The sequence below is a fragment of the Natator depressus genome, chromosome 23 (genome assembly GCF_965152275.1).
Source record: "Natator depressus isolate rNatDep1 chromosome 23, rNatDep2.hap1, whole genome shotgun sequence".
Taxonomy (NCBI): domain Eukaryota; kingdom Metazoa; phylum Chordata; order Testudines; family Cheloniidae; genus Natator; species Natator depressus.
The window spans coordinates 5083440-5144402 of NC_134256.1; the positions used below are offsets into that span (position 1 = coordinate 5083440).

General features: G+C 58.1%; 2 protein-coding genes across 2 annotated transcripts; both read left to right on the forward strand.

Annotated features, from left to right (window-relative positions):
* Positions 1-3564: 3564 nt before the first annotated feature.
* On the forward strand, positions 3565-28596 carry DACT3 (dishevelled binding antagonist of beta catenin 3). The gene is made up of 4 exons (XM_074937579.1): positions 3565-3786; positions 24900-25011; positions 25422-25577; positions 25966-28596. Exons 1-4 carry the CDS (start codon positions 3565-3567, stop codon positions 27642-27644), a joined length of 2169 nt encoding a protein of 722 aa, XP_074793680.1. The 3' UTR covers positions 27645-28596.
* A 10821-nt stretch (positions 28597-39417) lies between these two features.
* Positions 39418-44638, forward strand: GNG8 (G protein subunit gamma 8). The gene is made up of 3 exons (XM_074937319.1): positions 39418-39526; positions 43753-43859; positions 44477-44638. Exons 2-3 carry the CDS (start codon positions 43776-43778, stop codon positions 44603-44605), a joined length of 213 nt encoding a protein of 70 aa, XP_074793420.1. The 5' UTR covers positions 39418-39526; positions 43753-43775; the 3' UTR covers positions 44606-44638.
* Positions 44639-60963: the final 16325 nt, after the last annotated feature.

Genomic DNA, 60963 nt, shown 5'->3' on the forward strand with positions numbered 1-60963 from the left:
GTCTAGCTGTACTTGTGCAAACCCCTCGTGCAGATGGGCTGCGATGGTGTAAGCCGTGACTCGCACCAGCATGGACAAGTCTGATTCTGCCGTTCTTGGTCTGGAAAGTTTCTGGGAGGGGAGTGGGGTCTAGTGGTTGGAGGGGGGGGGCTGGGAGCCAGGACTCCTGGCTTCTATCCCCAGCTCTGGGAAGGGAGTGGGGTCTAGTGGCTAGAGCGGGGAGGCCGGGAGTCAGGACTCCTGGGTTCTGTTCCCCCCTCCCAGCTTGGGGAGGGGAGTGGGGTCTAGTGAATAGAGCAGCCGGGGGTGGGAGGGTCTGGGAGTCAGGACTCCTGGGTTCCCTTTCCAGCCCTGCCTGTCTTATTAAAAGTGCCCGATCAACGAGGCCTTTCCCCCCCCATGTGTCTGTGCTGTCATGACGCATTCTGGCCCCCAGAGGGGGGTATCAGCTTCTTCAACAGATGCATGAACCCAAACCCTTTCTCCTTTGCTAGTGCTGTGGGGTGACTGGACTGGGGGGCAGGCCAGGGTCACTGGTGGGGCAGGCCATGGTTTGGGGGCTTGGGGCTGTGATGCCGGCACCCTTCCCCAGCACTAAATCCCCCTTAGAAGTTAACTGGGGGGGCAGGGCAGCGTTTTGACCTACGGACACTGATCCTGTTAATCCTCCGCCCCAGGCCCTAATCCTATTGGAGCTCGTTAAATCGCCCTGGCCCCTTCCCGTCTGCACTGGCTCTGGCAGCTGCAGCCTGGGGAAGGGGCAGCCTTCCTGGCCCCATGCCCCCTGCCACTCTGCCCTCCCTGGAGCTCTCCCACCATCCCTGCTACCCATGGCCATTTTCACCGTTGTTATCCTCCGCCAAAGAGAAGGTAACTTGATCCCAGTCTACCAGGGGACAAATATTTAATCCTGGGCTCTTCAGTCTAGCAGGGAAAGGTCTAATGTGATCCAGGGGCTAGGAATTGAAGAGGGACAAATACGGACTGGAAATAAAGGGGTAAATTTTCAACAGTGCAAGTATTTCACCCCTGGAGCAATTTCCCCAGGGTGGTGGTGGATTCTCCAGCCCTGGTCACTTTTAACTCAAGATGGGATGTTTTATTAAGATCTCGAATTCATTCAGGGCAGTTCTCTGGCCTGTGCTCTCCAGGGGGCCGTAGGAAATGATCTCTGCATCCATGGCTCTCTGGATGAAGCCGTGACTATGATCAGCGGGGGGGTCTCTTCTGGCTCTACGCTGTGAATCGCTGTTCCTGTGATGGGCACTTACCACGTCTGCCATCCTCCCCATCCCGGTTGCGTGGAGTCCAGCCTGGCCAGGCGGGCAAAGCAGACCCCTCCTCTGCATAGACACGTTTCACTCCACGACCAAAGCTGGTTGTGACCCATGTGCTGGATTTCACAGTTCGAATGAGGATGATAGACGCTGTTCCGGGATAAAGCGTATGCCTCCACGGGGGTTCTGTGGGGGGTGAGATGTGGGAGGGCGTGCTGCATAAGTGTGTGTGTGGGGGACGCTGGCATGTTGTGGGCTTGTTAGGGGTTCTTGTTGGCAGCAGCAGGAATAGTGGGCCCTGGGGGATTTGCAGGGACATGGGGAGACCTGGAGGGGTGCTGCAGGTATTTGGGGGTATCAGGGATAGCAGGGGATAGGAAGTATTGGGAGGAGGGGTGAATGGTGGGGGGCTGCAATGGGAGCATGGCAGAGATCGGTAGGGGTGGGGGAGGAGGGCGAGCATTATTGAGCAGAGGGATTGAGGAGACTGCCTTGGGGGAGGAAGCCATAAATGGGGGGCAGCGTGCATTGGGGAGGGGCTAAATGGGCAGGTGCACAGGATGCATTGGGGAGGGGTTGAATGGGGTGTCTTGGGGAGGGGGTGGAGGAGTGTGCAGCATGCATTGGGGCTGGATGAAGGACATGGCCAGGGGGCTGGAGGAGTGCGGCGGGGCGGGGCATTGCGGGAGGTGCAAATGTGAGTGGGCAGTGAGGACTGGAGAGGGGATTAATGGGGGGTGCATTGGTGGACGGGATGGGGGGGTTGCACAGAGTGCATGGGGAGGGGTGCGTGGGAGTAGTCAGAGAGCACTGGGGCGGGGATTGATTAGCAGGGTGGAGGGTGCATTGGGGGAGGGGCTGGGGTTTGCACAGGGTAAACTGGGGAGGGGTAAACGGTGGGGTAGGCAGAGAGCACTGGGGAGGAGGGGGATTGGGGGAGCAGGTTAGTGGGGGTGCATTGGGGAGGGGGAGTTGCACAGGGTGCTCATTGGCAGGAGTCGATGGGGTGCATTGAGGCGAGGGTGCATTGGGGGAGAGGGTTCATGGGGGAGCACTGGGTTCAGTTGTGAGGGGGGGTGTTGAAGGACCATTTGGGGAGGGGATGGCATTGAACAGGGTGAATTGGCGGGGGGCTTTTTGGGGGAGGGGATGGGGTTGCATTGGAGGTGAGGCTAGTGGGGGTGCACTGGGGAGTTTATTGGGGGAGAGGGTGAATTGGGGAATGGGCTAGTGGGGTCAATTGGGTTCACATGAAGGAGTTGCAGGATCATTGGGGAGGGGATGGGGGTAGCACAGGGTGCATTGAGGGGTTATTGGTGGAGGGGATGGGGATGCACTGGGGTCACAACAGGGAGTTAAGGACTATTGGGGAGGGGAGGGGAGGGGAGGGTGTTATTAGGGGCAGGGTGTACTAGGTTCGGCAGGGGGGTTGAAGGACCATTGGGGACTTTACCAGAACCAACAGCTCCCCTCTCCTGGGTCTATTTATGGTAGGCAACCCAGGCTCAGCCAGGAGCCAGCCAATCAGCTGCTTCAACTGTCCCCTGGTAGGCAGGATGAGTGAGAGCCACACCCACCTTGGGGTGGGTGGAGCTGTCACTGGCCCTCCCCATGGACGAAATGGATGAACCAATGGCTAGGTGCGGGAGGTGTGGTCATGCAGATTAAACTCAGCATATGAGCAAATGGCAGCATCCATGGGCGTGACTGTGCAAATAAGCATGTGTAAATGAACTACTGGCTGGGAAGGGGAGGTGGCCATGCAATTAAAACAAGGTGGGTGGAGCCAAGGATTAAATTTAGGGGCGTGGCTATATAAATAAAACAGGGCAGGGGAGATAGCAGGCGAGCCAATGGGTTGGCTGAGGGCGTGACTATGCAGATAAGGCAGGACGAGAGACTCAATTGGCTACAATGAGGTGGGGGGCTATGCAAATTTAGCAGGGTCGGACAGCCAATGGGTTGATCTGAAGGCGTAGCTATGCAGATAAAACAGTGCGGGGGAACCAATTGATCGGGTCAAGGGCGTGGCTATGCAGAGGAGGCAGGGTGGAGAAGCCGATGGCTTGCGTGTGGGGGGGCCTAAGCAGATGAGGCCGGGCAGGCGAGCCAATAGCTGTGCTGGGGGGGTGTCTATGCAGATGAGGCCGGGCAGGCGAGCCAATGGCTGTGCTGGGGGTGGTGGTTATGCAGATGAGGCGGTGACAGCGCGGAGCTGCTGCCGGCGGAGCGGTTCGGCTGCGCTGGCCGGGGCCGCAGGGGCAGCAGTGGGAGCCCAGCCGGGGGGATGATCCGGGCGTTCTCCTTCCCCGTGAGCCCGGAGCGGGGCCGGCTCCGGGGCTGGTTGGAGGGGAGCCTGGCCGGGCTCTGCGAGCTCCACCTGCTGCGGGAGCGGCAGGAGCGCCGGGTGCGGCAGGCGCTGCGCCTCGGGACCGAGCCCGCCGAGCAGGCGGCGGCCGGGGAGACCGAGCCGGGCAGCGCTGCGGAGCCGGCCCCCGAGGAGCAGCTGGTGAGTCCCGGCCGGGGCCCCGAGCGCCTGGGGACGGGTCCGGAGAGCGGGGGCGGCGGGGCCGGGACTCGTTGGGCACAGTGGGGCTGATTCCGGGGGGCTTGCCCGGCCTCCCCATAGCTGCTTCGGTGTAGGGGGCTGCTCTGGGGAGCCCCAGCTGTGCGGTGGGGGGGGGCTGTTTTGCGGGGGGGCGGGGAGCCCCCCGGTGGGCGGTGGGGGTGTGTGTGTTTGGGGCTGTTACGGGTTGTGTGGACAGCCCCTTGCTGTGCGGTGTGGGGGGTAAATGGGGCTGGTGTGGGGGCAGCCCCCCGCTGTGTGGGGTGTATGGGGCTGTTATGGGGTGTGGGGGAGCCCCCAGCTGTGCAATATGGGGCTCTATGGGGGTGTATGGGGCTGTTAAAGAGGTGTGGGGGCACACCAAGCTGTGATGTGGGGGGGAGGTGTATAGGGCTGTTATGAGGGTGTGGGGGGACCCCCAGCTGTTCAGTGGGGTGTGTACAGGGCTGTTATGGGGGCATGGGGGGGGTCTATGGGGCTGTTCTGAGTGGTTGTGGGGGGAGCCCCTAGCTGTGCATTGTGGAGGTCTCTGGGGGTGTTGGAGCCCCTAGCTCTGCAGTTTTAGTGTTTTCTGGGGGCAGGGGGGCCCCTGTTTCCTGGGGCAGGTGAGCAGGAGGCTTCCCCTCCCCTTCCTTTGTGTATTTAACTTTCATTGAAACATCTCAGACCCCCGGCCTCTGGGAGCCCCTGGGCCCGGCCTGTTGCTTGACTCAAGTTGATGGCACCACCATGTCCGAGGTTACATTGTCCTCTGCCCTGTGGTTGGACTCTGTTGATTTGAGAGTGTTTTCTTTATGGCAGTGTGCTTAGAGCAGGGGGCCTGGGAGCCAGGACTCCTGGGTTCTATCCCTAGCTTTGGGAGGGGAGTGGGGTCAGTGGTTAGAGCAGGAGACTGGGAGTTAGGCCTCAAGGGCTCTGTTCCCAACAGGAGCAACCCAGGGCCAGCCTTTCTTCCTGATTTGGATGGGCTTGCAGTTTAAGAACTGCTTTTGGAACATGAATCCAGTAAGCAACAAAGTAGTGAATTATTGTGTGACCGTGAGGCGTTAGTTGGTAGATCTTCCACTATGTATAATAGAAACTGGGCTTTTAGTGTCGGGGTTTTCCTGAGAGCTAGAGAAAGGAGGATATTCCTGATACCTCTGGATAGACTCCAGGGGAAAAAGGGGGGCATGTGAAATTGCGAAGCGATAAACTGAAAGTAGAAGAACATTAATTCTCTCCTGCAGTGGTGCTGGAACAATTTTTATAGTGGGGGCGCCGAGAGCTATTGAACCCAACTGTAAACCCTATATATGATGAAAACCACTTCAAGTCAGGGAGTGTGGCAGGACCCCCAGTACCTCCTAGTTCCAACACCTATGTTCTCTTGAGCAGCACAAAATTAACTTGTGGAATTCCCTGCCACAGGATGTTACCAATGCACAGTGCTTGGGTAGGAGTTGGAAAAAAGTTAAGATTGTTTTTTTTTATACAAAAACTCACCCTCATGCTTCAGAGCTGATCACTGGCTGATGGTCAGGAAGGCACCCAATCCGAGTGCACAGTTAAGTCCATCCTCCAGGCCATCCAGGAGAGAATGTGGCTCTAGACTGGCCCATTGGTCTGCTCTGGTGCAGCAAGGAAGGGGTAGTGGGGACACTGCACTCAACAGACCATTGATCATTTCTGCTTTGGCATCTTCAGAAACAGAATTCAGTCTGCGCTCAGCCCCAGTGCTAATGTGGGGGAAGGGCTGTCTTGCCATTGACAAGTTAGACTAAGCACCTATTGTCTTCTCCTCCGTGTGCGGGTGGAAGGGAAAGATCCTGCGGGCCGTGGGGGTATGCTGGCATAAGGCAGCTGGGGGAGGCCGGAGATGGCAGGTGAGGTGTCCCTCTGAGGTCTGACTGGTCTTTAGTCCTGCCATAGCTGGGGCGCCAACTGTGGATCGGGGGGTCCCATTGTGCTGAGCACTATGCGGACAAGCCATAGAGAGTCCCTGCCCCAAAGACCTTACAGTGCAGGGCCGGATCCCAAGCTGGGGTAAATTGGGTGTAACTCCATTGGAGTCAGTGGGGCCAGATCCCCAGCTGGCGTACATCAAGCTTTGCTCACTGACTTCATTGTAGTACTATGGAAAGTCCTCTGGGGCGCAGGGTGTCTGTCTGTCTGTCAGTCGGAGCTTGTCAGCTCCTCTGGTGCAATCCTCCCCCATCTCGTCCTCAGCCCGCTCAGAGGGGAAAGCAGGTGGGGTGGGAGTCAAAAGGATGGAGGGGGTGTCATTCACAAAACACGCGATTGTCCGGTCATCGTTGGAAGTGGCAGGTTCCTCCATCACCCCAACATCGCTGTGCCGGAGTCAGCTAGGACTTTGGTTGTGTGGCGAGATCCCTTGCAGTGGGGTCTTAGCCAGGGAGGGGCTGGGGTTGTGGTGAGCTTCCTCAGTGCAGTGTCCTAGCTGGGAAGGGGTCAGCGGTGTGGTGAGCATCCTCACGGTGGTGTCCTGCCTCTCGGAGCTCAGCCTGTAGCTGTGAGTGCTGGGTGGGGCAGGTCTCTCTCTGGTCTGAGGAGACCATATCTGGGGCAGAGGAATGGGGCAGTCTACCTTTCCCTAGTGTATGGGGCAGGTGTCATAGAATCATACAATATCGGGGTTGGAAGGGACCTCAGGAGGTATCTAGTCCAACCCCCTGCTCAAAGCAGGACTGATCCCCAATTAAATCATCCCAGCCAGGGCTTTGTCAAGCCTGACCTTAAAAACCTCTAAGGAAGGAGATTCCACCACCTCCCTAGGTAACCCATTCCAGTGCTTCACCACCCTCCTAGTGAAAAAGTTTTTCCTAATATCCAACCTAAACCTCCCCCACTGCAACTTGAGACCATTACTCCTCATTCTGTCATCAGCTACCATTGAGAACAGTCTAGATCCATCCTCTTTGGAACCCCCTTTCAGGTGGGGTCTGTCCCACCTCTGAGCTGGCTCTAATCTAAGACCCTGCAGTACCAAACCAAACTATCCTCAGCGACATCTGGAGTGGGGTCGGGGGATGTTGTGTGGGTCTTGTCACTTTGTGTAATAAGCTGCTCACAAGCCCTGGGCAAAGGTGTCTGTTGGGCATGTGGAACCAGCTTATCTCTTGGAAAGTGGCTGCTAAGGCTATTCTCACTGGAGTCCTTCCCTGGGTGCATCTCTGCCCCTCCCTCTCTCAGCAGGACGGACAGATGGACGACATTGCTGTCCTGTGCTCCAGACTGCTGCCCATGCCAGGGGAGTTAGAGTAGTCAAGGTCATGCTCCAGGGCAAGAGCTGGTCCCTGGAGCAGGGTCAGGAAGGGGATTCCTCACCTGCCCCTGCAGTGCATTCAGCCAGGAGGATGGTTGATTCTGAAGCGTTGGATGTTGACTGGTGCTGGTGGCAGGGTGCTGGGCTGACGTGATGTAGCAAATATCTTCGTCTCCAGCCCCATGCTCTAGTGTTGCTTAGCATTGCTGCAGCAGGGGCAGCTACAGGACTTGAGTGGCTTGGTGAGCTTCCTCCTAGTAGTGACCTGGGTGGATTCTACATATAGGGGAAATAGAGGCACAGCACAGACAGATCACCCAGCAAATCTGTGTCAGAGCCAGGAAGAGAACCCAGGACTCGAGGCACCAAATGCTTCTGCTGTAACCACTAAACCCCACTCCCTTCTCAGAGCTGGGGGTAGAACCCAGGAGTCCTGGCTCCCAGGCCCTGCTGCTCTAACCACCAGACCCCACTCCCTTCTCAGATCTAGGGGTAGAACTCAGGAGTCCTGACTCCCAGCCCCCCTGTTCTAACCACTAGATCCCACTCCCCTCCCAGAGCTGGGGTAGAACCCAGGAGTCCTGATTTTCCCCACCCTCTTGCAAGGTGCTTTGTATTTTCAGTGCCCTGGATGTGCTATCTTGCTGATTTCACTGCTTGGCCTGTGCAGCCATCTCTGACCAGGTATCACTTGGACCCCTAAAAATCTTGTTCTGGGGGCTGGCATTACTGGTCCCTTCTGCTGCTGCCAGGGCTATGGGGTTCCTGCCTGGCCTGGTACATCGCAGCCGCCCGTCCCGCCCCCCCCCTTTCAGCTCCAGCTTTGCCAGCTATTTACTGATTAAATAAAAAGATTTTGCTCTTTCTCCCCCCCCCTTTAATTAAATCGACTTCACGTTTGTGGATCCGCTGTCAAAAAGCCTGGCAGCATCTTCCAGCAGGGGATTAATGGGGCGAGCAGCCAGCAGCCAATGAGAGGCGCCTGCTTTGCATAGTGATGAGATTCTCTGGTGGGGCGGGGGTGAGCTGGTCTGGAAGCTGTTCCTTGGACCTTGCGTTGAGGAAAGGCGGCGGGGGGTGGGTGGGTGCGGCCCTGGGGACGAGGCTGCAGTCAGATCAGGATGCTGAGCGCTGGGTGAATTCTTCCCATCGTTGACACAAGCTGCATGCCTTGGTGCTGATAACGCCGCTCCAGCGGTGGGATAATGGGCCGACGAGTCCTGCTGTCACCCCAAGACTGTCTGGGCTCCGGTGGTGGTGGTGGGGGGGAATGAGTCAGCCAGAGAACAGGCTGCCTGGACTTCTGTGTCCTCCTTACACCTCTCCGCCCCTCCCATCTTGACTGTGTGTCAGTGGCGTGGTGAGCTGCCTCCGAGCAGTGCCAGCTAGACCCCAAGGCCAGGGCAAAGCAATCCAGAGTGCTGGCCCAACCTCACATGGGGCACTTCCTTGGCCCCGCCCCTGTGCCATGACTCCGCCCCCTCTTGTGTTGGGCAGGGGTCACGCATTCAACCATCCTATTTCTCTCCCCCCATTTCTTTGGTCTTTATCTTCTGGCTGGGCTGGGGTCCCTTCCCGAGATGGGGAGGCTCCTTCCTCCCTCAGAGAAGGTTGGGAGTTTTTTCAATTAAATGTCCCCCCCGTCCGTCCCCCCCCCACTGGGAAACGTCAGTGCGTCGAAACCCAAATATTTTGGTGGGAAAGTTTTTTGTTTTTTTTTTTTTTTTGTTTTGACAAATTTCCTGATTTATTTATTTATTTATTTATTTTTGGGTGGGGAGGAAGGGGTTAGGAATTGTCACTACCTCCCTGTCGTCACCCAAAATGAGAGAGCTCCAGGTTTTTTGGGGGGAGGGGGCGGGGGGCCAAAAGGGAAATTTGAAGTTTAATTTGTAGGGGGGGGGAAATGTAAACAAGGCAGATAAGAATAAAAAAGGTTTCAATCAACACAAAACCTTTTGGTTGGAACCAGTCGTCGTCGTCTTCTTCTTCCACTTCTTCTTTTTGGATTGCTGGTTGGTGAAAATTTTCAGGCTTTTGACTTTTCTTCCCAATTCGGGACAGGAAAAATATACAATTCTTAGGGGATGGGCAATCTGTGCAGCTGTGCTGGCCCTCCCCCCCACCCCCCATATGTGTGTGTGTGTGTGTAGGGGTGGGGGGCTTCTGACACCATCACAGATTGGTGTGGTGAGCTTCCTCAGGGAGGTGCCCTGGCTGATGGAAGTTAGGACACCCCCCTTTCCCCGGCTGTGGTGAACTTCCTCAGGGGAGTGCCGGTGGCTAGCATTGTCAGTGTCTTTAGCCCTGGCCTGGCCATTCCCGGCTGGCTTGGGTCTCAGTGACAGGCCGTCCGGCATGCGCTCTGGCAGGCCTCGTCGGTCCCCTGCCTTCCAGCTGGAGCTGGGGCATGTGGGAGTCTTGCCGGTGGTGGTGGGGAAACACGTGAGTCGTCTGGAATGGGCCGGCGGCCGGCGCTCTGAGGTCGGCTCATGCCTGAGACATGACGGTGCGCGAGGCTGCGGCTTGGCGTCCGGAGCGGCCCCGGTTTAGGGTTTCCTTGGGAGAGATGCTCAGACAAAGCAAAGCCCAGCCACGCGTCCCCGGCTGCAGCGTCCATCCCCCCACCCCAAACACACCGCCCCACTGGCTCCGGCTGGGCCTGCCTTTCCGCTAGGAGTCTGATTTCTCCTCTCTGCTCCTCACTTCTTCAAAGGCAAAAGCCGTTGGCAGCTCACAATTGAGGCTGGGGGCCGGGAGGCGGGATCCTTTGGCAAAATGCTACCTCTCCCTGGCCTCGCTCGCCCCGTCAGTAAAACAGGGGTAATGATCCTGCCCAGACGGTGCAGCACCGTGCGGTGGGGCGGGGGGGGGGGGCGATCTTGGGTGGGGAGGCTGCAGAATCGAAGCAAAAGCGGCTGCAAAGGGAGTAGCTGCAAGATCCCGGAAGGGGCGGGGGTGAGCCCCTGGCTACAGAGGGGGAGCAGAGCTTGGACTTTAAATCAGTGGGATGGGGGAGGGCTGAGAGTTGTCTGCATGATGCAGGGCTGGTGGCAGCCGACAGCTGCATGGTCAGGGGGCCTGGCGGTGGCTGCTGGGGGCAGACTGGGCCCCTTGGCTGGGCTGGCTGGAGCTGTTTCACTCTGCCTGCCCTCTCCCCCCCCCCCAGCCCCATTCCTGGCCGCTGAGGGGTGCTGAAGGGATGCAAGGGGGCAGGCTCCTGCCTGGTGAGCAGCCTCCCTTCCCCCACTGGTCCCTCCTGCACCTTATCTCTGCTTTATTACTTATGGGCCATAACCGCTGGGCTGGGGGGGCTGTGCCGAGAGGAGCGAAACTCCGGCCTGGACTGTCGGGGGAGGGAGGGAGCGAGCTGTAGCTAGCGGGATGGATGGGGCAGGGAAGCTGCTGGTGCCAGGGCGGGCCCTGTTACGTCAGGGATCCTCCTCTGCATCTTACCCCAGGGGAGACCCCATTATTCCCCCAGACCCAGGGAGCCCTCGAGACAGACCCTGTTGTCCACCCTCAGTAAGCCCCCTCCCAACTGACCTTTGCACAGACCCCCAACACACCCTCTCCTCCTGGGAGCCCCTGCCCTACCTGACCCCAAAGCAGACCCCATTACCCCCTCCCCGCCTCAGTCACTGCGTGTCTGGGCGGCGCCCGGCCCGACGGGGCCCCGATCTCGCTCACTGCGTGTCTGGGCGGCGCCCGGCCCGACGGGGCCCCGATCTCGCTCACTGCGTGTCTGGGCGGCGCCCGGCCCGACGGGGCCCCGATCTCGCTCACTGCGTGTCTGGGCGGCGCCCGGCCCGACGGGGCCCCGATCTCGCTCACTGCGTGTCTGGGCGGCGCCCGGCCCGACGGGGCCCTGATCTCAGACAAGGAAACACAAGGAAGAAGAAGAAAAATGCAGCCAACATGGAAACCCCAAAGTAGCGGCATAAGTTGGGTCACCCAGCCAGGAGAGCTTCTTATGTCTTCTTGGACCAGTCACAATGACCTTGGCCGCCCTTCTCAGCTGGGGAAGCATATTCAAGGGCTGCCCCCCAGTCTGGTCCTCTCCAGCGCAGTCCGTCCCCGTCTCGTACCCTGTGCGTCGCGATCACACACAGAACTTCTGTCTAGCTAGGTCCTTGTATGGTCCCCATCACCGCGGCAACTGTGCAAAACCATCACCATGGTAACTGAGCACCTGACCTTCATAGCACCCCATTTTACAGATGGGCAAATGCTGCACCTCAGTTTCCCCAGGGTCACACAGGGAGCGTCTGTGACAGAGCCGGGACTTGAACCTTTGTCTCTTGCTGTCTTAACCATGAGGCCAACTTTGTTACCAGAAACATTGTTGCCTTGAGACGGGAGGGTGTGTAGTGGGCCCAGATGGAAGGAGGAGAGCTTGTGAATTCTGAGTAGATGCTTAAAAAAATCTTTGTATAAGGGCAGGGGTCTGCTCTGGTGCCATTGGCCAAAAATCTACCCCACCCCTGTGCTGTGCACTCTTCCCCCCTCCCCCCCAGAGGTGGCTGCATTCGATTGCTGCTGCTGCTGTGTGTGTGTGCACAGCTTGTGAAAAGATTTGAGATCCTCTAGGGAAACAGTGTAACAATATCCGAGCATTGCCGTCTTCTGGATACACTTGGGACAGCTCTGATGAGTGTCATAAGCCCTGTACTGCTAACACCTACCTCGCGGGAGATTCTCCTTCAGCCCAGGTGGGCTTTTGTGGCAGGAGGCGCTGGGTTCTATCCCTGTTGGTGGTGGGAAGTTCCGAGCTACCACAGACCTTCCTCCAGATTGTCATCCTTGAGCGTGTCAGTGGCTTGCTGGAAAGATTACCACGCCGTGCTGCACAGCTGATTGTGGTTTCAGTTCAGGTGGAGGCATTAGCAGCTGTTAAATGCCGCAGGAACAAAAGAATCTGCTTTTATGCAAATATCCCTTGTAATTAAGAAGGCGAGGGGAAAAAAAAAAACTACCGAGGGGGCGGAAAGCCGCAGAGAAGATGCTGAATGCACAGCCAGGGATGTTGCTAAGTATAGCAGTGGCTAAATCATCCATGGCATAACTCCTGTGAGAATCAATGGTGTAACAGCTCAGTAAGGTTTCCAAAAGTCGTTTAGAGCCCGGCTTCAAGTGCAAATCCCTCTAAGGTCTTTGATAGCCTAACAGGGGAAAATCATTTCTTGGCATATAAACCACACACACCTCTATGGAGAGAAATATACATGTATTCAGATTTTATCACGTGCCCTGGACCAGGACTACTTAGAGAATAGGGCACACAACGGCATTTGGTATTGAAGAAAAGTATGCAACCCCTAATGCTCACCTGATAAGAGAAATTTCCCCCTCTCCATATATATATATTTCCCCATATCTAGCTAATTAAAGAAATTCAGTCGTGGAACTGCCAATAAGAAACCTAGCCTGTTTCTACCAAGATCCCTTCCACACCTCCAAAGTGACGCGTCTCTTCAAGAATGGATGATTTTCTAAAAGACCTGCTCGAGTTCAAACAGGAATTAATTTGGGGTTATCCAGGAGGTCACAACCACAGGATCACAATGGTCCCTTCTGGATCCTAGAAATGCTCATTCAAGACTCCATCAAATTAAGCCAACCTGGATTTTTGTTCTGGGAAAGGATGTTGTGTTTCCCCCCTCATCGAGATAGGAATCAGTACCAGCCCCGAATTAATGGTCATTTGCAACTTGGTTTTGGAAGCGTAGAAGATGAGAAATTTTGTCCTACGTCAAAATCAGTGGTTTAATTTTAACCTCCCAAACAAAATTGTAATTCTTTTCCTTGTTGGTGAAGCGAAACTTTGCAGGAATTAAATGTTGCTATGGGAGCACCTGGGTTTTTTTAACAAGCTCTTGTTCTAACGATTTAAACCTCATTCCAGAAATTAGGGTTGGGAAATAATCTAGGGGAATTAGATGCTTTTGGAATTCACATGCCTAACTCCCTTAGGAAATTTCAGTCCTATACATTGTGTGGGATGCTTCATTGTCCACTCCCCTACACCTGGGCAGAGTTGGTGCCCAAGAATCTAAAGCCACTGATGGCCCAGGGGATTTAGGCACCTCACCTGGTCAGGCCCTTTTGTAAAATCCTGCTCGGTGCCCCTCTGCATCTTGAGGCATCTATTTCCCTTTGTAAGCCTGGCCCTCTGTGCCCAAGGCGGGTGTGGGGATGAAGCACTTATAAGCAACAGGAAGTTTATTTAAGTTCTTTTCTGTTTTAAAATCATTTAATGCTTGCCACTTGTATGGTGCTTTTCAGCCACCTGGTGCAAAGTGGGTTAGTATTATGGCCCCACCCCCTGGTTTACAGAAGGGAAACTGAGGCACGGAGAGAGGAAAGCAACTCCTTCAAGGCGTCAGTGGCAGAGCTGGGGAGAGAACCTAGGGGTCCTGACTCCCAGCCCTGCTGCTTTAACCACTAGGCCCAACTCCCCTCCCACAGCAGGGATAGAACCCAGGGGTCCCGACGCCCAGCCTCCTCTGCTCTAATCACTAGGCCCCACTCTCCTCTCAGAGCTGGGAATAGAACCCAGGGGTCCTGGTTTCCAGTTGTCCTGGCTCTAACCACTCTCTCACGCAACTGGGAATAAAACCCAGGAATCCTGAATGCTGGTGCGAAATGTTGTCCCTATGGTTCATGTGTTTTCTCTCTGCTGGGTGTTTTTTACACACGTGTGTGTGCAATGTACGTCTCCAACCTTTGTTCCTTTTTTTTTTTTTTTTTTTTTTTTGAATACAGCCTCCCCGTTTCTCCGGTCGGGAAAGCAACCCTGACTGTCCAAGAGGAATTTTCCTGCGGAGAAATGGGAGCTATGCTTCCATCCAATAGACTTTTATGGTCTGTCCTCTCTCTCCTCTTGCCAGTGGGGGGAGGGAGGAGGAGGAGAATGCTGAGCAGCAGCTTCTTTAAGGGAATGCCAGAGCGAGACAGAGAGAACCGATACAAAGCTCAAGCTTATTATAGCCTGCAATCCCCTTGGCGGCTGCTGGCTATCAGGATCCGGTGTGCTGAAGGAGCCCTCTGCAACGGGGAGGAGAGCAATCTGCTCTGAACTGCACCCCAGGGACCGGCAGTAACTAGCTGCTTAGTACAGCAGCTCAGTGATGCTGGAGCGCCGGGCTGGTGCAGTTTGTGCTTTGGCCTGCCCTGCTACCCCCCCTGTGCCGGAGGCCGTGTGGCCTAGTGGCTAAAACAAAGGCCTGTGACCCAGGAGAGCTGGGTTCTCTTCCTGGCTCAGCCACTGGGTGGGTGGCTGGCGGTGCCTCAGTTTCCCTAGCTGTAAAATGGGGGTTGTGATCCTGCCCTCCTCTGTAAAGCCCTTTGAGATTTCATGGTGACGAGCGAGGCTTCCCCCCTGCTCCCCATTCAGCTGTGGGGTAGTGCCAGCCCCAAAACTCATGTGTCAGCTTCCCCCCCAGAATCATGAGATGGACCAATGCTATCAGCAGACTTTCCCAAATAATGGAGTGGGGGGTTCTCTCCATTTGTCTTCTGGAGCCTTTAGGGGGTCCCATTTTCTAGCTCTGTCTCCCCTACCACAAGCCCTACAGACATAGATATGGGGTAGGTCAAAGCGCAGTCTGCGACAGTTAGTGCATGGCAGGCTGTGGCCAGGTAGATTCATGCTCCAACTTGCCATGTGCTAACAGTTCATCTAAACAAGCCCTTACTTCATTAAGGAAAAAAAACAGAAGCAGATGTTCTCCCATGACTCCGGGAGCTGGGTCTTGAAGTGCAAGAATTGCCAATGTTGGATTATTATTTATCATTGTATATCACAGTACCACCTAGTGGAGATCAGAGGCCATTGTGCCAGGCGCTGCACAGCCACAAAGTCCTTGCACCAAAGAGCTCACAGTCTAGGCAGGAGGAGGAGCAGAGAGAAGTGATTTGCCAATGCCTCACAGTCTGGGCAGAGCACGAAATAGAGCCAGGGCACCCAGCTCCCAGTCTGGTGCACTATACACCGAGCCATGCCGCCTCTAGCTGGTCCAACCTTTCTACCTCCTAGACTAGTCCAATGTTGGATGTGCTAGCCAATATGGCTAGGCTGGGAGATTTACTAGCCAGAGGGCTAAACCTGCAAGCCAGGTGCTGATCTGAAATATGGGGGAGGGGGGTGTAAAGACCTAGCGAGACCAGCCCATGCCTCTGTCCTCCCACTGAGGGAGATGAGAATGGGGGCTGAGATGCTTCCCCGTCTCTGCTCTTCTGGGTCAGCTTCTGCTAGTAGGTGTAATGAATCTGAAGTCACCTCTGGCCACTGGCTCGGTGAAGGGTGGAACATTGAAACCTGGCAGGAAGAGAGAGAGAGAGAGAGAAAAACCCCTACCGTGGTATCCTGTGGAACTCCCTGCCACATGATATTATTAAGGCCAAGAGCATAGCAGGATTTTAAAGGAAGGGTTAGAAGTTTTCTATATAAAACAAGAATAGGAAGTTTGTTGGTAAAAGGGATATAAACCTTCATGCTTCAGGGCATATGCAAACCCGCTAACCTAGGGGTCTGTCAGGAACTTCTGCTCTTGGCCGGGTATATCATTGCCCACCGGGGGCGGGGGGAGCGGGGAGGAAGGGCGGTTCTTGCACCTTCCTCTGAAGCAGCTGCTGCTGTCACAGACACAGTTCCAATGCTCAGGCCCAGCTAGTCTTAAAATGGGTGGAAACGGCCCCTTGAGAATCCCTCCTCCACAAGGGGGTCTCCCCAGCCAGTGTGGAGCTGGGGTAAGAGGACCTGGATCCCAGCCCCCCGACATAGGGTGGATCGAGGGCATTGCCAGAGCACACTGCTCTGTGGCTATTCTCTGTCCTCCAGAGGCAACAGAGTGTGAATTAGAGCAGCCCTGAGGCTGCACTAGCTAACACCGGGGGCTGGGGGAGGCCTAGAATATGCTGGGGCAGTGGGGGAGCACTGTGCAAAGGGGCTTAAAACCACCTCCCACCATCACTGCCACAAACACAGGGGGTAGATAGCTGGGAATCGGGCCCCACGATGCTGTGCAAGAGGAGGTGCTGGTCCAATCCGGCCCAGCAGATCCTAGTGCCTGTGGGGCATGCAGATTAGAGACTCGCACGGCATTGGGGCCACCACCCATTTGCTGCGCTAGCCGCACATCCAGAGCCTGGCCCTTGGCTCTGCGGGATGCTGGGTTGCTGCACTGAGTTTACTTAAAACTGAATTCTACGGTTTAACCCTTCTTTAACCTTGTCCTGAGCCGTGAAAGGTGCAGAGTTTGAGCCGGCTGGATTCAGCCTAGCCCCGGTGCTCAGAAGTCACGGGATCTGTTGGTACTTTTCCATTTCTGGTTGCTGCGATCTCTGCTTTAGCTCCGCTGCGTCCACCTCCCTGCTTATGGCTGTTAGCTGGACGATAACGGCTCTGCCGAGGTCTGGCTTGTGTCTTTGTCTCCTTGTTGCTCCAACATCCAAACATGTGTTTGAATGCAGCCAAAGGCGAGATCGTGTGTCTAGGAGCAAAGAATGCAACTACAGGGGGGACTATAGTCTGGAAAGCACTGGTTCCGAAACAGACGGAGGGGTCACGGTAGCTGTTGCCAGGCACGTTTATACTGCACACTAAGTCCAGGCTCTGACTCCAGTTTGAGCCCAGTTACCTCCCCACCCCTTGTGTCCACACACAAATTACTCTGTCTTGGGTCAGCAAGCACTCACTGAGGATCCTGCTAGTGGGGTGCATCAGAGCCCCGCTCCTGGTGTGACTCAGGCCTGAGCCCCGTCATTTTGCAGTGTGGACACAGAGTCGGGCTGCAGACCACGTAGTGCAGTGTGGACGTGTTAGCATGGGTGAGAAACCCCAGCCCAGCACTTGTAAGTGGTGTGGACGCTCAAGCACGGGCTTCGAAAGGCCGAGTCCACATGCTGGATTCCACAGACCCAGGTTAGCAATGCAGTGTAGACGCACCTGTCAATCCCATCCTCAACCTGACAAACTGTCTGAGCATCCATTTCAAGTGCAAGGCCCTGATTGGCTGGCATTGGAGTAGGGCCTTCAACCTGGTTTGCTGTATCCCCAGCGACAGCCCTGACCACTGGGCTACCCAATCTCTTTCTTTTTGGCCCAGTGGCTAGTTAATGACTTCTACAAAGGGGTGAGACTAAGGCTGATTCTCCAGCCTGGTGGGTGGGGTGCTCCTCAGGGAAATGGGAGACACCGGTTCAATTCCCTGGGCTGTCCCATGCCTGGTTCTCATTCTAGTTCTCAGCTGAAGAACTAAACAATCCATGTTTAGCTTTAAAGGGACAGAGTGGAGAGTAATGGTTAGAGCAGGATGGGGCAGGGAGTCTCAGGACCCTTGGGTTCTGTTCCTAGCTCTGGTGGGGTTTAGTGGGTCAGAGCAGGGGGCTGGGGGTCAGGACGCCTGGTTCTATTCCTGCTCTAGGAGGGGTGTGGGGTGCAGGGGGTTAGAACAAGGGCGGCTGGGAGTTAGGACTCCTGGGTTCCATTCTGTGCTCTGTCATTCCCTCTCTGATCTTAGGCAAGTCAGTATGCCTCAGTTTCCCCATTTGTAAAACAGGGATACTGCTGAGCAGGTGGGGCTGGGAATCTGGACTCCTGGGTTCTATTCATTAGAATGGCCATACTGGGTCAGACCAAGGGTCCTCTTAGCCCAGTAGCCTGTCTTTTGACAGTGGCCAATGCCAGGTGCTTCAGAGGGAATGAACACACCAGGGCTATTATCAGGTGATCCATCCCCTGTTGTCCAGTCCCAGCTTCTGGCAGTTAGAGGTTTAGGGACACCCAGAGTTGTTCCTGTGACCATCTTGGCTAATAGCCATTGATGGACCTGTCCTCCAGGAACTTATCTAGTTCTTTTTTGAACCCGGTTATACTTTTGGCCTTCACAACATCCTCTGGCAAGGAGTTCCATAGGTTAACTGTGTGCTGGATGAAGAAATATTTCCTTTTATTTGTTTTAAACCTGCTGCCTATTAATGTCATTGGGCAACCTCCTGGTTCTTGTGTGATGTGAAGGCAAATAGCGCTTCCCTAGTCCCTTTCTTCATACCAGTCCTATTCCCAGAGGACTTGAACCTGGGTGTCCCATATCCCAGGAACGCATCCTAACTCTGGGCTGTTGGCTGTTCCAGGGTGGGTCTCTCTCTCTCCCCTGTGGTGTTTTTGTGAGTAATTTCAAAAGGTCTCGGTTCGTTCCAGCGTGAAATAAAAACAAAACTTGAAACCTTGACATTTTCTGTGGAGGGGGATTTGTGCTTTCTGGCCAGCCCCTAGCCTTACCTCTGTATACAGCTACTGGGATAGTGTGTCCATACTCCAGACAGGAGCGGGGGAAGCTCACAGAGGGTTCAGAGGTGAGCAAGTTGAAGTCCGGAAAAGCCACCTCCCAGCAAGAGAGGGAAGGAGCTCAGTCTATTTAGCTTATTGAAAGGACACCTAAGAGGCAGCTTGGTCTGGGTGGATAAGCATCCGCGGGGGAGATCTCTGGTGTAAAGGGCTTGGTAACCTACCAGACAAGCCATTACAAGAGGCAGTGACTGGAAGCTGAAGCTAGAGAAATTCAGACTGTAAATAAGACTCAAGTTTTTAACAGGAAAAGGAACTAAGCATTGGAACAACTGGCTGAGGGGCAGCGGTGGATTCTCCACCGCTTGGAGGCTTTATGCTGAAATCAGACATTTCTTTCCCATTCTAGTTCAACCACAAGATATGGGCTGGAAGTGGGATTCTCTGGCCTAGGTAATACAGGTCAGACAGGCTGATCAGAATGATGGTTCCTTCTGGGCTGAAAATCTCTGAATCACCACAGTAGAGCACCCGTCCCCGTCCCCCCCCCCCGCCCCGTAGTCACTCCCTGCAGAGCTTCTACCAATCCCACCCCAGATCTCCTCCCTCCCCTTTCTTCACAGAGCCCCGAGTACTGCTGAGATTGTCACAATTCCTCTGCCTTTCTGACTGTGGCTCCAGGGTGTCCTGTTTAAATGTATCCCCCCCCTACAATGTCTGTATGTGGCTCTGTTCGGTAATTTATCCCATACGCTCTCCCCGGTCCGATCTTTAATTTGGCGGGGGATAGCTCAGAGCAGTGGTGCTGTGCAGAATGAATGTGGATGAGCCCCACACCTGGTTCTCATTTGAGCTCTCTTTGGGAGACCTGAACAAGCTATGTTTAGTTTTAAAGGGGAAGGGATGGGATTTAATTGCTGGAGGAGCAGGGACAAGAGAATCAGGACTCCTGGGTGCTATTCCCAGATCTTGCAGGGGAGTGGGGTCTAGTGGATGAGAGCAGGTGGAGAGTGGGAGCCAGGACTTCTGGGTTCTATTCCTAGCTCTTCCATTGACACTCTGGTTGTAGGGAAAGTCAATATGCCTCAGTTTCCCCAATTTGTAAACCAAGGAAAGTGCAGAGCTGGGAAGCAGAAAGGGTTAATATTTATACAGTATTCTGGAGGTAGCAAGTGCCGCATACATGAATGATTATATTTGCTGCCTTGTGCTGGCGAGAGGCAAGAAGTGGAACCGATTAGAATCAGAGTGAAAACAACCCAGCTATGTTTCAGGGTTCTTGAGCGAGGTGAAATGCAGACAGGAAACCCACTGCATTAATAGGATCTCTGCAATCTCTAACCAGATCAGATTCATTTCCCGGAGGCAGGTTGCCTGATATTGCACTGCAACTAATCTTAACCGCGAAGCCAGGAGGAAAGTAGGCTAGATTTCAATATACAGCAGGTCTCTTAATGCAGGGGTTTTTAAAAAATGTAATTTCCTATGATTTTAAAAATTGGGAGGGACGAGGATTTCATCCTGTGGAGCCATATTGACCCTTTCACACATGCGGGGTGTCATCAGGGTTGGGGTCATTTGATTCAAAGTGCAGTCCTGGTAGCAGTAGTAAGCTGTTATCTTCTATGTGGATCTGCCACTAGAGGGGGATGAGAGACACGTGTTGACTGTGGGTTTCACAGCTATTTGCTGACACCAAAATCCCTCATGACTGGTCCTCCTCCTATCCCCCGCCGCTTCTGTCTCCCTACCTGAATCTCTTCTGTTCCCCCATCCAGCCTCCTGACTCCTCACCCTTCTGCATTCCAGCCTGGCAGCTGTCTCCTCTTGCATGCTGCATGGTGCCAACAGGGGGAGCACTCAGAGTACAGGAGAGAATCTCCTTGCTCTTTGTGCTGCATTGCCCTCCCCCTTTCCCCCATCCCCAAGGAGCAATTTCCAGGAGTCCTACTCAGCCCCTGCAGCCCTGAGCTGGAGCATGTTCAATTGCTCTGTTGGGATGGTGCATGGGCAGTCTGGTTGGGACACAGGACAGATTCTCAGGGAGACAGCAGAAGGCACATCCCTGGCCCCTCTGCCAGATTTCAAGTCCCTGCCCCAAAGCATGGAGGCGCTAGAGCGTCTCAACCAAATGGTTGGAAGAAAAAAAAATTATTTTTTTTGGAAGCATGGGCAAAGCACTATATTTTCCCCCTAACTTTGTTCTCAAAAACAGCTGACCTGTTTTACCTGAAACTTTCCAGAAAAATTCAGCTGGAGGCTGACACCCAGCAGGGAAAACTTCAACCTGAATAGCTAAAGTTATAAGTAACCGAAAACAGGCTCTTTTAATGGAAACTGTCAGACAACCTTAAGAATTGACATCGCTATTTGGGCTGCCGATAACACACCCATTCAAATCACAGATCCAGTGCTCCTTGCCGTTGTGTCCCAGGATGTATCTTTCAGCTCCATCCTTTACCAGAGGCTGATTGTGGCTGCTGGCAGTTGGATTCGGAATTGATTTTTTCAAACCCATTTGTGTGTGTGTGGATTTAGATATTTGAAGTGCGCCAGCACCAGATATTACAGAGCTTAGCAGGATTCCAAAAAGGATTAGCCATTTATAGGAATAATAAGAACGGTTGTGGCTACACGTGCCGGGATGAAAATTTACACGGGATATAAATCTGCCTGCCTCGGGGTATAAGCCCACTGCGAACGGATGGAGGTTGGGATAACTTCCCTCGTAGGTGGGTTAGTTGGTCACGGTCCTATCCGCAGTGCCTCACACCTGCCCCCAAAATATCTGGAACTAGCCACGGGGAGGCAGGGTGCTGGGTAATATGGGGCATTGCTGGGATCTGGCACTTCCTAGGGGGTGATTTTAAAGTCTTTTTCTGGATTAAAAATCTTTGGACCAGGAGCTCAGCTGGTGCAAATTTGTTCAGCGCTGTTTGTGCCAGTGGAGTGATGCTGACTTGAACCAGCTGAGGATCTGGTTCTATTCATCCCAGTGTTGCTGTGCCAACTGGGGATCTGGCCCATCGACTCCAATAGTGTGACACCCATTTACACCAGTTGGGGGCCTAGACCCTTAGCTGACCTTCATAGCTCAAAGACAATAATTTGGTTTTTATTTTGAAAGGCCCCCTTGAAATTTGTTTTTTCCACGCTGTCAGACGTTTATGGCTGGCATTTTAACTCCCAGGGCTCCTGGGTTCCCAGCTATGGGAGGGGAGTGGGGTTTAGTGGATTGGAGTGGGTAGGAGGGGGGTGGCTGGGATCCAGGACTCCTGGGTTCCATTCCTCACTCTGGGAGAAGAGCATGATTTAGTGGTTAGACTGTCAAATTGCCAACCTTCCCCCATACGGCCTAGCTCAGAGCAGGTCTAGCTGACACAGCAGTTAAAACCCTGATGGCTGCCGGTTCGGCTGTGGGACCTGCATGGCTGGATTGTCTGAACAAGGGGAAAGTGCAGCTAACACATGGGTGATGCATGCAGGTCGTTTCAGTCCTGATCCGGCACAACCGTTCCATGTGTACTTAATGGGGTGCCCACACGCACCCTTATAGTAAGGTGCCCAGATACCGTGGGGATGGGCGTGGGATAGTAGGATGAAAACCTGACTAGCGCCATTGGAGGATTTGATGGGGCAGAAAGTCCAGGGGCCAAGGCCCTTGAGGGCTAGGTTTTCCAAAGCCCAGCATCCACGCCTGGGACCTCAGCACCCAATTCACTGAGGTCTCTAAGTGGAAATTCTGGCCTGGCTTGTGGGTGCTGCCCCCTTCTGGATAGTCCATGTAACAACCACCTCACTTCAGGTCCTGCTTTTGCCCCGTTAATATAGCATCTGAGCACCCCACAAACTTTAACGGAAGGATCTTCACAAAGATCCTTCACAAAGCTATGCCCATTGTACAAATGGGGAAACTGAGGCACAGAGAGCCTTGTGTCCAAGGTCACTCAGGGAGGCTGGGGTGGATCAAGGAAGTGAACCCCCCTCTCCTCAGTCGGAGGCTAGAAGCCCTGGCCGCTAGGCTATCCTTCCCCCCTCCTTCACCAGCCTTTCTCTTTCTCTGCTGCTAGGCTGAAGCCAAAAGACCTGAAGAAAACAAACCCTCGAGTCCCCCCAGAGTTTTACAGTGTTGTTGTTTTGGGTGGGGGGGAGAGGGGGAGCTTAGTTAGGAAATTTACCATTTTTACATCCAGCCTCTTCACAAAATGGCTGGACTTCACCCATGAGCCTGACGCCCAGGGCCTCTGGGAGACAGACGGTGGAAACAGAGGGGGCCGGTTAGGTGCTGGGTGGACAATACAGAGTTGAGGGTCAGGAATGGGGGGGGGGCATTTATCAGATGTCCCTAGAGCAGCAGGATAAATCCCTGATTTAGAATGTCACTCGTGAAGTGGGGGGGGGAGGACATGGGCTGAATTTATGGAGTGGGGGGTGGATCTGGGCTGGGCTGGGAATACCCCCCCCCCAACGGCCCCTTTGTCTGCAGCCCCCTGCACTGTAATGTATTCATCGACATTGCCGTTGTAGTGGGAATAATTTATTTCCTCCGGCGCTGACCGGGTGTCGCCCCCCCCCCTTTCCCCAGGAGCCGTGATAAATGAACCCAACCCCCCACCCCAATCTCTGAGCCAGGCAGAGGGGAAGGCATCCAGGTGTGAAGCAGAGATAGCGGGGATGCGCCGGGGGAGGCCTGTGTGTGCACGTGTCCCCAGGGCTGGGGAGCTCTCCCCTCCCCATTGGGATGGCAAGGAAACGGGGTCTATGCTGGAGGGGTGGAGGAGATTTTTCCTTTCTCTGCTTCTCCCATCTTGTTCCTTCTCTCGTTTGTTTCTCTCCTTTTTTCTTCCTGTTGTGTTTTCTGTCTGTCTGTCCCCACGTAACCCCATCTGTCCGTCCGTCCCAACACACCTCTCCTTTTCCCTCTCCCTCCCTCTTGTTCGATTTCGTCCGTCCTGTTCTTTTTTTCCTCCCCTATCATAGAATCATAGAAGGTTAGGGTTGGAAGGGACCTCAGGAGGTCATCTAGTCCAACCCCCTGCTTGAAGCAGGACCAATCCCCAATTTTTGCCCCAGATCCCTAAATGGCCCCCTCAAGGATTGAACTCACAACCCTGGGTTTAGCAGGCCAATGCTCAAACCACTGAGCTATCCCTCCCCCCGTCTTTTCCTTCTCTCTCACTCTTCTCTCCTGGCGCAGGGGAGCCGGTTAGAAATCTCACCGGAACCGACGGGCCGGGGTAGCGCCGTGTGACGCGCCAGGGCCGATGGTGGCCGGGGCAGCGGGCTGATTTACACCTTTTACGAACTGACTTGTAGCCAGGACGCTGTTCGGTTGACGTGGGGTGTTAAGAGTTTGCGTGAACTTGGGGGTGCTGATGCTTTAGGGATCCAAGTTTAATGTCTGCTGGGTGTGTTGTGCTTTGTTTTATCCCTGTCTCGGTATTTTAGAACATTTTTTAAAAGTTTGAATGAAATTTGATGTGAATAAAGGTGTTTTTCATGACATCGTCTCTTTTTCTCCTCTCATTCTTTCCCCGCTTTTGTTCTCTTCTCTCCTTTGTTCCCTCTTCTCCTTCTCTCTCCTTGTTTTTCCTCACTCTTTTCTCTTCTTTTTCTCCTTCCCTTGTTCTCTCTCCTCCTTTTTCTCCTCTCATTTTCCCTCTTTTCTCTCCTCCTTTTCCTCTTTTCTCTTCCTCTCCTTCTCTTGTTTTGCCCCCGCATCCTGAGTGGCTCTGGCCCCGTCAGAACACCCCCCACCCTCGTGCCCACCCCGGCTCCTTGGAGTTCAGGAAGCTTCCCCCCACCTCCATTGGGCCTGCGAGCTTTGGGATCTGGCTGCCTCCTGCTTTCCTGACCTTATAGGGGCAGGGTAGAGGCCAGCACAGTTTCCAAAGAGCCTGGGGCCCATCTCCTGGCTCCTTGGGCCTTGTTTCCCTGGGCGGCTGCGCACCCCAGATGTGGGGGTGGGGGTTGGGGTATCCCAATGCAGTGGGCCAGGTGGTGGCTGTTTCCCCTCCCCCTCCAGCCCTGGAGCTGTCAGTTCCCCCCCTTCTCTGGGGTGAGGACTCCCCCCCCCCCCTTTTGTCTCCAGCAGAGTTTGAGCGACAGCCCCAAATGGGTCTCATTGTCTCCCCCCACCCATCTGTCTGGAGGTCAGAGGTCACCCAGCAGACCCTACCCCACCCCCCATGTGGGCTGTCAGCAGCACATCCCCCTCCCACCATGATACCCCCCTCGGGGTGCAAAGTTCAACTGAATATAAACATGAGGGGTGCACTTAGGGGCTAGCTGACCCCCCCCCCCAACTATCTACCACTGATGGGGTTTGAGCCTTGATTTTTGGGAGGGGGCTGAGGGGGTGATGTGCAGCAGTGGCTTCTGGGTGGAGGGCACTGTTGGGGGGGGTAGTTCAACCCCCCCAAATGGGGAGGCTTGGAAGGCCCCTGTTGCTGGAGTATCAATCCCTCACTAACATCCTGCCCCTCTCGGTTTCCTTTCCAGGATGCGCTGCCCGGGCTGATGTGGGAACTGGAGCAGCAAGTGGGGGGGCTGCGGCTGCACCCCGAAAAGGCCTGCGGGGAGGCGGCCGAGATGGACAGCTGGCCCAGCTCGGGTAGGGACCCCGGTGATGTGATATGGGGGTGTGTGTCTCAGACTGGGGGAGAGATGCAGCTGATCCTCACCCCCGGTTATCCCTGCAGGGAAGTGGGACCCCAAAACTGCTTCTCACACCCCATATTCCAAGCTGAGACCTGCCCAGGGAACAGGGTGGCTGGTGCCCCGTGGGCTGCTCCCATCCCCCCCAGCAGTCTGTCACCTGCCTCCCCCTTCCCTGCCCCCCAGCTGATGATTGCCTCTTCCCCTCCCCCCAACTGATGGTTGCCCCCCCCAGCACGTCCATCTCTGCCCCCCAGCTCAGGGCTGCCTCTTCCTATCCCCCATCCCTGCCCCCCCCTCAATTGGTGGCTGTCCCACAAATCCATCCCGGCTGCCCCCCCAGCTCACAGCTGCCATCTCTTGCAGGTTTCTACGAGGGTGCCTCTTCCGCGGTGGCCTCAGACTCGCCGGCCTCCTGCTTCGGGGACTCTTCCGGCTTCCCCTCCACCTCCGGCTCCTGCTCCCGCATCGGCCAGGCCGAGTCACGTGGCAGCTACGCCAGCGAGCGCCCCAAGTCCGTGGGTGAGCGGCTGCCTGGCTCCCGAGAGACCAGCGCGGGGCTGGGGGTCGCCTGGCTGATCTGGTGGGCAGAGGGAGGGATACCGGGCCGGACGGAGCCGTGGGTCGGGTCCTGGGGGATACCGGGCCGGACGGAGCCGTGGGTCGGGTCCTGGGGGATACCGGGCCGGATGGGGCCGGTGGTCGGGTCCTGGGGCATACCGGGCCGGATGGGTTGTCAAGGACCGTCTGGCCATGGCTGAAGAGAGTTGGGGGGTGGTGAAAGGGGCAGGCCTGTCTCTGGGGTTGCCTTCGTCCCCATGGGAGCGAAGGGGGCCTGAGCACTGCCCCCCTCCAGCTGGAGCCTCCCTTTGTGGGTCTGTCTCTCAGTCTGTATCTCTCTGTCCCGCAGGCGAGATGGGCAGCAGTGGCAAAGACGGGGCCGGGCGGGGCATGGTTCCCCGCTCCTACTCGGCCCCCTACTCCAGCTCTCAGGACTACCCCTCCGAGCCGCCCCCGCGCCTCCCGCCCCGGGACAGCCTGGACCCCTTCCTGTACCCCAGTCCCCTTCACGCTGTGGCCATGCAGAACCCACTGCTCCGCGGCCGCCTCTATGACGCCACCCCCTTCTCACCGGGCATGGCCTATGGGGCGGAGCAGGCCGGGGGGCTGGAGGAGTTCGGGGGGCAGGAGCTGCCCTGTTATCCCGAGGCCGCTCACTGCCACAAGGTGGAGAGCTACATCTCGCGGCTGATCCGCCGGCGCAGCCAGCTGGCGCGGGGCGGCAAGCCCCGGACTAGCCTCAACGCCGAGCCGCCCCCCAAGGCAGTGGCCCGCCAGAACAGCCTCTGCAAGAGGCCCTCAGAGCTGCTGGCCCCCCAGGCGGAGCGCAAGCACCCCCCAGCCATGGAGCGGGGCAGCAGCACCCCCTCGCCCTGCGGCTACGAGGGCGGGGCGGGCGTGGCCGCCCGGATCTGGTCCTCTTGGGACGCCGCGGCCGAGAGGACGCTGGCCGGCAAGGGGGCCCCCGAAGGCTACGCCCCGCCGCACTCCAGCCTCAAGAAGCCCCCCAAGCTGCAGGCACTGGCCCACCTCCGGCCTGCCCTGTCGGTGGATCACTACGAGGAGGGGCCGGGCGAGGACGGTGCCCACGCCAGGAACGGCCAGGAACCCGCTCCCTATGAGGAGAGGGGGGGCCGCCCCCCACTGGCCTGCACCGAGGACGGGGCCTGCCAGATGGTGAAGGCCCAGTACATCCCGGCCCAGCAGCCGCCCCGCGCCCAGCAGGCCCACCGAGGCGCCAAAAAGAAGCCCCCTCCCCTCACCAAGGGGCGCTCGGTGGAGCTGTCACCAGAGCGGGCCCCGGTGACGCCCAGGGAGAGGCCTCGAGCAGCGGCGATGCCCAAGAAGTGTCGCTTCACCGAGGAAGGGGGGGAAGCACCAGGGGGGCGCCGGGCTAGCGCCAGGAAAGGCTCCCCCCGGGGCAAAAAGGCGGCGCGCTCTCAGTCGGAGAACAGCCTCCTGAACAAGCCGGGCGCCTCGGGCACCAAGTACCACACGGTGGAGCGGGACGAGGTGGTGCTCAAGCCGTCCCGGCAGCGCCGCCCCCACCCCGGCGCCGCCGGCTACCGGAAGTGGCGCTCGACGGCAGAGATCTGCCAGGAGGAGGCGGGCGCCGGGGAGCCGCGGCGGAGCCGGCGGGCGGGGCGGAGCGGGCCGGGCGCCCCCTCGCCCCCCCGCAACGTGCTGTACGGTTACGCCGGGAGCGACTCGGAGTGCTCGGGCGGGCGGGGCGGCGGGGCGCGGCGGGCGCCCGTGTGCCGGCTGGAGGAGGGGCTGGCCTACGGCGACAGCGAGTCCAGCCTGAGCGAGGGCGGCTCGCCCGCCTTCAGCACCGGCTCCAGCGACACGGACGAGAGCAGCGGGCTGGTCTGGCCCCAGCAGCTTTCGCCGCAGCTGGTCGCCAGCGCGGGGCCCGGCCAGGCCGGCGGGCGGCCCAAGGTTTTCGTCAAGATCAAGGCCTCCCACGCCCTCAAGAAGAAGATTATGCGCTTCCGCTCGGGTTCCCTGAAAGTGATGACGACGGTGTGAGATCCTGGGCTTGGGTGGGGGGTCTAATCCCCCTCGTCACCACCCCCGACCCACACCCTCTCCAGCCTCCTCCAACCCCCCAACCAACTCTGCCCCATACTGCCCTAGCCTGGGGCAGCCTAACCCATTCCCGGTCTATGCCCCCTGCCTGGTGGTGGCCCCCAACAAACCCTGCCCCATACTCCCCTTGCTTGGGGGGCACTGACACCCCCCCATCTACTCCCTCAGCTTGGGAGTATTCCCTGACCCATACGCCCTGGCCTTTTGTGGGGGGCTTGACTCTCACCCCCACCATCTACCTTCCCAATCTGGGAGTGACCCTTTCCCAACCTGATCCAAGCCCTCCAGGGTAATCCAGCCCACGCCCACCCCCAGCCTGGGCATGTCGCTTGACCTAAACCCCAGCCTGATCTACACCCTGACCCGCCTTAGTCTGGGGATTCCCCTCGACCCCCTGACCCACTTTGGATCCATGCACCCCCAGCCTGGCGGGCCCCTGAGCCACCCTGGGTCCATGCACCCCCAGTCTGGCGGGCCCCCTCACCTCACACCCCCCACTCCTACTTACCTTGGGAGGGGCATGTCATCCCTCCCAGCTTTGGGGTCCCTCTGATCTCCTTTCCCACTGGTCCAGTTCTCCTCCCAGGGTTGCCAATTTTGGTTAGACCTATTCCTGGAGGTTTAATCACATGACATCATCTTTAATTAAAAATTCATCTTTAATTCCTGGAGAGTCCAGGACAGTCCTGGAGCGGTGGCAACCCTGTCTCTTCCCCCTTTGCCCTACTACCAGATCCTCCTCCCCAAACCCTTCCCTGCCCGGCCCCGTGATGCAAACCTCAGGCCAGAAGCTGGTAGGTTCAAGCCCCCAGGTTTAATTTTTAGCAGAGGTGCACGATGCCCCCCTGCCCCCCACCAGTCTGCAAGGCCAGGGGGATGCCATGACGGGGCAGGGGGCACTGGCTGCTGGGGGTCAGTGGGTTACATTGCGGCTGGGGAGCAGGTGCTAAAATTAATTGGGGAGGGAATTGGGTGGGGGAGCTGCAGTCTGCCCTGGCTTCCCTTCACCATTGTGCGTGAGCGCTCGCTTCCTGGTGCATGACGCCACCCAAGTGAGCCGCGTGCGAGACCCTCGCTTGGCACTGGGGAAACCCTGGTGCCGGGACGCTAGTGGTAAAATCCTGCTGCCAAGCGGCCTCGGAGACACTAATGGTGAAACTGGGGCACTAGTGCAATCGTGGGCCCTGGGGTGACGCCCCCTGCATGGGGGGGTGAGCTGCGTTTGGGGCGCTGGTGAGGCGGTTGTGATGCTGATGCGATCGTGTCTGAATGGATGAGCTCTTCGGGTCTGTTAATGGTGACGCTGTGGGCACTAGTGAGCGTGTGCCAACACCCTGGCGGCTGGCACCGAGCCGGTTCATCGCCTTGCAGATTTTGTGGACTGCTGGGATCTGGGCCCCACCAGGCTAACGGCAGCTTCTGGGTTAGGATGGGCCTGTGTCTTTCCTTGCACCCGTGGATCGTGCCCCAGGGCTTCGGCGTGACGGATTAAGGGTGCAGAGATCTTAGGGTGGTGGCACTCCCATCCTCTCCCTTTGGGAGTCTATGCCTGGGGGCACGGAGTCTGGCTACCTCCCGCCCCCCCCCCACACATGCTCCCACCGCTGCAGCTCATCAGATACCCTAGGAGCCCCTGATGAGCGTGGTGGGGGCGGGACAGCATTGTGGTCCCAGGGGCATGAGATACAGGGGCCTTTCCCCTCCAGCTCCCCAGTTCCAGTCCAGCCCAGCTGGGTAACGCGGCCCCCTCTCCCCATCTGCAATCAGTTTGTTGGGTCTCTGCTCACAGTGGGAGACACCATGAGCCTGGGCGGTGCTCACCCCCTCCCCCACCCCCCGTGACAGGGCTCCCTCCCGGGCAGGGCTGAGACTGGCTCAGGGTAGCATTTGGGGTGCAGGGGTGAATTCCCCCTGCCCGGGGTTGTGCCCACTCTGGGGCTAGGCCGGGAAGGATCCCTCTCCAAGGGTCGCCATCCGGCCCCATTGCAGCAGCAGATAAAATCCCCCTCCCCGGTTATGTGGGTTTCATCTCTCTGCCAGGGCCGGTTACTAAGGAGATCCAGCCTGTTCCTGAGCGCTACCCTGAAATAGACACCCGTGCCCGCTACACAGATAATTAACTTGCCAACAGGAGCCCAGCTTGTGTTAGTCCCCTGCCGCAGACCCCTGCCCCCCGGCTGGGCCAGCACTTCCATGGCGCGACGTTCACTGTGTCGCATGCTGTTTAAATGAACGTATTTATTATTCTGATTTTGTATCGTAACTCCTCTGGAGTCCGCGCTGTACATAGGTACCTCCCTGGAGTCTGTGGCAAACCCCCCTACCAGTCTTGTATTTCTATATATAATTTCCCCCTCCCTGTCACCCCGGTTTTGTAAATAAAAATCTGTTATTTGTGGAAGTGCCGCTTTACTGGTGGGGTGGGGCAGGGCAGGGATTGAAGCACCCACAAAGTTAAGGGGGCGGGTTGCTGAGCCGTATTTGTTATTATGGTAACACACAGAAAACCCCAATTGAGATCGGGGCCCCGTCGGGCCGGGCGCTGCCCCGACACGCAGTGACCGAGGTCAGGGCCCCCGTCGGGCCGGGCGCTGCCCAGACATGCAGTGACCGAGATCGAGGCCCCCCATTGCATACAGTGTATGTCCGTGAGTATGCAAACAAGTAGCTAGATACCCTGGTGTGGCTGGGGAAAGCAGGCCACAAACCTCAGGCTTGGGCGGCTTTACCATCCCCACACCCATGCCCCTGGCATTTCATCTACCTCCCCGTGCCTGGCGTGGGTCAATCCCTTCATGGCAGCATGCTGGCATCATCCCACCGCTGACACCAATAGAGAATTTGGAGGGAGATTCCAGGCTGCAGCCATGTCCATGGGCTGCTTTGAGCTCCAGGCAGTCCCTGTTAAAAACGCTTCGCCCAGAGACCCTTATGAAAACCAGATGTGTGAAGCAGCCAGGAAAACGTTCCTGCCTTCCAAATTCTTTCCCTCAGCCCCAGGAACGCCGGCGCTTGGCCCCCTCCCCTCCCCCCGGCCCTTGCTCAGCTGAATTATTACGAGCTGTGGACAACATGCACATTCTCCTCCTCGAGCCCTGCTTGGAAGCCAAAGTGTGGAGCCAGTTCTGCTCCCTGCCCCCCTCCACCTCGCCTATGCAGATTGTCTCTGCTCCCCCAGCCTAGGCTGCTGTCTCCTCGCTCCAAAATCTGAGCTTCCGTGCTCTCTGCACCCCCACTGCGGTGTTGTGCTTTTTCTCCTGCTCCTGCACCCCGACACCTGTGCTGTTGTGCTCTCTGCACCTCCAAATCTGCCCTGCTAAGTCCCATGCCCCCTTGCCCCCCCAAACCTGAGTGGCAGTGCTCTGCACCCCTCTCCCCCATATCCCAAGCCTAAGTTGCTGTGCTCTGTACCCCCAAACCTGAGCCACTGAGCCCCTCTGCCCCTGCACCTCCAAACCCCTCTGCCCCTGCACCCCTAAACCTGAGCTGCCAAGTGTCTTCCCTTTCCCACCCTGCCTTGTGCATGATACAAATGAGGGGTTCACCTCCCCGTGCCTCTCTCTCTGGGTGGGAATGGGACACCCCCACTTGATGGGGCAGAAGGTTTTCCCTCCCCCCATTCACACCGGTGCTGCAGGCCAGGTTCTGCCTGCCCCCTCCCTGCGTGCTCCATCTCCTTGCATGGGGGAGGGGAGAAAAGCAGGGAGCATCTGGCTGCCTCCCATTAGGGGAGCCTGGGGTAGAAACGGGGGGGATTGGTTCAGGGAATGAGGGGGGGATGGGACCACACCCTTTAATTTGTACCATCTGCAAATCACACTAAAACCCAAGCAGAGGGGGAGTGGGTGGGGGGAGGAGGGCTGTTATGGAGGGGAGGGTTGGAGGTTGTGGAGTGGGGAATGGGCTATTGTGGGGCAGGATGTGAATATGTTGGGCTCCCCCAAGAGCCGGGAGGGGGATGTTTGCAGTGGTTGGCTCTGGCGGGGGTGGGGAGCTGGGCTGTGGGAGGGGGCTGGTGTGTAGGAGGGGGAAGTTGGGGGGGGGCTCGGCCTTGCTGGGTGGGTTGGGGGGCAGAGCTGGGATCTGACAGGGCGGGGAGCCTGGGCTGTGGGGAAGGGTGGGTTGGGCTCTGGTGGGGGGCTGGGCTCTGCTGGGCAGTGGGGGACATTGTGGGGGGTGCGCTGGGACCTGGGGAGGGGCCAGGCTGTGGCGGAGGGGGACGTGGGGAGGGGGCTGGCGGCTCTGGCTGACTGAAGTGGCTGGGGTCTAATGCCTGCCAGATGTGAGACAGTGGCCCCCTTTCATGGCCTGCCCCGAGCCAAACCCACCAGGCGCTGGGACTGTGCACACTTCAGGCTGGGGCGGGGGGAGGAGAGATGGGCCTGTGGGACCCACGATCGCTTCCCCCAATTCCGAGCGGGTATGGGGCCACTTCGCCAGCCCCAGGACGGGGGCGGGGGGGGGCTGTACCAGATCTGGGTGTGCGGGCAGGTGGTGCCCCATTCCTTAGCACCAGGTGCCTTGATCCCAAGACCGGAAGGGTCCATTGCGACCGGCTCATCTGACCCCCCCTGTGGGGCAAAAGAACTGCACGAAATAATCCCCAGAGCAGATCCTTTTCGGGGCGGGGAGGAGGGGACCCACCCCTCCTGCAGCCACACCAGACCTTTGTCCCGGCAGAGGCCCAGATCTGGGTGTGCGGGTTCTCCCAGCAGCAGGGGTGGGAGTCCTGGCGGGGGGTGGGGGGGGGGACATCAGGGCAGTGGGGCTGGACAGTACAGCTTGGAGCTGGCAAAGCGCCACCTGCCTCCCAAGGGGCACTGGCACTCGGCGAGGCTGCAGTGCTGCGAGCTTCCTCTGGGCAGTGCCGGTTGGGGAGCGTGGAGCTGCGAGCTTCCTCCGCGAGGTGCCGGCTGCGGAGCGTGGTGCTGCGAGCTTCCTCCGGGCAGTGCCAGCTGGGGAACATGGTGCTGCGAGGTTCCTTACAGCAGGAGCCAGGCCCAACTGGGGAGCTGCTAAACTGCAGGGAACATGAAGCCTGAGTCAGGCAGCACCTTCCCACGGAGCCACTAAAAATACCTCGCAGGCGGTGGCAGGGCCGGAGCGTTGCCAGACTCCCGCATTTCTCCTGCCCCCTCCCGCCCCGAGCCCCGGATCACTGCAGGACCGGGGCTGAGCTCTGCTCCCCTGGGAAAGGGGTTACTCTGGCCCAGGAAGGGGCCCTGGCATGTCCACCCACACCTGCTTCGCTCCTACCCCTCCTGGCACATGGAGCTGATGGCAGGCAGCTGGCCTGAGTCCCAACTCCCTACGCTTGGGGGAAGGGAAGGGTTAACTCTCTTTGTGTTCCTCACATTCAGGGCTCTTCCCAGTTCCCGGTCAGGGGTGCACCCCCTATGCCTTGGGGGGGGGCAGAGAATAGCCACAGCGCAATGTGCTCCGGCCACACCCCCGATCTGCTCCCTACGCCAGGGGTTGGGAGTCAGCTCTACACTGAGCAGAGGCCCCCTGTGTGTGGGGCGGGGGAGAGTATGAAGGGGCTGTTTCCAGGGCAGAGGGGCCTGAGAATGGAGCTCAACCCCCCCCCCCGCGCCCCTCACAAGGTGCCCACCCGTCCTTCTGCCTGGATCGCCCACTGCTGAGAACTGGCTTCTACTCCGATCGCTGCCGTGCTGTGAGCTTCTCCAGGGCAGTGCCGGCTGAAGCCGGCTGTGCTCCTGCCTTCAGGCACCATAGGGTTAACAAACTACCTTACTCACAGTGGGGTGCCTCCCCTCAGACGGGCATGTCCCCCAGGCAATGAGCCAAGCTGGGTCCCCTGCCAGTCGTTCTACCCTGGCCCCTTATAGGTGCCCATTGGGCTGGGTCTGAGCAGCTACAGTCCTGCTAATTGAGGGTCAACAAGCCGGGATGGTGGCAGGAGGCAGCTGGCTCGCCGGGCACTTGGTGCCCTATGGGGGGCGATGAACGGCCTCATTCCCCTGGCACCCTGGGGTGGGGGTAATTGATCGGTTTGGTGTCACGGGGCTAACTTTTCTGGAACGGAACAACTGGCCAACATTACAGTGGGGAGGAGGCAATTAATTAAGGCAGCATCATGGGGCTGATTAATGAGTCTGGGGCCGCAGGGGGTAATTAGACGGCAGCCGCGCACTGTGAACAGGAGACTGGCCCGGCCTGGGGGCCGTGAGCCAGGCTGGGAAGATGAGGTAAAGCAACCCAGTCTAAGGGGACAAAGGGCTGGGCTGGGTTTGGGCCGAGGGGACTAGGAATTCTGGGCCAGTGGGCCAGTTCTGCAGCAGAGGGGCCCCGCACTTGGCCAGCACCCAGCTGGGGGCTCCAGCGTTGTGAGCTTCCCCACAGCAGTGCCCTGCCAGCACCCAACCAGGGACCCCAGGGCAGCGAGATTCTCCTCCGCAGTGCCTGGCCATCACAGGGGCTACTGAGAGGTCTGAAGGTGATTCATAGATTTTTTTTGGGGGGGGGGGGTGGGCCCTAGCACCATCCCCCTACATCCCACCCCCACTCCCTTCCCTGCCCCACTTGCCTTTTGCACCCAGGACTAAGCTGACTGGAATCTAAAGGGGGTTCTCTATGGAGGCTGCTGGGCCCTCTGTGGTTCCGTCAGACCCTCCAACCTGGCGACTCTGAGCTGGCCGGTCCCGTCCCTTCCCCCATGCCCCCAGGAACCGTGCACCCTGGGAAAGCCACTCCAGAGCCTGGGCAGAGGAGACACAAGCGGACAGGATTTTCCCACAATGCACCGGTGCCCGGGCTCAGGGCAGGCGTGAGTAGCCAAGGTGGGAATGATGGGATGCATTGGCAAGTGCTGGGAGCTGGCTGGCTCCTCATGCCTGTGCCCTGGGGGCATCCCGTGAGTTCCAGGTTGGTTCAGACTCACCCATGGGTGGGGGGAGAGGGGAAGGCTAGGGCAGGACACTGGGGTGGGCTGCCTGCCCTGAACTGGATGCTAATCTGGAGGCAGGGGGGAGGGTCTCTCTAGATCCCACCTGGCTGAATCCACTCTGGCTCCCCCCTGCAGTGACTAGGACCAGGCTGACAGACGAGAAATCAGCATTGCTGAGAAAGTCTGGGGGACTGGGTGGGGGGTTGGGTGGGGGAACTCCTTGTTTAAACAGCTGCTGAGGCCCACTCCAGAGGTGGCTGCATCTCAGTGCTGGGTAGAAACTCCCTGTATAAAGAGAGCCCATGCATCCCACCCCAGAGGCAGCTGCATTTCAGTGGTGGGCAGAGAATTCTTGTATGAACAGCTGTCACGCTCACTCCAGAGGCAGCTGCATCTCAGTGCCAAGAAAAGGATCCCTGTATAAACAGCTGCCACACCCCTCACCACTGAGATGCAGAGGTGGCTGCATCTCAGTGCTGGGTGAACAATCCCTGTAGAAAGAGTCCCTGTACCCCATGCCAGAGGAAACTGCATTTAAGCACTGGGTGAAGGTTCCTTGTATAAACAGCTGCTGCCCCCCCACCCCAGAGGCAGCTGCATTTCAGTGCTGGATGGAGGATCCTTGTATAACCAGCTGCTGCACCTCACCCCAGAGGTGGCTGCATCTCAGCTCTGGGTGAATATTTCCCTAAAAGGACATGAGCGACAGGCACTGTCGAAATGTGCGAGATAATTTGCAGGAGCCCTTTCTCTGTCTCGTTTCCCTCTGGAATGTGCCCGATTCCTCCTCCTCCACTATCGCCCAGATCTTAATGAACCGATTCCACACCCCGGCTTTCCCACCCCTCGCTTCTTCCGGTATCAGAACGGGCTGGTGCCGTCGCCATGGCGACCATATTGCAAGCGCCTGCCTCTGGAGAAGTGGGCGAAGGGACGAGCGGATTATGTTAACCCTTCCGCCGGCTCCTTCCCCGCCAGCCCTCCGTGTGAAGGACTCCCAGGGCTGGCCGAGGACCCGAGGGGGAAAAGCAAAGCCGCCTCCCTGCAGGGCCTGTCTACACTAAGCAGGTGGATGTTGCAACAATGTGTCTGCGGGGTGGCAAGATTGGGTCCACGCCACAGGGATGGGGCCTTTAGTTCAGTCTTGGCCAAGCCATGCATACAGGGATAGGAAGCCGCATGGGTTGCGGCGGGTCCCGTCCCACAATGCACTGCTCTGCACCTGACAATTACCCACCGCTCTCCGCTCCCAGCTGCGGGGGTTGGCACCACCCACGCCAGGAGAGCGTGGATTGGCGCCACCCTCTAGCGACCGCTCCATGGCTTCCCGAGGCGGCTCAGCCAGCCGGTCCTGTTGCTCCAGGGACAGAGCCGCAGCTCTGATGGCCCCGGGTTCAAACGCCGGAGGGGGGGCAGGGCATCCTCGGCTGGGCAGTCCCAGGGTGCAGGGCACCGGTGGTGCGGAGGGGCTGAAGTGACTTTACCAAGGAACCGGTGCCTGGAATCCCCTTCCTTAGGTTTGATCTGCACTGGAATCCACATCCCCGAGAGATGCAGCCAGCCTAACCCCCAGTGTAGACAGCACGAGGCCTATGTGCCACTGTACGTGTCAAGGCCCATCACTGCTGGTGTGGATTCTCCTTCGGCTTCAAGTGATCTGGGCTGGTGGAGGAGGAGGATTTGGGTTTTACCTCAGCTGCTGCTAGGAAGTGTTAGGAGAAGACAGCTATTAAACAAAAACAGAGAGGAGTTGCATCACACAGCGTAGACATGCAGCTGCTTCTGGGGTGGGGCACGGCAGCTGTTTATACAGGGACACCTCACCCAACGCTGAATTGCAGCCACCACTGGGATAGGGCACACAGGTGTATTCCTTGCCGGGTATTGAGATGCAGCCAACTCTGGGGTGGGACGCAGCAGTTGTTTATACAGAAATCCTTCCCCCAGCACTGAGATGCAGCCGCCTCTGGGGTGGAACACAGCAGCTGTTTATACAGCAATGCCTCCCTCAGCACTGAAATGCAGCCACCTCTGGGGTGGGATGCGACAGCCGTTTTAATGGCAAAACCAAACACTGTTTCGGACAGAAAGCCCAGGAGAATCCCGTCTCCAGGGTGAGCTATGGGGGAGAGGGAGGGCAGTGTCACCCAGGCTGAGATGCAGCCAAGACGCCAGGGTTGGTGGGGCTCCAAAGGCCACATAAAGCCTCGTTGGCAGGAAGTGGGGGCCGAAAACAGTAAAAAGAACAAATAATTAAATACTGAGTCCCGGTCTGAGTGGCTGCAACGTGTCGGGACACCTGGGCGGCACTGCTCTCTGGGGGGGCGGAGTGCACTCGGAGCTTCCGGCTGGTAATTTGGGGAGGAGAGGGGGGTTGCAGGGGAGGACTCAGCAGGAAAGGAGCTAGATGGAGGCAATCCACTCCCCCGTCCCATCCCAGGAGGACGTGGATGTGGGGCAGGGGTGTGTGTGTGTGTGTGGACATGGGAGGTGGTCCAGGGACCGGGCTGGTCCCGTGGAGCTCATGTGCCATCATTCTAGACGTCTCTTTCTGTTGCCCCCCCCCCAGCGACCCCCTCCCTGCCGTTCAGCTCCTTTAATGGCCTTGTCTCCCCCACCTCGAGTGTGGGGCCAGCCGATTCCAGCACTCATGCTCGCTTGCTCTTTTCCCCTCCCCCACCCTCTCTACCTCTTCCCCCTCCTCCCTTTTCCCTTGCCCCCTCCCTTTCTCTCTCCCCCCCACCTTTCCCCGTCCCCTCTCTTTCTATCCCTCCATCATCCCCCCCGCCCCTCTGGAATCCGTGAGGCCCTGCTGGGATTTGCTGGGGCTAATTTTAGCCCCTTGAGGCCCTTATGGCTGCCATGGCGGCTGCAGCGGGGCTGGTGCTCAGAGCCGAGAGCGCCCGCCTCTCCCCGTAACACCAGGGCAAAGGGGCATGTGCCCCAGCCAGATCAGAGCCCTCTGCGAGGGCGCGGCTTCCCCGCACGGCCATGCACGGCCCGTGCCGCGATCTCCCGCCTCCCCCGGAGATTCGCTCCTGTCCCGCCTCACCAGCATTGCGCGTGCCACGCTCACCGCCCGACGCGCGCGGGTACACGCGCTCTGAGCCCCCGCCCTCCTGCAGCCCGTACTCCATTGCACCGCCGGCCCCGCGGCGCCGTCCTGCCCACGCGGCACGCTCTCGTGAGACACGAGGGCAGCCCCTGCAGCCCGGCCAGCTTCTGGCTCATGCTGAAGATCCCAGGGCTTCCGGGGCTGAGCAGCACCGTCCTCGAGCCCAGCAGGGCCTGTACCCATGTCTAAGGCCCTCTTGCCCTGCGTGGACCCCATGCCCTCTCCGGGTGTGAGCTCCATGGGGCGGGAGGGCGGGAGGAAGAAACCTTCAACTGGAGAGACCCTGGCACCCTCCCCCATGCACCCCACTGTCTGCCAGCTCTGGGGTCGGTGGCATGATCCCAAGCGCTGTACGGATCCCCTGTCCTTCGGTGCCCCCATGTGGGTAATGCCAGTGCTGCATGTGGGGAGGACGGCACAGAGTGCAAAGGACCGGACTCGGGGTCCCAGGGACGGGGAGAGACAAAGCAAAGTCATTGCACATAACAGAAAATCGGGGAGCAGGAGCTGGGCAGGGCCCTGGGGGATTCTGGGTAACTGGGAATGGGGCGCTGGGGACGAGCAGGGCCCTGGGGGATTCTGGGTAACTGGGAATGGGGCGCAGGGGCTGGGCAGGGCCCTGGGGGATTCTGGGTAACAGGGAATGCGACTGGAAAGTTCTGGTTGCTCCCCCATCGTCTTGTCCAAGTGCAGTTGCAGGGTAGCCCCCCCCCAATCTTCGGGTGCTCTTTTGCCTGGGGGCTGGAGCCTTCCAGGGTCCATGTCTCGAGAGGAGTCTGGGTAAGGCTTGGAGCCTTGTGGCCTGCTGAGGGCGAAGGGGATACGGGCAGCCCATTAGCCACCCACTTACACACAGCCAGCTTGGGCTGCAGCCCGTCAGCCATTCCCTCCAGGGAACGTGTGGACCCCTTGCTCTGGGGCTGGGAACGCCCCAGTGGGGAGCTGGGCACAGGCCAATCCCCAGTGACAGAGAGAAAGGCACCCCCAGAATCCTGGGGCCTCCTTCTCTGTGGGTCAGTGGGGAAGGCAGCGTGGGAGGGCACTTCCATGCCGAATGGTGGCTCTGGGCCACGTCCATGCCCGAATGTGGCGTCCCTTGGCACTGGGCCACAAGATGGCACGAGCGACAGAGAACAGGCCCTGCGAACTGAGTATGTGTGAGCACGGAGCTGGGGTGTGTTTGTGCACACGGGGTGTGTGTGTGTGTGTGCGTGCGTGCGCACGAAGGCTTCCGTGCCTGGCAGTCCCGTTGCACCAGTGTCAGTGTGTGTCAGTCCGACTCTGGAGGGGGGTTCCTGCACGCACCTGACTTGTGAGTGTTGTGTGTGTGTGTGTGTGTGTCCATCCACCCTTCCGTGTGCGCGTGTCCATCTGTCTGTCCGTGTGCGCGCCCCATGGCTGTCTGTCTGTGCCCACATGTCTCTGTCTATCAAGGGGTTGGGGGAGGGCATTTGCCCTTGGGTCTGTGCGTCTGTCTGGCCACGCGGGTGTGCCCATGTGCCTGCACATCTGTTTGCTCCTTGGCATGTGTCTGTGTGTCCATCCCGCCGTGTCTGCCCGTCTGTCCAGCCACAAGCGTGCTCACGTCTGTCCTTCCATGTGTGATCACAGGGCTCTGGTGCTGGTCCTGCCTCCCCCCACTCTGCCAGCTGCTTCGAGCCACCCTGCTGAGCCAGCCCCCCCCGGGGGGCAGGGGGAGGTGACACTCAGAGATGCTTCACACCAGAGGCTGCTGTGTGGGGAGCTGACGCTGCTCACTCCATCCAGAGAGAGCGAGAGACCCGGACACTTTGGCAACAGGTAGGAGCTGGCTCAGCCCCCACCCCCTTCCACCCCACATCCCCTCGAAAGTGACCCACCCCTTCCTAAACTGCCCTGGGCTGGGGTTCTGACATGGGGAGTGCTGATCTCCCCTCTGGGCAGCTAGCGCCGAGCTAGAAGGCTCCCTGTTTGCTGTAGTGAACCCCGCTGTCCCCTAGGAACTCCTGGGACCCAGCTGGCCCCGGAGCATCCGACAGCCATGATCCCCGTCGGCTGGGGAGCAGCTAAAGCTCCCCCATGCCCCAGACTGCTCCGTGCAGTGCCAGCGGGGGCTGGTCTCCCTGCCCTCAGGGGGCAGCTGGCAGGCTGGGGTGCAATCACAGCTAAGGGGGCATCTGGTCTTTCTCCGTCCTCTGCTCCAAGGGTCTCAGAGCCTTTGCCAAGCAAAACTAACTGCTTCCTTCCCAGCATGGGGTCAGGCTCCCTAGCCCTGTTTCACAGAGGGGGACTCAGGGGCAGAAAGGGGTTTGCCCAGGGTCCCCCAGTAAGCCAGGACTAACACCAGGTGCTCTGGCTCCCAGGCCCCCCTGCTCTGGCCCCTAGACTCCATTCTGCTCCCAGAGCTGGGGCTAGAACCCAGGAGTCCTGATGCCCAGGTCCCTCACCAAATCTCTAGACCACCCCTCCCTCTGGTGACACCTACCCATTCTCTTGCACTCCTCCAGTGACAGGGGCCAGACTGGGGTGGGAAAGTATGAACCTCCATGCCCATATCTCATTCTTGGAACCGAGCAATCTTGCCCAGATGTAACAGAGATGGGCACTGATGTAAGAAGATTAGATAGATAGATAGATAGATAGATAGATAGATAGATAGATGGGGTGTATGGGGATAGATTAGATAGATAGATGGATAGATAGATGGGGGGGTGAATGGAGATAGATAGATAGATAGATAGATAGATAGATAGATAGATAGACAGAGGGGGTGTATGGGGATGGATAGATAGATAGATGTATGGGGATAGATAGATAGATGGATAGATAGATAGAGGGGGTGAATGGGGATAGATAGATGGATAGATAGATAGATTAGATTAGATAGAGGCAGTGTATGGGGATAGATTAGATAGATAGATGGATAGATAGATAGAGGGGGTGAATGGGGATAGATAGATAGATTAGATTAGATAGAGGCAGTGTATGGGGATAGATTAGATAGATAGATGGATAGATAGATAGAGGGGGTGAATGGGGATAGATAGATAGATAGATAGATAGATAGATAGAGGCAGTGTATGGGGATAGATTAGATAGATAGATGGATAGATAGATAGATAAACAGATCTATCCCCAGAAGTTCTGAAAACTCTTTATCCCCAGCTCACCTTTGTTCCCAAGAGCTGCCGCTGAATAAACCAAATCACTGGTGAAGGTGAGTTATAAGCAGGTCCGGATCTATACTGCAGACCCTAAAATGGAGTGAGATTCCCAGATGGGTTTTGCAGGCTCAGCAGCTTCCGATCCATTTGGGTCAGCACCAGAACCAGACCCAACTCCGGACTCTCCTGAGGCAGGGCGGGACATGCATTCCACCTGGCTCTTGGACCTCAACTCACCACGCTGGTCCAAGGCATGCAGGAGATTTGCTTTGTAATAACCCCTCCAAGCCCTCTCTTTCCTGCCCCATCTCTGCCCCCCACCACATACATGCCAGAGTCCCTACAGGTGACAGTGCAGAGCCAGCTGTGCCATGTATTGGCTTGGCTTCCCGGGCAGGAGCTCTGTGGCTGGTGACCCTGCCAGAGAGGGTATGAGTCCAGCTGGATGTGCAGATCTGGAAGGAAAGAGTGCCTCCAGCGACTGATAGGGGTCAGATTCCAGGTCCCTGCATGGGGGGACAGATCTGGAATTGAAAAACAGAGCAGCCAAGGCCCAGCCCCTCTGTTATTTACCTGCTGAGAGCAGAGATCAGGGACCAGCATCTCCCCCACCAGCAGCTGCAAAGCTAGGGAGGGCCTGGCGCTTGGGACATCTCCTCTGCGGGGGAACGTGTCTGCATGTGTCCACCCATGCACGCTCACCGTGTGCAACCCCCCCCACATGCACACACACACTCATGCACACACATGTGCAAGTCTTTCCACTCTCATGTGCACACTTTAGCACACACATCCCCTCCCCATGGCCTTGTCCACGCAGGTGCATGCCCATAAGCCCTTGTCCTCACATGCCCTTGCACACATACATACGTGTGCAAGTCCTTGCACTCCCATGTGCACACTCATGCACTCCCATTCCTGCATCCCCACAGGCACAAATGTCCGTAAGAACCTGCACTCGGCACACCCACCCATTCAGACATAAGCATGCAGGCATTCGTGCACTAACACATGCCCTGGCACGAACTTGCACGTGGATGCACGTCCGCACGCCAGTGCACACCAGCAACACATATACCTTTAGCTCTGATGTTTCATGTGCAGGTGGCCTTCCTCGCTTACAAACGGCACCCACCCTGCAGGCTCATGAAGCCGGGCAAATGAGAGGCCCAGCCAGCTCCCCCAGCGTGACTGGCTCGGGGTGGGGAATGGGTGGTCTTTAGAACAGCACAAAGCAAGCGGATTTAACTTGAACCATCACCCCCAAACTCTAACCGATCCCCCCAGAAAAACTTCTCTGCATTTCATTAACTTCCCAGTCACCCCTTTCCCCAATATTTTAACAACTGCCTCTGCCTCGAGGGGTTCTGGTGGGCCCCCGTTCCTGACAGAGACTCTGTCACCCCAATATTCCTAACCCTGATCGGTGGGACCTTCCCTGCCGGAGCCACCTTCATGGGATTTTACAGACTGACTCACGACCTAGAGCCTCCAAGATTCGCAGTATTTCAGGCCTCCCTCCACCCCTGGCCCCCGCACAGCTCAGGGTGGGTTGGGTAAAGACTGTAGGCACTGTCCCTTTAAAGGCCCTGCCCCGGGCTTCTAGCCATGCAGTGCCCCCTGCTGTGCCACTTAAGCGCTGGCCTTCCCTGTGCCAGCCCTGGAACAGGTGACATTTCCCTGCACCTGGCTGAGCAATTAGCCGGCTGCTTTGAGCATAGCTGATCAGGGACCGCCTGCAGGCAGGGCTGGAGTAGGGGGGGAAGCTGCTGCAAGGCCCTAATTAGCCAGCCCCCCCTCCGATACGCCTCCCCCTCTTCCCGGAGTGTGGCTAATTTCCCTTTCTTGGATCAAGTCTGAGGCGGTGGGTTCCCCGTGGTCCCCAGCACAGCCAGCCTCCAGCCCCCTTCAGCTGCAGCCCCTCCCCCCTCCCCCCGGCCCAGCAGCTCCACTGAGCTGCCTTTAAAGTTTAGCTCTGTGCTGGGGGGAGGCATGGATGGAGCAGAGAGCTCAGGGTTGCGGGGGGGGGGGGGGCAGGGTGAGCTCATAGGCACATGCAAACATACACGCATGCACATACGTGTACTCTGCTTCCTTCCCCAGACGGGAAGAGGAGCTCTCATGCAGCTCAAAAGCGTGAATCTTCCACCAACAGACGTCGGGCCAATAACAGATAGGACTGCCTCTACGTATATATACACACACACACACCCCTCTACATGCCCGCAAACATATACATACTATGCATGCCACACACATATCATAGAATCTCAGGGTTGGAAGGAACCTCAGGAGATCATCTGTGCAAAGCAGGACCAATTCCCCAAATTTTGCCCCAGAGCCCTAAATGGCCCCCTCAAGGATTGAACTCACAACGCTGCGTTTAGCAGGCCAATGCTCAAACCACTGAGCCGTCCCTTCCCCTGCATATGCTCCTCCCCTGTCAATGTGGCCCTGCCCTAGAGGGATGGGCCCTCGGCCCGGCATCTCCTCCTCTGCCACCCATTCCGCTCTCGTGGGGGTGGTCTGTGACTGAGACCCCCCGTCAACGCCTCACATATGAGCCAGTCAGCGGGGATGATTTTGTCACTGCTGACCAGGAGCTGTACTGGAGCCAGCACCTGGAGGGGAAGGGCCCCATATCCCATTGCCCGCCCCCCCGAGCCAGCCAGTCCGCACTGCCCTGGGGCTGGAGCAGAGCTGGCGCCCCCTATAGAGGAGGGAGCAGGGAGCGTGCGAGGGGCAGGCGTGGGTCTGGGACTCGGGGAGTTGTGTCCCAATGGGGACAGCAGCCCGTGACGAGTTACATCAGCTCTCTCTGCCCCCCCCACCTTCCCCTTACTCCCCCGTCTCCGCTTGCCCCTCTCCGCCTGCTCCCTGCAGGGCAAGCGCCTGGCTGGGGAACCATGTCCAACAACATGGCCAAGATCGCCGAGGCCCGCAAGACGGTGGAGCAGCTCAAGCTGGAGGTGAACATTGACCGCATGAAGGTGTGACTCTCCTCCACTGCCGCCTCCTCACATGGGCGTGCAAGCCCTGCCCCCGTGCCACTGTCTCCACTGCTGTGGAAGCCCCACCCCTAATGCCATCCTCGCTGCATGCTGGCTGTGGGGGGAGCTCCCGGTTACTCCAGTCCTGGCCACTCCCAGCAGGGGGCGCTGTGGGGAGCGGGGCAGGAGCTGGATGCGTGGGGAGTTCCCGGTTACTCCAGTCCCAGCCTCTCCCAGAAGGGGGTGCTGTGGGGAGCGGGGCAGGGGTGCTGGCTGTGAGGGGAGCTCCCGGTTACTCCAGTCCCAGCCTCTCCCAGCAGGGGGTGCTGTGGGGAGCAGGGCAGGGGCGCTGGCTCTGGGGGGAGCTCCTGGCTATTCCAGTCCCAGCCTCTCCCAGCAGGGGGCGCTGTGGGGAGTGGGGCAGGAGCTGGCTGTGGGGGGAGCTCCTGGCTATTCCAGTACCAGCCTCTCCCAGCAGGGGGCGCTGTGGGCAGCGGGGCAGGAGCTGGCTGTGGGGGGAGCCCTGGCTGGGAGATCGCCCAGTGGCTCTATGGCCAGCAGAGGGGGCTCTCCATGGGCTCCGGTGGGCGTGTTTAACCCTTTCCTCCCCGTGGCAGGTGTCAAAGGCGGCGGCGGATTTGCTGGCCTATTGCGAGGCGCACGCCAAAGAGGACCCGCTGGTGACCCCGGTGCCCTCCTCGGAGAACCCCTTCCGCGAAAAGCGGCTCTTCTGCATCGTGCTTTGAGCCCTGCAGCCAGCGACTCAGCACCCCCCCCCCCCGGGGCTGCAGCTCCAGAGCGGCACCGCTGGCTTTAGCATAGGGGAGCGGAGAGTGGGTCAGAGACCGGCGGGGAGGTGGGTGGGCACTGGGGGACAGAGCATGGGGTGTGGGCTGCACACCCTGACTGACCTGGGGTGTCTGCTTCACCTGTCCTCCTTTCTCCCCCCCCACCAGTGAACATTATCTCTGTGGATTCACCCCTTGGCTGCTGTTTCCAAGATCAATGAACACACTGCTGAGTTACTCTCCCTCTGCCCCTGCCTGGTCATTGCGTCCCCCAGCCCCTGTCCCCCCACATCCCCAGGTCCTGTCCCCCGTGCTGCTCCCACCGGGTCACTGAGCCCCCCGGTCCTGTCCCTCCCACTGCCCCGCCTGGTCCCTGGGCCCCCAGGTCCCATCCCCCCCCTACAGCCACCACCTGGTCACTCAGCCCACAGACCCTGTCCCCCTCCCCAAATGGGACCCCTGGTTCTACCTTTCCTCGCCCTGCTGCTCCTGTCTGGTCACTGAGCCCATCCCCTCCGCTGCCCCAGATTCCATCTCCTCCCTACTACCCCCACCCAGATACTGAGACCCCAGACCCTGTCCCCACCGAGTCCCCAGGTTTCATCTCCCCCCTGCTGTTCCCCACCCAGTCACGAAGCCCCCAGGGCCCGTCTCCCGGCGGGGATAGGGGATGCCCAGGGGTGGCTGACAGACATGCAGGGACTTGGCCCCCTCCTGTGTAGCAGGCTCTGTGGCACCGTGGCCCGCAATGGGGGGAGATGAGGCTGTGTGCCCATCGCCCAGGCCCCCACGGAGGTGCTCTGTCCCCGCTGGGCAAGCGGGTGTTGTGGCTGTGAGGCCTAGGAGTGCCATGTGTCTATGAACAGGGGAGGAGGAGGAGGGGGGGGGAAGCTGGCTGCTTGGGGGGGAAGGGATAGGATCTCCCTGCACTCTAAATGCCCCCCTATCCCAGTGAAGTGGGGGACCAGAGTCCCCCATGCTGCCCCTCCCCTCTTATAACAGGGTGACATCCAGGGCTGTGGGAAGAGACTGGAGTTCACTGGCTCAGCCCCGTGGGCAGGACACGGGTCAGAGCGACTCTGGGTTAATGTGCCTGCCACACAGCAGGGGCAGGAGCTGCCGGCTGCACTGGGAGGTGTTACACACGTCCACACGCATGCACAACGTCCACGCACACACACACGCATGCATGGATGCACCCGCGCGCACACACACACGAACATGGATGCACACACACGCACACACACGCATGCATGGATGCACCCGCGTGCGCACACACACACGAACATGGATGCACACACACGCACACACACGCATGCATGGATGCACCCGCGCGCGCACACACACACGAACATGGATGCACACACACGCACACACACGCATGCTTTGATGCACGCTCGTACCTCCAGATACATGCACACAGTGGCGTTGGAACACTTTTAATAGTGGGGGTGCTGAAAGCCAGCGCCCTTACCTCTCTCCGTGGCCCCCTCCCTGCTGGGGCCAGGAGCAGGGCCATGGCTCTGAGGGGGGAGGGGAACTGGGACGGGGTAAGGGGGCCAAGGCTGGGGCCACACCCACCTGTAGTGAAGATACACCTGAAATGGGGGGCTAAGGAGGGATCCAAAGAGGTCGGGGTGCACGATCACCTGCCTACTGAGGTGCTAATGGGTGATGACTTGGAGGACTGGCCGGATGGCACTAAGAGTGCCCTGGTCCTTACCCGGAGCCAGAGCCAGCGGGGGACGTGGGACCTCCCGAAGTGGGGGAACCAAAGCACCGAGGGTAGGGCTTGACAGGGCTGGGACGGAGCCTCCGTCCCAAGGTGGGGAAACTGAGGCACTGCCATCCAGGGCTGTATCATCAAACCCAGCAGCTGAATTCCAGACAGAGCTGCAGGAGGCTCCCTCCTTGGAGAAGCTGAGGGCCCTTCCTGGCCACAGTGGTGCCGGATCCCAGGGGGAGGACCGCCAGGAGAGATTCCTGTGGGAGAAGGGATTCCTGTACTGGGGATGGGCTGATTCGGGGCAAACTGAACCTTGGAAGGCCAGGAGGCAGCTGGTGGTTCCCCAGAGGTACCGCCACAGACAGTTGTATTTGGCCCACGATATCCCCCTTTCAGGGCACCCGGCACCAGGCAAAGGCTGCTGCAGATCTTTTACTGGCTTGGGGTCTTTGACGCTGTCCAACAGTATTGCAGGTCCTGTGACTCCTGCCCGAAGCAGGGGCTGGGGTGGGGGGAAGGCCCAGGATAAGTGTAAAGCACCCCTGAGACCTTTGCCCATCATAGAGGAGCCTTTCCAGAAGGTGGCTATGGACATAGTGGGGCCCCTCAGCAGGGCAACCCGGTCGGGGAAGAAATACGTCCTGGTGGTGATGGATTTTGCTACATGCTACCCCGAGGCGGTGGCCTTGTCCTTGGTCGAGGCAGACACTGTGGCAGACGCGGTGCTGACCATTTTCAGCAGAGTGGGGTTCCCCAAGGAGGTCCTTACAGACCAGGGGTCCATCTACATGTTGGTCCTGCTCCAGTGCTTGTGGGAGAAGTGTGGGGTCCGGCTCACCTGGGCCTCGGTGTATCACCCTCAGTCCAACGGGCTGGTGGAGAGGTTCAATGCGACCCTAAAGATGATGCTGAAAACATTTATGGACCAGTAACCGCAGGACTGGGACAAGTATTTATCCACCTGCTGTTTGCATACAGGGACGTGCCCCAGGAATCCACAGGGTTTTCCCCGTTCGAGTTGCTGTGTGGGAGGAGAGTGAGGGGACCCCTGGACTTGATGAGGGACGAGTGGGAGGAGAAGGCCTCTCCCGATGGAGAATCAGTGGTGGAGTATGTCCTGACCTTCCGGTAGAAGCTCGCAGAGCTCATGGGCTTGGCCAGGGGAAACCTAGCCAGGGCACAAAGGAAGCAGAAGGTCTGGCACAACTGCTCAGCACGTGTGCTACTGGGGACCAGGTGATGCTTCCCATCCCCGTGAGGAGGAACAAGCTGCAAGCTGCCTGGGACGGTCAAGGTCATCAGACAGGTAAACGAGGTGAGCTATGTCGTGGAACTGCCCAACTAGGCACACAGCCAGTGGTGCGCCATGTCCACTGGGACAGGGAGGACTTGGTGCTGGCTGTGTGTGGGCAGTGGGAGAAGGGAGGGGATGGGACTCCGCCCTGAGGCTGGGGCTGACCCCTCGCTGGAATCAATTCCCCTCTCAGACCAGCTAACCCCTGCCCAGCAGGCTGAGATCAGAGAGGTGCTGCATTCATACCGGCAGCTGTTCTCCAACTGGCCTGGGCTCGCTAACCTGGCTGTTCACCGGGTGGAGACGGGAGCCAACGCTCCCATCAGCTGTTCCTCATTCAGGGTCACTGGGAAAACAGCCCATAACTTGACGGGAGAGGTTGGAGACATGCTGGCTTTAGGGATGATCCAGCCGTCCTCCAGCCCCTGGGCCTCTCCCGTGGTGCTAGTCCCCAAGAAGGATGGGTCGATCCGGTTCTGTGTGGAATATCGGAAGCTCAATGCTATCATTGTGTCCAATGCCTACCCCATGCCTAGGACTGATGAGATCCTAGATAAGTTGGGGGGCGCCTGGTACCTCACTACCATGGATCTCACCAAAGGCTACTGGCAGGTGCCTTTGGACCTGGAGGCCAGGGTGAAGTCTGCCTTCACCACCCCAATAGGGATCTTCGAGTTCCTGGTCCTGCCTTTTGGCCTCAAGGGGGCACCTGCCACCTTCCAGCGCCTGGTGGACCAGTTACTAAGGGGGATGAAGGACTGTGCTCTGGCGTACATTGATGATATCTATGTCTTTAGTGAGATCTGGGAGGACCATGTGTCCCAGGTGAAGAGGGGGCTGGGTCACCTGCAGGATACAGGACTGACTATAAAAGCTGGAAAGTGTAAGGTGGGGATGGCAGAGGTGTCCTACCTGGGCCACAAGGTGGGGAACGGCCACCTGAAGCTGGAGCTGACCAAAGTGGAGGCAATCAAGGACTGGACCACTCCCCAGACTAAGAAGCAGGTCCAGGCTTTCATTGGGATGGCAGGGTACTACCGGAGGTTTGTGCCCCACTTTAGCTCCCTGGCAGCTCCCCTCAAGGAGCTTTGTAGGAAGGGAAAGCAGGACAAGGTGGTCTGGACCGAGCAGTGCCAGAGGGCTCTCTGTGCGCTGAAGGGGACACTTATCCAAAGCCCAGTGCTGGTAAACCCGGATTTTAACAAACCCTTCCTGGTGTTAACCGACGCCTCAGACATGGGGCTGGGTGCGGTGCTGATGCAAACTGATACTAAGGGGGAGAGACACCCCATTGCCTACCTGAGCAAGAAGCTGCTGCCCCGGGAGCAGCACTATGCGGCCATGGAGAAGGAACGCCTGGCCATGGTGTGGGCCCTTAAAAAGCTGCAGCCGTATCTATTTGGGCGGCACTTCCCTGTGTACGCTGAGCATTTGCCCCTGACGTGGCTGACCAAACGGAAGGGGCTAATGCCAAGCTCCTGCGGTGGGGCTTGCTCCTCCAGGGTTGTGACATGGAGGTGGTCCCTGTGAGGGGAAGTGCCAATGTTATAGCCGATGTTTTATCACGGGGCCGGGGCCCTGAACTTCCCCAGGTCACTGGCCGAGTGACCCCGCTCAGTTCAGCCGGTTCTGGCCAGCGGGAGGACAATGGGCTGCGGAGAGAGGACCCCGGGGGCTGTCACCAGTCGGTTCCAGCCAGTGGGGAACAAAGGACGGCTGAGAGGGGAGGAGGCCCAGGTGACCCTGTTTACCTGGACAGAAGACAATGGACAGAGGCGTGGCTTGCGGGAGGTGATATCGGATGCCCAGCTGGAAAGGCGGGGCCGGGGGTCAGGGGTTCGAGGCTGGAGGGAGAGAGCAGGCAGAGCCCACCTGGATGCAGTGGAGACTAAGATGTGCTGTGCTGAGCGAGGCCAGGCCTGAGGATCCCTGAGAGTTTCCTGTGCTGGGTTCAGACGCTCAATAAACCCTCCTGTGTTACGCTGGCTGAGAGTTGCTCTGGGTTAGAGATTGGGGGGGCATTATTCCCCCTGGGCGTGGAGGCCCCGGGGGTCCAGAGCGAGTGGACTCCCTGAGGGGGCCCACGGCGAGAGACCGGCGCGCTGAGGCTCCGAGAGGTGTGCTTCCAGGAGGGGCTTAACCCCCGAGAGAGAGTGGACCCCCGAGAAGGGGTGTCGCACTGAAGGGGGTTCCCCCGAGGGACCGTACAGGGCCAAGAGTGGGCACGACCTGTGAGTCCGGGACAGCCTGGCCAGACACAGCCCCCGCCCGCTTTCCCAGCAGGAGGGTCGAAGCCCCTTCCCCAGCAGACGCCTCTGGAGGCACGAGTCCCTTGCTGGGATTCCTGGTGCCAGCCCACCACCTAGTGGTCATCCGGGAGAGTGCTCTTCAGTGCAACTGGCGGTGGGGGGCCGGGTGATGGCCAGCCTGGCTCGGGGAGTGGGACCACACAGCACCCATTGCCCCCAATGCACTGCTGCCTGCTCCCGCTGGTCATTGCCAGCTAAGCCGCGTTGGCCCTGGCGAGAGCTTGGCTGGGAGCCACCCAGAGAAAGCCGGGAGCTGCCCCAGGAATGGAAGTGAATCTCTGGCCCTCCCCAGCTGGAGGGGAAGCATCACCCCGCGATTAAGGCTCAGCAGACCCAGCTTCTGGTCCCAGGTTTATCAGCCTCTACGGGCAAGTCACTGCCCACTCCCTGCCTCAGTTTCCCTCCCACCCATTGCATATCTCGAGTGTGCTCTGGCGGGGGCTGTCTCTCACTCTGTGCCTGTGAGTGCCTGGCGTGGAGGGGCCTCTGGGTGCTATCGTAATGCCCATAATAGCACCTCTGTTGCTTTGGGTTGGGGGCTGTGCTCAGTAGGGTGTGTGGGTGGGGGAGGCGGGTCAGGGCAGGCAGGAGCTGGGGCCTGGTGGTTTATTGTGTCCCTTTGTGGGGTGGAGGCAGGGACTGGAAACTGCGACACCCTGATTGGGGCACTCTCTCTGCTGGGAGAGATACGGCACGAGGAAATCCCAGCGCTGAAAGCATGGGGAATGTCTGTCCCACCCCCGAAACCAACCCCCTGGCTCGCCTTGGAGACCAGCTCTGCTTCCTCCGTGAGGGAAAAGGCCAGGGCAGCTGCCCCGTCACTCAGTGGCAGGAAAAGGGGCCAAACTGACTCTGGGCTGGCCCCCCCAAGTGACTCCCGAGGCTGGGTTCCCCCCAGTGAGTCTGAGCTTCCTCCCCATGCCTGCTCCTGCCCCCCAAGTGCCGGAGCTCCCACCATGACTTTTGCTAGGCTCCCCCCCCACCCCAGGTTCCTGGCTCCGTTCCCCTGTCCCTGTTTCTTGTTCTTCGCAGAGTCCCTGCACAGAGCCAGCCCATAAAGCACCATGACTGCTTTACTAGCCAGCCTCGGCGCAAATACCTTTCCCCTAAGAGGAAGAGTAAACAGGTCCCTCCTGTGACTGCCCTCCCTACTGCTCCCTCGCAGCCCGGCTGCCCCTGGCCATGTACATTCATGGGCATGGGAAGAGACCAGAGAGACCCAGCTGAGCCCAAAGCATCCCAGATCCAGAGCAAGGCATGGCCCATTCTGACGCAGCCCAAGAGACACTCCCAGCTGATGGTCCAGGCCTCCCTCTCAGCCCCCCAATTCTCTGCATCCTGCTAATGCAGACTGTTGCACCCCCTTGACTTGCCCAGTGCACCCCCTTTCCCAGTGTGTGCCCTCTCCCGCAAACTGCCTCCCCCGCCGTGGAGTCAGCCACGTAGCGACTGCCACTTGTCTCTCCAGGTCTGAGGAAATGCACTGGGCCGTCAAGGGAATTAGCTAATGAATTAGCCAATCGCCTGCAATGTTCAACATTTGTGCCTTATTTCCAATCGGAATTGGTCTGGCTTGAACGTCCAGCCACTGGTTCTTGTTCTGTCTTTCTCCCAACTGCTAACCTTTGGACTCTGCTCCACCCCAGACATAGCTGCATTTCAGACCCCCAGACTGGCCTGCAGCCCTCCCCTCTGCCGGCAAGCCCCAGGAATTCTTATGTTGCTTGGAGCAATCAGGGCCTCCCAGGGCCTCCGTGACTTCCCTTGTGTGTTTGGAACATGATATCTAAATTGCTTACCGCTCCCTCGATTAAGGTCCAATCTCAGCAGTGCTCAATTAGTTACAGCCCTATTAGCCACTATTGATTTACAATCCTTCCTGCTCATCAGGGCTATAATTGCATCTCACTTCCCTCCGTCTCCCTCTCTGCATCTAGGCCTCCAGCTCTGAAACTTGCATCATGTCTCCAGCCCTGCCTGGGATGCGCCAGCTCGCGGTTAAAGAGATACAGCCCCTTCCCACCCCCCACCCCCACCCCTGCAACCCTGGAGCGCCTCAGCTGAGATGAGCAGTGGCCAGTGCTAACGACATCGACATGGACGGTCAGCAGATTTCAGAGCCAACGCCACCTTGAGATGATTGGAGGGCTGCCCTCGAGCTGTCATTTCAGTCTCTGTGCAGACTCAGGCAGAGAGCTCCGGGCCGGCTCTGTTTGGAAGGCTTTCCTCGTGAGCTCGTCAGGGCAAGGAAAAAGTATCAAGGGTGCAGAGAAGATCCAGGGAAATGCGTCGAGGACTGGCGGCAATGCCTTGTACTGAGCTCAGGCTGTTCAGTTTGTTGAAAAGGAGACTGAGTGGTGAGTTGCTTACAGCATATAAGAAATTCCCGGGTACTAAAGGGCTCTTCCATTTCGTGCAGAACAAGAGCCAGTGGCTGGGAGTTAAAGCCAGACACATCTAAGTGAGAACTGTGGCCTGATTTTTAACAGCAAAGATGACTGAGCTCTGGAATCAGCTGCCAAGGAAAGGGGTGGCTCATTTTCCATCTCCAAGTGCAGGCCTGTCTGGAGATGTGCTAGCCAAATGCAAGTCATGGGGCTCAGGACAGGGGGAGCCGGAGGAAGTTCTGTGGCCTGTGGAGGTCAGCCCAGGTAGCTTGGTGGTCCCTTCTCGGCCTTAAACTCGATGAATCTTCCTCTGGGCTTTTGTAGCGCCCAAGGCCCTGTATGTTCTGAGTGCGGCTGTTGGGTAAATAGATGCTCATAATGACCCCAGGGCTACCCAAAGCCAATTTAAATCCCATGGGATATGGTGAGTCAGCAGGGTAATCTTGGTACAGTCAAATCAGCAGGAATCTAGTACTGGGAACTGGCTGTCAAGACGTGCCGGGTGATGCGTGTCTTGTGTGCGTGATAAGGCGAGAGGCAGGAACCTGTGCAGCGGGAATCCATTCATAAAAAGCAGTCACAGGGGCCTGCAACATCAGGGGAGGGTCCGCCTGGCGGTGAAGGCACCTGCCTAAGCCTCAGGATGCCCGGGTTCAAGTCCTAGCTTTGTGAAGAGAGTGAGTGATTTCCCTGTGCCTCAGTTTTTCCTATCTATATAATGGGGGTGATGATACAAATGTAGCTCTAGCCATGAAAATGGCTACGTAAGAGTGAATTATTAGCATCTGAGCCACCTGTTCTGACGACCAGAGACCGGACTAGCTCAACCACTGGGATTTGCTGGTTTGGCATAAAGCAAACCACTAATGAAGAAGTCAGTTCTTATTATTTATTTGCATTATGGTAGTGCCCACCTGAGATCAGGGCCCTGTCGTACTGGGCGCTGCCCAGACACACAGTGACGGTATCAGGGCCCCATTGCACCGGGCGCTGCCCAGACACACTGTGACCGAGATCAGGGCCCTGTCGCGCTGGGTGCTGCACAGAGTGAGACAGTCCCTGCCCCCAAAGAGCTACCTGTCTACGTGGACAAGACAGACAGCAGAAGGGTGGTTATGCCATGGGGTCACACAGGGAGTCTGCAGCAAAGCCAAGAACTGACCCAAATTGCGAGGATCCCTGGCCAATCCCTGGGCCCTGAGATCAGCCTTTGCCTCCAGCGGGGCCCTGAGCCTGGCCAGGCATGGCTGGCAAGGGCAGTGGGAAAGGGGGACAATTGTACCTGAGCTCAGGAGGCCTCCACCTAAGCCTCTGCAACTGGAGTGACATGGGAGGGGCTTGGGCCCCAGCTAACGGGTGTCCCAGGACCCCGAGATCCTCTTGCTGGGCCTCCCTCCTACCTTCAGTTTGTTCAGCCAAGGAATCAGCACCAGCTGAAATCTCGCTTCTTCCAGCTCAGACCAAAGCTGATGGCTAAGGGGCTGGGCTGCGGGAGGGAGATGGGATGGGGGAGCTCAGCTTGGGGGCTCCATCCTTGGCCAGCAATAGTGCTTCCCACTGACAGGAAATGCCTAAGGCCTGACATAACCCCAGGGCAGCCCTGGGGGAGTTAGAGGCAGAGCCAGGAACATGGGCTCCTCAATCCCTTGCTCTAATCACTACATCAACCCCCTCCGCCCCCCGACCCAGGACCAGAAATAGAACCCAGGAGTCCTGACCTCCAGTCCCTTTGCCCCAATCCCAAGACCCCGCTCCCCACCCAGAGCTGGGGACAACCCAGGAGTGCTGACTTCCAGTCCCACCCACCCCGATTCAAACCACTAGCCAACGCCCCCTTCTAGGGCTAGTGGCCCCCTGCTTTGACTAGCCCACCCTGCTGCCCCACGCTTGAACAGCTGCTTCCAGCAGAGACCATCCAAGTGTGCGACACTCCCCGAAGATCCCCATGAGGCGACGAGGTCCCAGTGCACGGATGGGTCCCCTGGTCACAAGCACGTCACCCCGCCCGACTCCAGCCCCACAGCTCTGTCGCCCTGGAAGGCTGCCCAGCACCCCCTCTCCAAGGGGCCCTCTCCCTGAGTCGAGCACAGCGCCCACCCCCTCCATGCGGTGGAAGCCAGTGAGTGACGAGCCCTGGGGGGATCGCGTGGAAGGAAATGTGCAGCGTGAGTCATGGAGACACATGGAAGCTCTTACAGATGGGGGCATTCCTTCACCCCCCCTGCCCCCTAATAATGGGATGCCCCAGGGCTTTGCTAACGGACAGCTTGGAAAATCCACTGACCGCTGTTCACAGCTCATAGCCATCTGGTTGGGAGGGGTCTCTCTCCATCCATCCATCCATCCCCCTTATTTATCCTGCCTCAGACTCACCCCTACCCCCTTCTCTCTGTCCCCAGGCACACCCCTCTATTTATCCAGCCAGCCCCTGGCCACGCCCTCCATCCCCATATACCCTCTTTCATCGATGTACCTTCTGCCTATCCCTCCCTCCCTATGCACACTCCTCTGTCTACCTAGCCATATACAGACCCTTTTACCGTCCACCCAACCTTATACACGCCCCCGTCTATTCTCATAAGTATCCCTTTACCGATCTCCCCACCAATCCCCAACCCTGTACACCCCCCTTCTCTCTCTCTCTCTCTCTCTCTCTCTCTCTCTCCCATACACCCAATCTATCTATCTATCTATCTATCTATCTATCTATCTATCTATCTATCTATCTATCTATCCTCACACACCCCCTCTATCTATCTATCTATCTATCTATCTATCTATCTATCTATCCACGATGATCAGCTCAGGAGCAGGGCGTATCCCATTATAACCAATCCAACGCCAGTTAGGGTTTTGCTGTTTTCCCAGCGACACACACAGGCCACTTGGCCCTTCCCAGCCCCGGTGAGGATACAGCTCTGACCTTCCTGCTTCTGAAGCCCAGGCCTCCCCGCATTTGATCTAAAGGAGAATCTCCCTTTGATCTTAGCACTGTATGGCCTAGGACACACTGCTGTCATGCCAGCTCACGCTGGCATCTTACACTAAGCAGGGCCAGGCTTAGTTCACAGTTGGATGGGAGACCCTCCAAGTCCCCAACTCAGTGGGAAGTGGTGTGGGTGAGTCAGGAGGGGGCACTCTGCCTTCTCTGTACCCAAATTTACTACCTTCCTCCCCACCCTCTCCCCCCAGGGCTGGGATCTGGATCTATCTCTGCTTGGCCCTGCCAGTGATTCTAGGCTGGGATCTGTAGCCTCAACTCCCCACGCATGCACTTCCCAGGGGAGACATTACTCTCTATGTGTGGCCCTGACATGCGTGTTACATGTGTGGCTTGGCAGGGAGGGCCCCTGCGCCCCAGCCCACATCACGCCAGGTTATAAAATCAGTGATTGAAAGTGGCTGGACCTTTGGCTCAGGGGGGAGGAAAATGGCCCTCCTGTGACCAGAGCTGGAAAGCAAAACCTATGTCATTGTTAATTTCAGCCCCAGGAGTGGCTCTCTGTAAGGCCATGGTCAGGGGGTCTGTGTGACCAGGCAAGGCGGGGCAGGACATGGCTGGGGGCACGGGGATGGATGGGGGTGTGTGTCAGTCATTGGAAGGTTCACCCTTCCCAGGCCTCATCCTTAGTTCGTGTAGGTCTGAGGTCCTGTGTCCTTGAGATTAGACCTGCCTGCTCCCTAAATCCGCTGTTGCTGATTGAGGGCTAATTGCCTTCACACCGCTGGCCAGTGCCAGATTATCCAAGAGAGAGGGTTAATCCCCCTCCCGCCGTGTTGTCCTGGCTCCAGATGATCTGAGACTGAGGGTATAATCCCCTCACACGGCTGTCCTGTGCCAGTTTATGAGGGCTAATCCCCCCACACTGCTGTCCCGTGCCAGTTTATCAGGGCTAATCCCCCCACACTGCTGTCCTGTGTCAGGTTATCAGGGCTAATCCCCTCACGTTGCTGTCCCGTGCCAGTTTATCAGGGCTAATCCCCTCACGCTGCTGTCCTGTGTCAGGTTATCAGGGCTAATCCCCTCACGCTGCTGTCCTGTGTCAGGTTATCAGGGCTAATCCCCTCACGCTGCTGTCCCGTGCCAGTTTATCAGGGCTAATCCCCTCACACTGCTGTCCTGTGTCAGGTTATCAGGGCTAATCCCCTCATGCTGCTGTTCTGTGTCAGGTTATCAGGGCTAGTCCCCCCACACTGCTGTCCCGTGCCAGTTTATCAAGGCTAATCCCCTCACGCTGCTGTCCCAGGCCAGTTTATCAGGGCTAGTCCCCTCACACTGCTGTCCTGTGTCAGGTTATCAGGGCTAATCCCCTCACACTGCTGTCCTGTGTCAGGTTATCAGGGCTAATCCCCCGACACTGCTGTCCCGTGCCAGTTTATCAGGGCTAATCTCCTCCTGGCGCTCTCACAAGACAGTTTATTAGTGACAGTGCAGAGTAGCCCAGTTTGGTGGGTGAGATCACCGGTGCCCCCCAACCCCATTCCACCCAGCGGGTGCGCCTGACCCCCTCAAAAGCTGCAAATTCACTATGCAGCCAGATGGGCCGGTGGCTACACAGGCTCAGGGGAGCAGGTCCCTGTCAGGGGCACTTGTGCGCCAGCCAGTACCCTGGCCACACTGGCGCCGATCACGCCCGGCCACATGCAGCCTCTGGCTCTGGTTCCTTCCCCTCATTTCCTCCCTAATTAATTGAGCACATTGGCTAAATGAATTGCAAGTGAACCTGCTTTTGGAGCATACAGCAGGCCTCCAGGCTAACCCCTTCCCTGCCGCTGTTAGGGAGGCTGGGTCTGGGAAGTAGCTGCCCAGCCTAGCAGAGCCCCGGCTGGTCCATGGGGCAGGGTGTATGTTTGTGTGTGTTTGCCTTCAACTGGGGGTTGGGGCTGGGCTCAAGAACTGGAGTCTGAGCTGGAGGAGGGGGCTGGGGTGCCAGCTGATTTAGCCTAGGGTCTGGGGACTTCCTAGTGATCTTGCATAAGGAATGGGGACGGATCTCTTGGGATACCTCTTGGGGGTATGGGGCGGATCTCCAGAAATTGTGAGTGAGCAATGGGGGCAGATGTCTTGTGAGCTCTCAGTGGGCTGGAAAGGAGACCCTTTGGTGATCTGGCTTGGAGAGGAAGCCAGGACTCGGGGGTTCTAGTCCCATCTCCAGGAGGACAGCCGGGGAGGAGTGGGTAAAGGAGTGTAAATCAGGACGCCTGGATTCAGTTCCTGGCTCTCCTGAAGACTTGTTGTGCGAGCCACTTGCCTGCCCGGTGCCTCAGTTTCTCCAGCTGTGCAATGGGCATAACGAACATGACCCAGGGAAGCTGAGCGGGTTCATTGATGGAAGGGGCTACACAGCAGCGAAGCATCCTCTGGCCTAGATCCACTCAGCTGCCGGGGGGCAGATGAGGAGGGGCAGACAGGGACCACCTACGGGCTCTGCAGTGACACTGCATGGGTGACTCCAGCCCCCTGCAGTTCTGGGGCAGCTCTGGTCCAGCCTTCTGGGGTACCTTTGGAGGGCTCTCCATCACCAGGCGGTGGTGGGGGCACCTGAAGGGAGGACCCACCCAGGCTTGGGACAACAACGTCTCAAGGTCTCATCTAAAGCCAGGCTGGCTCAGCCCACGGGCCCCTGGGTCTGGCTTTGTGGGCCATTAACCCTTCCACACCCAAAGTCCCATTAACCCCTTTGCCTGGGTTCCCCCTGGTGCCTGGCATGGAGGCAGTTCGCCGGGGGCGGGGGGGGGGGAATCCTGCATTTTCAGCTCCCCCCAACTTCACGGCTCCACCCCCTGTACTTCCCACAACTCTCCTGGGAACTTGCAGGTGGACCGGGGGTGGGGAAGAGTGCTGAATTGTCTGCCCCAGGGGCAACACTGAGACAGGTGACCTGCAGGGGGTGACCCACACCCTCACTGCTGGGATGGGCCAGGTGGGGAGGGGTGCAGTCCTCCCTTTGGCCAGAAGGGGTCGCTAGAAGGTAAAATGCTCCTGACCCTAGAGGCATTGAACCCAGGCACCCCACAGCTGCTGCCCCCTGGGGGGCAGGGAATGTGAGGCCAGAGTTGGGGCGGGGAGGCAAAGCTTGTTTTCCACCCCACAGCTGCTGCAGCCAGGCTGGGTCGGGGGCATTGCTCTAGGCAGCAATGCTCAGTGTTGATGGATCCTGCCAGGGGCTGGGATGATGCCAAGGCTGAAGCTGGCGAGGGTGCAGGGGAGCTTTGCCATTGCTTAGCATACAGGGGAGCAGGCAGCCATGCTGGGACGCTTGGGGGGTTCACCCAGTCCTGTGCCCACTGGGGCGCTTTGGGGGTTCACCCAGACCCGTGAGGGGTTCTGTCACCCCCCTGCCCTGTAACTTCAGCTGCTTCTGTGCTGGGCAGCTCAGGCTCAGAGCCTGGACACCAGCAGCCTGCTCATGGCATAAGGGTCGTATCCTGCCTTCCACCAGCCCAGTGACGTCATGCAGGTGACCCCAATAACCCTTCCAGTCTCCCCAAAACCAATCCCTCTTGCTGGACACTCCCAGGGGTAACCCAAAGCTGCCTGCCTCCACAGAGCCAGTGCACACAATGGCTTGCTAGCTCCGGCGAGCTTCTGGGTCCCGCCTCGCCACACAGCCCTGAGATGGCTTGTGGTAAAGCTGGAATACCTTGGTTCACAAAGAATAGAGATTTACGTGATGCTGAGCAATAGGCAGGATCTGGCTATGAGCAAAACCAAATCAAACCCAACCTGCTTTCTAGCGACAAAAACTTCATTTTAGCAAGTTACAGCCTTTGCCGGAGCAGTTTTTTACTTCCATTGCATTGTAGCATCTCCATGCAAGGGGATCCGCCTTTCTCAGGCTCCGAGGGTGCCAAAACGGCCTTTTGCTTCTGCTTGTGTTTCCCCAAACTCCTTGTTTTTCAGGAAGACGATTTCCCAGCTCCCTGCTGATGCCTATGTAAATGGGGCTTCCCTTGGTTCGGTTCCATCATGCGTAATTTCATGGGCGAGAGGCAGGTAGCTGCCTTCCCCCTTCTGGGAGACAATCTGGTTCTCCCTTTCTTTGGTCACAGACTTTAAAGCAGGGGTGGGCTAACTACGGCCCGCAGGCCGGATTCGGTCTGTAAACCATTTTAAGCAGGCCCACGAGCTCCTGCTGGGGAGCAGGGTCTGGGGCTTCCCCGCTCCGGCTCTCCAGCCCGGGCGCTGGGTTGGGAGCTGCACCACGCGGCTCAGCCCCGCTCCAGCTGGGGCACAGGGTTGCGGGCTGCACCATGCAGCTCCTGGAAGCCACGGCATGGCCCCGCTCCAGCTCCTACGCACTCCAATGACCCCCTCTGGTACTCCAATGGGAGTTGCAGGGGCAGTCCCTGTGGTTGGTGCAACGTGCAGAGCCACCTGGCTACGCCTCCGCATAGGAGCCAGAGAAGGGACATGCCACTGCTTCTGGGAGCCGCTTGAGGTAAGTGCTGCTTGGAGCTTGCATCCCTGAGCCTCTCCCCATGCCCTAATCCCCTGCCCCAGCCCTGATCCCCCATCTGCTCTCCAAACCCCTCGATCCCAGCCTGGAGCACCCTCCTGCATCCCAAACCTCTCATCCCCAGCCCCACCCCAGAGCCTGCACCCCCAGCTGGAACCTGCACCCCTTCCTGCACCCCTGCCCCAGCCCTAAACCCCCTCCCTCTCTCCAAACCTCCGCGATCCCAGCCTGGAGCACCCTCCTCCACCCCAAACTCCGCATCCCCAGCTCCACCCTGGAGCCTGCACCCCTAACCAGAGCCCTCACCCCCTCCCGTACCCCAACCCCAATTTTGTGAGCACTCATGGCCCGCCATACAATTTCTATTCCCCGATGGGGCCTTCAGGCCAGAAAGTTTGCTCACCCCTGATTTAAAACACAGTAGCCACGAGTACCCGTCATTCCTCATGTTGTGTTAATACAGACATTTCACCAGGATATTCATCAGTGCCACCGGCTTTCAGAAAGGACTGGACTGCACATGCTTTGGTAGTGTAATAATGCTGTGGACAATCAGTAGACTCAATTTCTTATTTTGGGGGGTTCAGCCCCTCTGTTCTGCCCCTGGGGTGTCTGGACCCCCCCCCCCGCCTCCTCCCAGATACCAGTGCAGTCACTTGCCTGGCTGTCATAGAAGGGGATCACGTTCCTGTCCGTGGCGCAGGGCCCTGCTGGTTCTGTATTGCCGATGCAGAAACCTATTCAGAGTTATTTGCACACACACAGGAGTGTGCAATATAAGCACACATGCCATACGAGCGTGCACGCATGGGATACACAGGCATGTATGCAGGCACACAGCCATGCGTCATGCACTACGGATATGCATACACGTGATGCAGGCAGGCACACAACCAGGCATAGAAGTACACAGCCATGCGTGCCTGCAATACGGACATGGATGCAATACAAACATGCGCACATCCATCAACACGTGTGCACAGACACACGCACATGCAGTGCGGACACGTACAGTGCAAGCATTCCCACCACCGTGCACACACATACACAGCCATGCATGCATGCAATACAAACATGCCTTAATGCAAGGCGAGCACGCAAACACACGTACCAGCATGGGGGTATCCGTGATACAAGCAC

Bases quoted from the DNA above. Each gene is read 5' to 3' on its own strand.
- DACT3 (XM_074937579.1), top strand. From the start codon at position 3,565: ATGATCCGGGCGTTCTCCTTCCCCGTGAGCCCGGAGCGGGGCCGGCTC. The intron at 25,012-25,421 runs GTAGGGACCCCG...CATCTCTTGCAG, and splicing joins GGACAGCTGGCCCAGCTCGG to GTTTCTACGAGGGTGCCTCT. The intron at 25,578-25,965 runs GTGAGCGGCTGC...TCTGTCCCGCAG, and splicing joins CGAGCGCCCCAAGTCCGTGG to GCGAGATGGGCAGCAGTGGC.
- GNG8 (XM_074937319.1), top strand. From the start codon at position 43,776: ATGTCCAACAACATGGCCAAGATCGCCGAGGCCCGCAAGACGGTGGAG. The intron at 43,860-44,476 runs GTGTGACTCTCC...TCCCCGTGGCAG, and splicing joins TGAACATTGACCGCATGAAG to GTGTCAAAGGCGGCGGCGGA.